This window comes from Pongo pygmaeus, chromosome 8 (assembly GCF_028885625.2).
Source record: "Pongo pygmaeus isolate AG05252 chromosome 8, NHGRI_mPonPyg2-v2.0_pri, whole genome shotgun sequence".
NCBI lineage: Eukaryota > Metazoa > Chordata > Mammalia > Primates > Hominidae > Pongo > Pongo pygmaeus.
Window position 1 is genome coordinate 52,672,713 of NC_072381.2, and position 72,089 is coordinate 52,744,801.

General features: G+C 44.7%; 1 long non-coding RNA gene across 1 annotated transcript; it reads right to left on the reverse strand.

Annotated features, from left to right (window-relative positions):
• Positions 1–7,327: 7,327 nt before the first annotated feature.
• LOC129006603 (uncharacterized) lies at positions 7,328–28,365 on the reverse strand. Its single transcript, XR_008492034.1, has 4 exons — positions 28,240–28,365; positions 24,195–24,435; positions 21,565–21,641; positions 7,328–7,587 (listed from the first exon to the last, which is right to left on the reverse strand). It is a non-coding gene; the product is annotated as an uncharacterized LOC129006603 (long non-coding RNA).
• Positions 28,366–72,089: the final 43,724 nt, after the last annotated feature.

Genomic DNA, 72,089 nt, shown 5'->3' on the forward strand with positions numbered 1-72,089 from the left:
GATGGAGATACTTTAATTAAAATGTAAAAAAGTCCCAATTCATTGGCCATCTAGGTTTAAAAACAATCAACTCAATTGCAAAAGAAGAAAGTTTCTGATAGTGGCCTGCAGTTTTCACCACAGAATCATTCAAAGTTAGAAGACAATGTGGTAATCTTAATCTTCAGAGAAGAAAACATTATTTAAGTTTAAGCAAGTAAAGCTGTCATTTTAAGAGTAAATGGTGGGCTGGGTATGGTGGCTCATGCCTGTAATCCCAGCACTTTGGGAGGCCAAGGCAGGTGGATCATTTGAGCTTAGGAGTTCAAGACCAGCCTGGGCAAACCCCAGTCTTTGTGGTAAAACCCCATCTCTACCCAAAATACAAAAACTTAGCTAGGTGTGGTGTCATGCGTCTGTGGTCCCAGATACTTGGGAGGCTGAGGAGGGAGAATTGCTTGAGCCCAGGGGCAAAGGTTACAGTGAGCTGAGATCTCACTACTGCACTCCAGGCTGCGCAAGAGTGAGACTCCATTCCAAAATAAAAAAAAAAAAGATTAAATAATAATAATGGTAATAATCAATTTTACTGAAAGCCAGACCCTTTTTAAGTGCCTGGCATGTGCAAACATGTGCCAGAGAGAAAGGGGATGAAATACTGTTTACTGCTGTCATCCTACCACCTCAATCAGAGTGACTCTACAACACTCCACAGGCATGTTCTCCTGATAGGAGGCATGTGTGTTTGTGTGTGTAGGGGTGGTGGCTGGGGCTGGTTGTTAAAAATCACTTGACCAGCTGCGACAAAAATAAGGACCACAATAATGAGTCATGGCTCCCATTTAGCAACTAAAACAGAATTAACCTTTTCTTTAAACAAAACAAACTCTTTTTATTATAAAATAATACTCATATAGACAATTTAGAAAGTATAGAAAATAAAGAGGAAAATAATAGTTGCTAGTAGTATAACTTTAACAAAGAATAATTTATTTCTTTTTTTTTCAGTGCAGCCTCTTTTATTTTTACATAGTTGTTCCCAAATAAATATAGTTTTTATTTTGCATGTCACATTTAATGTTTTTGTATCATTGGCATTTTTTAATGTCTTCATACATTTTATATTCATAGCCTAATAATATCCCTTATGTGGAATACATGTACACCTAGCTGGGGGCATAAAGGTTATTTCTATGTGCTGGCAGGAGAAGGGTTTGGCTTCTGCTGACAACTCTTATAAATAGCAGTGCAGGGCATAAAGCCTTTGGAAGGTGGATTGCTTCTTGGAATAAATTCTCATGAGTGAAAATAATTAGTTGCAAGATACATCTGGGCCTGACACAGAATGCCAAATTATTTTTTGGAAGGTTCATGATGGTTCACACTTTCACCCACAAGGCAGGGAGAACCACTTCATTACATCCCGCTCATCCCTTGAGTATTCTTCCAGAGGAGAAAAATGACTCTGCAAGAGACTTTTAATTTTTTGTTTCATTGATTGCTAGTGAGGCTAAACCTTCATTGCGTGTTCTGCAACTGAGTAAATGATCTTCTACTGTGGCCTGTGCATCCACTGCCTGGCTCCGAGCCCTGTTTTACTTCCTCCCAGTCTTCAGCTCTCCAGCCAGATGCCACCCATCCCAGCCCCAGTCTGGGTCAGTGTTCTGAGCACACCCATCCCCACCCAGCTGGGAGATTCCTGCATTGAGATCTGTCCTCCACTACAGCACGACTTCCTGAGAGCAGGGAGACACACAGGGTAGACACATCGTCTGTGCTCAGTGCTGAACCAATCTGTGTCTTCCTCCCAGTGCCATCTGATGAGACTGCCTTTGAACTGTTATTTCCATCTTGAGGTCTTGACTTCTAGGCTCTGATCCTAGAACTGTGGCTGCCACTAGCTACAGAACTCACCCCAAATGTCTTCCATTTCTTAATAAAGTCATCTTTCTGGGCCTCAGGAATCTCAAATCCCTTCTGTAGAGCCTCCCAGCACAGGGCTGCTAAGAGTTAATTAATCCACTTGGGAAGCCAGTCTGCCCTGGCAGGGTTCAGTCCATGGAGACCATCACATTTATCAGTTAGTTAAAGGCTTCATTTAGCCCCTGCCCTGAGGTGCGCACAGAGACGTTTTCTTGGGCAAACTTAATTATTGCATCAGAAGAAAAAACATGTTCTCATGTTAGTTTTGGGGAGGGAGCAAGCACCAGCAAGGCCTCCTGTAATTTTCATTACCAGTAATGACATTTTCCGCAATCCTGAATTCATTGGGTTATTTTAATTCTTTTTATATTCTTTGTCTAAATGGTGAAGGAATCTATCAAGGGGAGGCATGATATCACTTTTCATAAACTCAAGAAGTTGTAGGGTATTTTGAAAATCACCTAATCCATGCCTCCACCTTCAGACGGCAGAACCATAGCTAAATCCTTTGACAGCTAGAACCTCCTGGATCAGTAAAGATTTCTAGAGGAATGGCTTCCACAGTCTCCCTGAACGAGCTGTTCTGTGGTTTGGAAACTCGGAATCAGGAAGGTCTCCCCAGGTCTGATAATCGTCCTTTGCAATAGCAGTGACAGTGTAAGTCTCCCTGGGTGCACGTGGAAATCACTGGGAAAATTTGAAGGTCCTGATGCCCAGTCACACCCAGACCAATTAGATCACCTGCCTTGGGGAGGGAGCAGAAACCTGTCTTTTCAATGTCCCTACCCTAGGGGATGCTGATGTGGAGCCAGAGTGAAGACCCTGACTCCATTTCTGCTTATTTGTCAAATGTCTCACCTGCAAGGGACATTAACGTCCACCTGGTTCATGGTTCCCAGCCCTGCCTGAACAACAGAATCACCTGGGAAGGTTAAACAACCTATTGGCGCAGGGACCCCACCCCCACTGGTCCTGACTGAATTGATCTAGGGCCTGGCTACTTTTTGAGAGCCCCCCAGGGCTCTCTATCCAAGTAAGGAAGGTGGCCAGGTCTGCTACCTTATGTGAGAGGAGCTAAGGCGGACTCCAAGAGACCTTCCCATATGCGAATGCATTCATTTTGCAAGGGCATTAAGAGTTCCTGAGTTCTGCTGTCAGGCCAACGGCGCCTCTAGGACCCAGCGGCCACTCCATGTGGGTTACTCAGAAAGATGATTTCTTATCATTTGGTGCCTGAGAAGGTCCTAATCCCTGCAACCTGTGAATGTGAATTTCTAGGCAAAAACAATGTATTCCAAATGTGATTAGGTTAAGGAATTTGATAAGGGGGATTATCCTGTAGTATCCAGGTATGCCCTAAATGCATCACAAATGTCTTTATAAGAGAGGCAGAGGGAGACTGAAAACAGACAGAAAAGAAATGATGTGACCATGGAGATGGAGAATGGAGTGATGCGGCCACAAGCCGAGGAATGCTGGCAGCCACCAGAAGCTCAGCCAGGCAAGGACCACAGTCTCCCCTTGGGACCCTGGAAGGAGCATTCCCCAGCTTCTTACCTGTAGAGGGTCTTGACTGCAAGTTGTCCAGGTTCTTGGTGTTTTGAACAAAGAATTGAACAAAACACACAGCAAAGCAAGGAAAGACTGAAGCAACAAAAGTAGAAATTTATTGAAAATGAAAGTACATGCCACGGGGTGGGAGTGGGCCAGAGCAGCAGCTCAAGGGCCTTGGTTACAGTATCTTCCGGGGTCCGAATATCCCCTAGAGGTTTCCCGTTGGCCACTTGGTGTTCACCCCATGTAAATGAAGTGGTGACCGGCAATCAGTCTAATTGTTTTGGAAAGCAACCAGAGTCTGAAGTTACAAAGTTACTCTATGCAAACATCTGATTGTCTGCTGCAACCAATCAGAGGTACTTTCAATTATCTATCTGCCTCAAATAATGACAGCTTTGATTATTGCTTTCCAATCTCTCTTTTATTTATTTTTTCTTCTTATTGCACTGCCTAAGCCCTTTAATGCATTACAGCGTTGAAAAGATAAAACATTTTTCTGATATTAAAGGGAATATCTTAAACACCTTTACATGTGATTTGCCATAGGTTTTGTTTCTTTATTAAGTCATGAGTGGATGTTGAATTTTATCAAACAGATCTTTGCATCTATAAACCTGAGCATGGACTTTCTCCCTTTGATCTGTTGATATGACACGTTACATTAATTGATTTTCAAAATTAAACATCCCACTGACATTCTGGTGGCTTCCTGACCTTGCTGCCTTTTATGGCTCTTCAGGCTTCTACACTTTTTTCTGTTCCCATGGGAGTATCTTTGGAAGAGAGTGGCCCTGCTCACCCCAGAACTAGACATTACATTTTTCATGACTCCAACAGTGCACTTGCAATCGGGCTTATGTTGATGGACAGGGCTAGATTCCTTCCATCATGCTGCCTCCCTCGACTGTCCGATCTTGGGACATTTGACAGCAAGCCTCTCGGGTGACCCTCAAATCATCTTTCTCCCAGACTTTCTGACAGTTCACCTTATTGTCTTTGGCCTTGGGACCTCTTTCTTCATCATTCTCCTGCATCCCTGATTCTCTAGGACCTCAGTCCTAGGGACCAGGCCTTTGCCTGGCTGAGGAGCACATCCACCCCTCTGCTCCCCTCCCTGCTGTGCTGGCCCTTCTGGCTGTGCTGTGAGACTGGCCACATTGTCTAATGGGAACCCCTATTTCTGGGCCTCCTGTTGCTCAGCTTGGTCTTTCAGAGGGCACCCCTCAAAACCCAGAGCACCAGATGGCAGCCACCCCCAGGTCTCCATGTCACCTATGAGAAGCGTTCAGGCCCAGCACACGTCCTGGCCCCAGAGTGGTGCTTAAGAAATGTTTGTTGGTTCTCGCTCTTTCTTATAGCTGAGCCCGGGTCTAGTGATGCCCACCCTGGCCAGGCATGGCTAAGAGGTGGGGTGAGGGGCTTCATGGGTTCGCTGTGTCCCCTGCAGCACCCCTCACTGCAGGCTCAAGCTTACCGGGACCCCCACTACCAACTAAACACACATGTTGGATCCTACTATTAAAAGCAATGAGAATGTAATCCTTCAGAGTTCAGCTCAAACATCCTTTTCTCAGAAGACTCCCTAACCTCCCAGACTAGGTCACTGGGTCGGTCAGAGTCCCTGCGGGAAACGGATGGTATATTTAAATTGGGTAATTTGATCAGAGTTCAATGAGGGGACTGTCTACAAAATGTGACTGGTTTAGGTGAAGCCCCTGGGGTGGGGTAGTCCTCTAAGCCAGTGGAACTACTTTAAGTGGGACCTGATGGAGTGGGGGCAGGAGTGATTCTCAGAACCTTGTGCAGCATGGGGGCTGGGCGGGAGCTGGGCCTGCTGCAGAGAATGCAGCGGTCAGGGAGTCAGAAAACCAGTGCCCACATTCCTCCCCTGCTGCCTCCAGCCTCTGGTCTCCAGCTGGCCCTCCTATCAGGTGAACGCAGCTGGAAAGCATGGGCCAGCCTGTAGGGAGGCTCTGCAAACTGCACATGTGTGCGATTGTGTGATTGTGTGTCTGCCCCATGAGAGTGTGAGCTCCACGAGGAAGGAAATGTGCACATCTCACTCACAGCACAGCATCTGGCACATTACCAGGGCTCACTAAAAATCCGCTGACTGGTGCAGAGGTGTAATCAATGGACTGTCCTGGAAGACATTACTGAGAAACCCAGTAGGGACTCATCACCCCTCATTCCCTTGACTACAGTGCCCTTACTGTTTTCTCTTGTCTCTTCATGGAACTTGGGAGGTCCTACATGAAAGGTCTCAAGGGAAACTCCTGCCTCATCTCCAACTCCATGGCTAGAGCATGCTCACCCCAGCATGGCTAGGGGCCTTCAGCGTGGCTTGACATCCTCCGAACACGTGACTGCTCTCCTGAGATGTGTGGGTGTCTCCTCTGCTCTCATGCCCCAACTTCCCCATGTGCCTTGCTGTGGACTGAATGTCTGTGTTCCCCCAAATCTGTATGTTGAAGCCCCAAGCCCCAGGGTGATATTATGGGAGGTGGTGCCTTTGGAAGGTAATTACGGTTAGATGGGGTCATGAAGGTGGTGCTTCCATGATGGGATTAGTCCTTACGAGGGGATGAAGAGACCAGAGCTTTCTTTCCCGCATGTGAGGACACAGTGAGAAGTCAGCTCTCTGTGAGCCAGGAAGAGAGTCCTCACCAGGGACCCACCATGCTGGCTGGCACCTTAATCCCCAACACCCAACCTCCAGAACTGTGAGAAATACATTCTTGTTTTAGCCCCTAGCCCCTTGGTCTATGGTATTTTGTAGTGAAGATATCTCCTGGAAGCTTCTTTCAGACCCCCCAACTTCCCTGTCTCTGGCCCTTGACACCACTCTTGAACTTCCCTCCTGTCCTACATGTGGTATCTAAGGAGGAGTCAATGTCCCTTCCGAATGCTGAAAGGCCCTGAATGGTCGGGAGTGCCTCTGGCTTCCAAAAAGTGAAAGTTAGTCCTAGAATGACAGGTGGGGGCTAGAGGGAACAGCCCCTCTATCCTCAGGACAAGTTGGGGTGCTGGCCTTCCAAAGCTTCTCTTCAGGTGCAGAGGAGGGCAGGCTCATGTGAAGCAGCTGCTGGCTCTTTCCCTTGGTCTGCACGAGGCGCATCCTGCCCTGGGCAGGCCTGAAACTGAGCGCTGGGGATGCAGAGGGAACAGCCTTGAGGGGTTCATGTCTGGTCACCAAAGAGACAGACAAAGAACAAGCTGACAGGATGGGATGGGAGTGTGCAGACGGCCAGGCCTCAGGGAGGAAGGAGTCATGAGGAGGTCTTCAGCATGGGGGGGGTACTGGGACTCAGAGGGAACCTGAGCAAAGGGGAGGACTTGAGCTGAGTCTAGGGGGACCAGGCCACTTTCCACATGCAGGGAAGATGTTGGCAGAAGCCCTGAAGAGAAGCTGTGTCTGCTGAGAACCATCAGACACAGGGTAGATCCATACAGGTCTCACTCAAGGGCATGGTGACCTTGAGGCCCCAGCTTCAGATAGGTAGGTTGCCTGCATTCTTCTGTCATCCCCGACTCCTCTCATTTGACTAGGTGTGAGTGTTAGAGTCAGTGTCTCCTAACTCATGAGATATCACCTGGCCACACATCAAAGTCATGTAGGCAGCTCTGTGAAAAGACACTGGTTTTGGGGCTCCTCCTCCTGAGATAAATATTGACTGGGCTGGGCAGGGGCTGGGAGATTTGACAGTTTTTAAACCTCCTGCAGCTATTTGAGCGTGTATCTGAGATTTAGAACCACTCGTCCAAGGAATGTCTGCAGAGGCAGGCAAGCTCTTTCTCTGCGTGTCCCAGCCTATTAGCCGCCAAAGATGATTCCAAAGTCCATTCTTTCCACTTTAAAATACAAGATGCTGTTTGATAGATCTGATTTTATGTTTTTCAAAGCAATGGTTTTTGTTTTTTTTTTTTTTGGCAGAATTGAATGACTGTGGAGTTTGGGGAGAAATAGAGGCTGAGTGCCAGCTTTTCTTCCTCCTCTTGGAACTGGTGCATCAGCTTGTGGAAGCATGTGGAGCTTCTGTGGGGTCCTGGGGCATGGACAAGTGGGAATCAGTCAGCTGATAGTTCAGTAGGGCGTAGGGAGTGAAGCTTTGACTGCACCCAGGAGAGCTGTAGAAAAAAGTCACCAAGAGATATTAAATGTCATCACTTTCAGATTATTCATTATATATCTATAGGAATAATTTTAAAAGCCACTTGAGAGATCAACTGAAGAGGTGTGGACAGAGTTTTATGCACAGAGATACACATATTGAAAACCACCAACGTTTTCGGCAAAAAGAGAAAGCTGCTGTGCCAGATGACAGAATCCAGTGGAGAAAACATTTAGTGACAGGGAGATCACGGTATACTGCTAAGCCAAAGAAATATATAAGCCACACATAAAGTAGCATCTCAGCCATGTAAAATTCAAGAATTAGGCCACAATTTTTAAGTATTTTCAAATACTGCAGCCTTTCAATTATCAGTTAATGGTATTACATATGAGTTATTATTTCTTTCTTATTTGTTAGTATTTTTAAAGATTTTCTGTAGAGTGCATTATTTTCATAATCAGAAAAAAAATTATAACAAAAATGTCATAACAAGTCAATTAAGTGGCAAGTGGCCAACTGGAGGAAGGGTTTCCACATTTAGCAAATAAAAAGATAGAATGTTTATTGCATTTGAATTTTGGATAAATGACAAATAAATGTTTAGTATAAGTATATCCCAAATATCGCCTAAGATATACTTATGTTAAAAAAGTATTTGTTACATCTCTGAAATTCTAATTTAATTATGTATTTCTTTAATTTATCTGATAACCCTACCTGGAGGGGAAGGTGAACAGGCCCAGGCCATGTGGGAGATTTCAAGCCATCCTGAGAGCTCCCGGGCTGCCCAAGACACAGGCTTAGGCTGGGCTTCCCTATGCCAAGTGATGGAAGGCACCATCTATGCAGCAGCCTTGCTCTCTCCTGAGTCCTCAGATCAATTGTCTTCTTATTTCTGGACTTAAGTACAGCTGTTCCAGCATATACACCTACTTCATGCAAATGATAACAATAATATTTATTTGTGTTGCATGCTAACATTCTCAATGGGCATCATATTACTAATCACATGTGTGGATTTTTATCTCTGATGGGACACCCAGCAAGTGTCAGATCTTAACACAGCTTCTCTAAGACAGGGTCTATTCTTAGTCCCATTTTGTGGCTGAGGAAACCAATGTTCAGAGAGGACAGGAGCTTGCTGGAGGCCACACAGCTGCAGGGTCTGGTCTCAGAGCCCGCTGCCCTGCCCCCACTGAGCCTGGTGCAGGAAAGCTCTTCTCTGTGCTTTGCTCTGTCACTGTAATCTTGGAAGCAGCCCTGGGAGATGGCAGCCCTGGGAGATGCCTACCTTAGGAAAGCTAAGTCCCCTCTCCCTCTCCCCCCACCCCAGCAGGATCCCATTGGTTTCTTCTGATCTTTTTCCCTCCCTCTCTGCAATGGAGGTTTTTGGAATCTGCTGGGTCTGCCAGAACCTCTCACTATCTCTGAACCTCAGGCAAATCACCAGAGCTCCCAGTGTATCAATACTCTCACTTAATCCAGAAACATGAACTTGGCTCTCAGTGCAAACACCCTTCCCACCGGGTTGCAGCATTCCCAGGTGACTTTTAAGTGGGTTATAGTGAAAGTTTCTTCAAAAGCATCTCTTTTGCTGCTATCAGGGCTTTAACTGCTGATTAATGATTTATAATATAACAAACAGAAAAGTGTTTTTTTTTTATGGTTGAATTTCTGGCTTCGGCTCTTATCAATCTTATATTGTCTAGAAAAAACCAAGATCATGACTTCTGAGGAAAACCCCCACATACATCTCATTGTACTTATTTCTTGGTGAAATCCTTAAACTGAAGTCTTGTTGTGAATACATTGTTTCTAATTTTTCTTATTTCTTTGAGTCCCTTCAAGGCCTCTCACCAAACCAAATCCTAAAGCTTTCTTGGAAATCCAGAAAATTAAGTGAAACAAGAACACTGTAGAATATATTAAATGGTCTGGCACAAATTAATGAAAAACTCTTTGCTTGTAAAAGAAAATAAAGATTCAGTTCACTCAAACAAGGAAAGCTCTGTGGCGAAAGCCCACATTTTCCATTTGGCTTCAGCACCTCCAAGTGCAGTGAGTGGTGAGTGAGCAGCTCAGTGTGCATATGCCACTGTCTACACGGGTGGCATGAGGAAGAAGAGTGGCCCAGCACAAGGCAGGGTCTGCTCAAGGACGGTAACAGATAGAGAACACCATATTCATTTTCTGCGTGAGGAGATGGATCCTCCCATGCACAGAGGGGTCCAGCAACATGCTCAGAATCTCCCAGCTAGTAAATCATGAGGCTGGACCTGACCCCAGACCCTGAGCTTTCCAGCACATGGCTCTGCCTCCCTCATGGGCCAACGTCTCCAAAGTCTAAGGAAGTATCAATCTTTTAAAGTCAGCATGTACTGCAGTTCAGAGGTTTATGAACCTGGGGTTGGCTTTGAACCATCTCCAGGGCCTGCCTTTGGGCTGCCCTGGAAGCTTTCTTGGCACCTTCAGTCATCATTGGGCTAGCCTCCATCATTCCTATCTCCCTCTGAACTGATTCTCTTTTCCAGCTTCAGCATGAGGGAGAATGCCAAGGTCATAGACCATGGCCAACAAGTAAACTGTGAAGATTTGTCCCCTTCACAGTGTGGTACCCTAGAGCAAGTTATTTGACCTCCAGGACTGTCTCCTTGTCTGCAAAGTGGGTATACTAATGATCACTTCCAGGACTGTTGCAAAGATTTATGAGACACTGAAGATGTTCAGTAACCTTGTCCATCCTCCAGCTCTTTGCAGGTTCAAATGTTTCAGATAAACCAGACCCTGAATGAGTAGGAGAAGGAACATGTGAAGAAAGCTAGGGGCCCACAACATCCCTCTCTTTGTACAAGGTAATGCAGTTCTACTCCTAAAAATCATCCTCCAATAAAACTGTATCTAGGGTAGAACTTGCCCAGTGATACTTGGTATCTCTCTGTGGTCAATGATAGGACTAAGTTGGACATGAGAGATGCTATTCTCAGAATTAAAGGTCAGGGAATACAATGTGGTGACTGCAACCTGGTGCTCAGCTACCCATTAAGAAGCTCTTTAAAAAGTAAAGTCGTGGTGACATTCAGGGATGGTAGTGTGGCCACTTCAGGTGACAGACACTCAAAGCTCTATGTGGAATAGTGGAGGAGCCTCAAACTGTTCCCTGGCCCCGTCCAGAAGGAAATGCCCATGCCAGGCGTCTTGGGCATGGTGTTCTTGCCTCTCGCCTGGCTCCCCATCCAATCTGCAGCCCTCTGCCAAGGATTGAAGTCATGGCCACCTCCACTTCCAACGCCCGCTCTGTGGCTGTGCCAGGAGTTGGGCATTAGCTCCCTTTCACTTATTTGTAGAGGATGAATTATGCCAGGGTCGTGTTAACCATCATTTGGAGATTATTTCTGGAGACAGAAAATCCTTTAGCAGCAAGCACTGGAGGTTATACAACGACTGTGCGAGGGAGACTCTTGGATACTCAAAATAGACCTTCCAAGGTGAGGTCATCATCAAATGGCGCTCTGGGGACAGAGTTTACGGACTCACCTTTGGAATACTGTGTGGTGAGCGTGCCGTCGCCCCAGCCAAGAGCAGGGCCTGCTCTAATGCAGCTGGGCTCGCCCTCATTTATGTTGGGATGGTGCTCAGTGTGGATTGATGGAAAGAGGTGGAGCAGGATCCAGAAACATCCACTACCTCACTCATGTTATCTGATAGCACAAGGGATCCAGTGTTAGGGAGACCCAGGGCCTGGCCCTGGACATTTCACATGTCCAGTTCTTTTTTAACCCTTTGCTGCAATGTGCTGTTTGGTCTGTGGATCCTGTGGCTGGTTCCCACATGCTTGTGTTTTTCTGTCTTCATGATGAGAACTGTAGCTCTAGATCTTTGAAGCTTGATTTTGCTTGGGGACCCACTGCATGAGAGCACTGCATCATAGGAAATGTTAAGTTCCAAATATCCCCAAGAGAGCTTCCCTTACAAACTGCAGAATAGGACTTTGCTCTTTTCAACCATTAATGAGGTCTAAAATTGGAAAGGCCAGCCAGTGAATATCTAATGTTTTTGACTGAATTCACCCCATAAGAATTATATTATATGTCTGTATTAGTCAGCTAGGGCTGCCATAACAAACTGCCACAGACTTGGTTGCTGAAAACAACAAAAAATTAATTATCCCAGTTCTGGAAACAAGAAGTCCAAGATCAAGATGCCAGCAGAGTTGGTTTTTCCCCAAAGCCTCTCTGCTTGGCTTGTAGATCCCATCTTCTCACTTGTCCTCACATGGTCTTTCCTCTGTGTGTCCATGTCTGTGTCCCAATCTCCTCTTCTTATAAGGACACGAGTCATATTGATTAGCATCCACTCTAAGGACCTCATTTTAACTTCATCACCTCTTTAAAGACCTTGCCTCCAAATACAGTCCCATTCTGAGGTTCTGGGCGGCAGGGCTTCCACTATGAATTTGGAGGGGGTACAACCCAGCCCATAACAATCTCAACATTCAGTACATAAAGATAACTAACAAAGGCTGGGTGTGGTGGCTCATGCCTGTAATCCCAGCACTTTCGGAGATCGAGGCAGGTGGATCACCTGAGGTCAGAAGTTTGAGACCAGCCTGATCAACATGGTGAAACCCTCTCTACTAAACATATAAAAATTAGCTAGATGTGGTGGTGCGTGCCTGTAATCCCAGCTACTTGGGATGCTGAGGAAGGACAATCGCCTGAGCCTGGGAGACAGAGGTTGCAGTGAGTCAAGATCATGCCACTGGACTAAAGCCTGGGTAACCAAGGGAGACCCTGTCTCAAAAACAATAATAATAATGATAATAATAATAATAATAATGAGATGTGAGTTAAAAAAAAACAGAACAAAACAGTACTTACCTGATACGGTTTGGCTGTGCCCCCACCCAAATCTCAACTTGAATTGTATCTCCCAGAATTCCCACGTGTTGTGGGAGGGACCCAGGGGGAGGTAATTGAATCATGGGGCTGGTCTTTCCCATGCTATTCCTGTGATAGTGAATAAGTCACGAGATCTGATGGGTTTATCAGGGGTTTCCGCTTTTGCTTCCTCATCATTTTTTCTTGCTGCTGCCATGTAAGAACTGCCCTTCACCTCCCACCGTGATTCTGAGGCTTCCCTGGCCATGTGGAACTGTAAGTCCAATTAAACCCCTTTTTCTTCCCAGTCTCAGGTATGTCTTTGTCAGCAGCAACAAAACGGGCTAATACATTACCTTTACGATGTGGGAGACCATTTGATCTTTGCTATTCTATTCTATTTCTTTAAAATAACCCTGGTTATGACCCACCAAAATGATTTCACAATCCACTAATGGTTACAACCCACAGTTTTTCCAGATCAAGGCCAAACCCTGAGAATACTTATTTCCACTCTAATCTAAGGAGCTAAGCAAATACTAATCAGAATCAAAGACTTTATCTTAATGATGGGGGAGCTGAGACCATGTATAGGCTTGAGCAGGCCTGGTCAGGGAATGGTGGTTACAACAGTGGCCCCAGTCTGGGGACCAGGGGTTTGAGCTTCTTCCAGAAAGAAGGATGGCCAGGCAGGATCAGGATGGAGGGGGAGTGAGAACTGTGTCTGAGACACAATGCCAGGGGACAAAACCAGGGGACCATTCAAAGAGAAGTGCAGGGCAGAGAAAAGAAGGAGCTGACAAAAAGGCCAGACTCAGGGCAGAGTCAGGGACAGAGGAACGAGCTAGAGCCACGTGGCTGCAAGCATCCTAAAGGTCAGAGCTCATCTATGTTGGGGATGGTGTTGGCACAGGCTCCGTCCCTGCGCGCTGTAGGCTACAAAACAAGTGTTGCCCTTTTAGGTCCACTTCGTCTCGTTAGCCTTTTCCATAGAACACGTGGGAGCTCTAGCTGAGTCCATGTGACAGGACATCTCACAACAGAGGGGCCCTGACACTTTACACTTGAAAAGTTTGGGGAAGCCAAGGAGAGGAGTCTTTAGCTACTGGAAAATCACCAGAGAAAGACAAGCTGCAGAGAAAGCCATTTCTAAAATTCCAAAATGGTCATCCCAGCATTATGCCAATTACCTTCCTAAAACACAGGCGCCATACACCCAATCCCTTGATTATGTGAACACACACTGTTTCCTGATGGAGTATATAGTTGTTGCTTTAGAACAGAGTAAAAATTCTTTAACATGGAATTTAAGCCCTAAGGATTTTTTATATCATCCTCCAACTTAAATCCTTCCAGCTTCTTAATTTGTCATTTATACCCCCTGCCACTTCCTACTGTATATACATATTTTAATATCATGGTAATAATACCAGAGATATGGTGCTCTGCTTTTTAAAAATAGCAGAAAAGAATTTCAAACAAGCTATTTTTAATAATAAGAATTGCAAAATAATCTAATATAAAAAGAGCCCAAAAAGAGTATATGTACAGCTGAAACAAGAAAAATCCAATAGACATCATGAATCCACCATCCAGCTTAAGAAACAGACCTTTTCAAATGTACGAGAAACCCATAATGTCCCCTTCCTCAATTATACTGCACCTACTCCCTGCAAGTGACTGTCATCCTGAATAATGTCTTCATCACCTGTTGCTTTTCTGTGTCATTTTCAACACAGTATCAAACTTTAAAAAATCATATTTTGTAAATTCAAGTTGCTGATGTTCAGAAATGCAATGTGACTTTCGTGTTTTGAATTTAAAAAAATTCAACTAGTAAATTTGTCTATTCTAAACAATTATCTGTGGGTTCTTTGGGGTTTTCTATATAGAAAATCTTAACATCTACAAATAATGACGCTTTGTTTATTGCTTTCCAATCTCTCTTTTATTTCTTTTTTCTTCTTACTGCACTGGTTAAGCCCTTTAATACATTATTGAGCAGGAAAGAGAAAAGCAGTCATTCTTGCCATTTTTATGATCTTAAAGGGAACGTCTTAAACATCTTTACATGTGATTTGCTGTAGGTTTTGTTAGGTGCTCTTTATTAAGTTAAGGAAGTTCCTCCCATTCTTGTTTTGTTACAAGTTTTGTTTTGTTTTAAGTCATTAGTGGATGTTGAATTTTGTCAAACAGATCTCTGCATTTGTAAACCTGAGCATGGACTTTGTGCCTTCGATCTGTTGGTGTGATGTGTTACACTAAATTGATTTTCAAAATTAAACAACTTTGTATTCCTGGGATAATCTCAACATGATTATGATATATGATTCTTTATACATTTTCCTTTGTGTGTTCTTTATGGCAGTTTTGTTTAGATGTCTTCACTCTTATTTATAAAGAAACTTAATCTGTAGCTTTACTTTCTTGCAGTTACTCATCTGTTCTTAGTATCAGACATATGATAGCCTCATAAAATGAGTTAGGATGTGCTTTCACTTTTTCTATTCTTTGGAAGAGTGTGTGTAAGATAAAATTATTTGATCTTTGATGTTTGATAGAAATCAACTGTAAGGCCGCTTGAGTCTGGGGTTTCCTTTGTGAAAGAATTTTAACAACTAATGAGGCCTCCTACATCTTCTTGAAATAATTTTAGTAAGGTTTTTTTTAGTTATGTATCTTTCTTGTCATTTATTGCTATGACATTGTTCATAACATCTATTTGTTACTAGTTCATAGCATTTTTCTTTGTCCTTTCCTTTTGTGCCTTATTTTGGATGGAGTGCTTTAAAATCAGATTCCACTATTATCCTTCTACTTGTTTTACAAATATAATTGTCTCTTCTATTAGTGATTATCTTAGCTATTTCAATATGCGTGTTTAAGAATGTCCAAAGCTTATCAATATCTACTGTAATCTCAACTGATACACTTGATATACTGCATTTCAAGGTTTATTGCTTTCCACAAGTGGGTGTGCTGTGAAGCTAATGAAATATGAGTTTTTCAGAATGCTTCATTTACATGAGCTCTTTCTAATCTGCTGAGCCTAATTTTGCTTTTTAAAATTTGGTATTCTTTTTGTTAACAAGGCACATTTTGTACATTTACAGTCTCACAGAACCTGGATTGACCCCTGATATTTTCAAATCATTCTGTGGATTTCTAACTTCTGTGCCAGCTCAGCATTATATTTAAAAATATATTATTTGTGGCTGGAAGTGGTGGCTCACACCTGTAATTCCAGCACTCTGGGAGGCTGAGGTGGTCAGATCACCTGAGGTTAGGAGTTTGAGACCAGCCTGGCCAAAATGGCCAACCTGTCTCTACTAAAAATACAAAAAATACACAGGCTTGGTGGCAGACACCTGTAATCCCAGCTACTCAGGAGGCTGAGGCATGAGAATCATTTGAACCCGGGAGGGGGAGGCTGCCCTGAACCGAGATTGTGCCACTGCACTTCAGGCTTGGCAACAGAGTGAGGCCTCATCGAAAAAAAAGAAAGAAAGAAAGAAAGAAAGGAAGAAAGAAAGAAAGAAAGAAAGAAAGAAAGAAAGAAAGAAAGAAAGAAAGGAAGAAAGAAAGAAAGGAAGAAAGAAAGAAAGAAAGAAAGAAAGAAAAAAAGAGAAAGAAAGAAAGAAAGGAAGGAAGGAAGGAAAGGAAAGAAAGGAAAGAAGGAAAGAAAGAAAGAAAGGAAAGAAAGAAAGGAAAGAAAGAAAGAAGAAAGAAAGAAAGAAAGAAAGAAAGGAAAGAAAGAAAAGAAAGAGAAGAAAGAAAGAAAGAAAGAAAGAGAGAGAGAGAAAGAGAGAGAGAGAAAGAGAAAAGAAAAAAATAATTTGTATTGTATCTGTTGTTTCATCTGTCTCAGCAGATCTAAGGGATCTCACTGCTGTGGCAGGGACTGAGATCATGAAACTTGTTACTTGACTGCAAACATGGCCATTTCTTATAGAAAAGTTAAGATATCAAATAGTGGATCCCAAAGCTTTTGAGGACAATGAATTATGGAGTCAGTTCTAGGGAATAGAACCAGTTTCTAATCAGGGACATTCTCTTATCCCAGAGCAGGGGGTTCTGCTGGAGCCCAGGTAGATTTCAGTAGTTGTAATGTACCTCCCTTTCATCTCCTTCCGGGTGGAAGTGTCTATTTAGTTATTCTTCTGTCTCTGTCTCATGATTGTACTCTGAATTAGGAATTAGGGGCAAATAATTTCTTTTTTTAGTTTTTAGGTCTCTGTGCCTGACTTAGATGACAAGATCCTGAACTTTAAAGAGCTTGATGTCATAATGAGATGAAACTTTTGGGTCTAGGGGTGAGAACACTTTGCCAGATGACCGTGCTTTGGGCTCAGGAAAGCCCTTGACCAGAGCCTGGTTCTGCTTCCTGGGTCCACAGTCTGCTCTTGGAGGCACTTGGAGCCACTCCTAGTTTTTGCTCTGCATCAAAAGCTAGTAGGGTATTTCTGGAAAGAGAAGTCCATCCTGGGCTTTTTTTTTTTCTGAACATTAAATATAGACATTAAGTATAAACACTAAATAAAATAAAAATAAATATTAAATATAAATAAATATAATAAAAATATTTTCCAAGGTGTTAATTCATTTAAAACAAATAACTGAATAAAGTATCTTTGGGTGGCTGCTAGAGTTAATTAAGTTACCTATTTATTTTCAAATATTCATGCCCCTCTTCATATAAATAATTATTGGAGGGGGCTTATGAAAATTGATATGGGTTAAAAAAGAGTCAGTGAGGCTAAGAGAGTAGAAATAGTAAGATGAGGCATGAAATATGCTTTCTAAGATCCCACACACAAAGGGATCTTAAAGTGTTTCTGGGACTCCAAGCAACCCACCAGAAAAGGAAAACAGGATCCTGTGACATGGATTACAGTGTCCTTGATATAAACAAACTGTAATGATTGCATACTGCACTTTATGCTGCTGATACTTGAGACCCACAGCCCTGTCACTGAATAGGGCCAGGGACAGCGTCCTTTACCAATATCCTCACAGAGTTAGCAATGGTGGGTTTCCCAGCTGCCTTTGAGTTTGCTTTCCACATGTCTGCACTTTAAGCAGGAAGCAAACTTTCATGAAAAGAGCTCCATGGGAGGGGCTCTGAGAACGAGGTCCATGCTGCTCTGGATTAATCCTTCGCTAAATTCTCAATGAATTATTTTTTCTCAACTTGAAATGTGAGGTGATGTTTTCAAGGTTTGACTCCCTGATACTTGCACTGAAGCTGGTGTTCCTTGCCCTTCCATTTGAAGGATGACAGAAAAATGCTTAGTCAGAGCGAATCCCAGATTCCATGCTCTGCAGAGAGCTGGACAGCTGCTTAACCAGGACACCAGCTTGAGAGCAGGTCATGCTGCCTATCCCACCCCTGCCCAGCATCCAGGGCTGACCTGTCTCCACTGCACAAGAGGCTTCTGGAGGGTCAAGCCCATTCCTGACTTGCTCACTGTTTGTATTGGTCTGCAGGGGCTGCTGTAACAAAGTGCTGCAAGCTGAGTGGCTTAGAGAACAAAATGTATTGTCTTGAAATTCTGGAGGCTGGAAGTCTGAAATCACAGTGTCATCAGGGCTGGTTCTAGGCCACTCTCCTTGGCTGTGGATGGCCATTGGCATATTCATATGGTCTTCTCTCAACTGTATGGCTGTCTCCAAATTTCCCCTTCTTATAAGGACACCACTCCTCCTATTAGATTAGGGCCTGTTCTAATTACCTCACCACACCTCTGTAAAGTCTCTATCTCCAAATAAGGTCACATTCTGAGGTTCTGTGTGTTAGGATATCAACATATGAATTTTGGGTGAACACCAACCTTAACACCATCATAGCTCCAGTTCCTAACACAGTAAAAAAAACAACTGCACAGCACTAAAAAAAATTTGGAGAATTAATGTAAGAAGACATAAATTGGAATCTATTTTATCAATAGACAGAATGTGTTCCAGGCCCAAGATTTTAATGTTATAGCAATAATTCTGGGCTGGAAAATTTAAAATAGATGTTACTAAATGCTCATGTTAATCATAAAAGGCTTAGCAAAGTTTAGCAGAAGTAAGTTATGTGACTTCCTGAGGAACACTCCAAGATAAGCCCATTATAAAAAGTACCTCTTAGCAAATGAATGAGTTGAACTTGCACCTACACAGGGTCGTTACCCAAACATATAGGCACATCTTGGAGATACTACAGGTTTGGTTCCACACCACTGCAGTAGAGTGAATATCTCAATAAAGCAAGTTGTATTCATCCATTTTCATACTGCTATGAAGGAATACCCAAGACTGGGTAATTTATAAAGAAAAATAAGTTTAATGGACTCACAGTTCCACACGGCTGAGGAGGCCTCACAATCATGGTGGAAGGTGAAGGAGGAACAAAGGCACATCTTACATGTCAACAGGAAAGAGAGTGTGTCCAGGGGAACTATCTTTTATAAAACCATCAGATCTCATGAGACTTATTCACTATCACGAGAACAGCATGGGAAAACCCCATCCCGCACCCCATGATTCAATTACTTCCCACCGGGTCCCTCACATGAAACGTGGGGATTATGGGAGCTACAATTCAAGATGACATTTGGGAAGAGACACAGTCGAACTATATCACAAGTCACACAGGTTTTTTGGTGTCCCAGTACATATAAAAGTTATAATTTACAGTATACTGTAGTCTACTAAGTGTTCACTGTCTAAAAAACATACCTTAATTTAAAAATACTTTGCTGCTAAAAATGTTAACAATCATCTAAGCCTTCAATGAGTCATTATCTTTTTGCTGGTGGAGGGTCTTCCCTCAATGTTGATGGCTGCTGACTGATCAGGTTGGTGGTTGCTGAAGGTTGAGGTGGCTGTGTCAATTTCTTAAGCTAAGACATCAATGAAGTTTTTAGCATCAATTGAGCCTTCTTTCAGTGAAAGATTTCTCTGTAGCATGCAGTGCTGTTTGATAGCATCTTGCACACAGAACTTCTTTCAGATTTGAAGGCCATCCTCACAAACCCTGATTTATCAAATAAGTTTGTGTAATATTCTAAATCCTTTGCTGTCATGCCAATGATGTTCACAGCTACTTCACTAGGAGTAGATTGCATTTCAAGAAATCGGTTTCTTTGCTTATCCATAAGCAACTCCTCTTTCTTTTGAGTTTAATCACCAAAAATCAGCAATTCAGCCACATATTCAGGCTCTGCTTCTAATTCTAGGTCTCTTGCTATTTCCACCACATGTGCAATTACTTTCTCTACCGAAATCTTGAATCTTTCAAAGTTATCCATAAGGTTTGGGATCAACTTCTTCCAAATTCCCACTAATGTTGATATTTTGACCTCCTCCCATGAATGATGAATTCTCTTAGTGGCATCTATGATGATGAATCCTTTCAGAAGGTTTTCAATGTATTTTTCCCAGACCTATCAGAGTAATAATCATCTATGGAAGCAATGCCCTGACAAAATGTATTTCTTAAGTAGTAAGACTTGAAAGTTGAAATTACTTCTCGATTCTTGGGCTGCAGAAAGGATGTTGTTTTAGCAGGCATGAAAATAACATTCATCTCCTTGTATACCTCCATCAGAACTCTTGGGTGATCAGGTACATTGCCAATGAGCAGTAATATTTGGAAAGAAACCTTTTTTCTGAGCAGTAGGTCTCAAAAGTGGGCATCAAATATTCAGTAAACCATGCTGTAAATAGATGTGCTGTCATCTAGACTTTATTATTCCATATATGGAACACAGGTAGAGATTTAGCATAATTCTTAAGGGCTTTAGTATTTTTGGAATGATCAATGAGCATTGCCTTAAATTTCATGTCACCAGCTGCATTAGTCCCTAACAAGAGAGTCAGCCTGACCTTTGAAGCTTTGAAGCCAGGCATTGACTTCTCTCTACCTATGAAAGTTTTAGATGACGTCTTCTTCCAACAGAAGGCTGTTTTGTGTACATTAAAAATCTGTTGTGGCCAGGCGCAGTGACTCACGTCTGTAATCCCAGCACTCTGGGGGGCCGAGGCGGGTGGATCATGAGGTCAGGAGTTTGAGACCAGCCTGACTAACATGGTGAAACCCTGTCTCTGCTAAAAATACAAAAATTAGCTGGGCATGGTGGCTCACACCTGTAATCCCAGCTACTCAGGAGGCTGAGGCAGGAGAATCACTTGAACCTGGGAGGTGGGGGTTGCAGTGAGCTGAGATCATGCCACTGCACTCCAGGCTGGGTGACAGATCGAGACTCCATCTCAAAAAAAAAAAAAAAAAAATCTGTTGTTTAGTGTAGCCACCTTCATCAACGATCTTAGATCTTCTGGATAACTGGCTGCAGCTTCTCCATCAGCACTTGCTACTTTAGCTTGCACTTTATGTTGTGAAGATGGCTTCTTTTAAACCTGAAGAACCAACCTCTGCTAGCTTCAAAACATTTATTTTGCAGCTTCCTCATCTCTTTCAGACTTTGTAGAATTAAAGAAAACCTGGGCCTTTCTCTGGGTTACGCTTTGACTTAAGGGAATGTTGTGGCTGGTTTGATTCTCTATCCAGACCACTAAAACTTTCTCCATATCAGAAATCAGCCTGTTTTGCTTTCTTATCATTCATGTGTTCACTGGAGTAGCACTTTTAATTTCCTTCAAGAACATTTCCTTGGCATTCACAGCTTGGCTAACTATTTGGCACAAGAGACCTAACATTTGGCCTATTTTGGTTTTCAACATGCCTTCCACAGTAAGCTTAATCATTTCTAGCTTTTGATTGAAAGTGAGAGACGTGTGACTCTTCCTTTCTCCTGAACACTTAGAGTTCATTGTAGTGTTATTAATTGGCCTAATTTTAATATTGTTGTTTCAGAGAATAAAGAGCCCTGAGGAGAAAGAAAGAGACAGGGGAATGGCCAGTTGGTGGAGCAGTCAGAACACACTATTTATCAATGGAGTTTGCCGTCTTGTATGGGCATGGTTCCTGGTGCCTCAAAACAATTATAATGGTAACGTCAAAGATCACTGACCACAGATCACCAAAACAGATGCAATAATTATGAAAAAGTTCAAAATATTGTGAGAATTACCAAAATGTGACACAGAGACACAAAGCGAGCACTTACTATTGGAAGAATGGCACTGATAGACTTGCTTGACCCAGGGTTGCCACAGACCTTCAATTTGTAAAAACATGCAACATCTGCAAAGCGCAATAAAGTGAAGAACACAAAAATAAGGTATGCTTGTAGTTAACATGAAAGGAAAGCTTCCAAAGTGATGACTTGGGTTTGAAAGGGCTGGTCTTGATCTAACACTAAGGAGACATCCAGTGAACTATCTGGCTTCGTAACTTTAACATGAGCACTTCTGCTCCAAGCTGTCTGTGCCATCACAGCTGCAATTGAGAGGCATTCCTTATTCTCCTTCCCTCACCAAAATGTAAATAGCTGTGTTTATTTTTTCTGATTGAATGGGTAATGCATGCTAACTGTAAAGAAGATAACTAACAAATCTGAAAACTAAAAAGAAAATGTTCCTTATAAACCTCTAGAAGTTTATGATAGCAACTTCACAATGAAACTGTATATCATTCCAAACATTTAACTTAAATATGTGAAATATGACATACATTTATCCAAATGGGATCATACAATATGCACTATTTCATCACTTGAATTTGGCACGTAATAAATCATGACCGTGAAGCATGCTGAAACCTACTTGGTAGCATTGTAGGATGTAGCTCTCCCTAGAAACCTGGCTCTTTACTGAGGAACATGCAGCATTTCTAGTTTCTGCTACTAAAAATATCATTTCATAAAACTTCGGATAGGTACACATTTGTATGATCACCCAATAATTTCCTAATGAAGTGCCCAGAAGTAGAATTGCCACATTAAAATGAATACATATTACCCTACAGATTTTTACAATATTCTTCAGAAATATTGTACCAGTACTCACCCTTACCAATAGTCCTTGAAATTGTGTTTACCCACAACTTAAACTATATCAGATGTTATTCTTTTTAAATTTTGCCAATTTGATGGATAAATGTAATATCTCATGGTCAGTATAATTTACATTTCTTTTATAACCTGATCTGTTCATTGGCCACTTGCTTTTTTTCCTTTTTGATTTTCTTTTTTCATTTTTTATGTTTATTATTTATTTGTCAATTTTCTCCCCTACATCTTCTCCATTGTCCCTTTCTGAAACTTCAATTCATTCAATTTTGGATGTATATTTTGGTTTTTCTTTTGCTTCATATTGTGTGAGAATTTTGTTTATTTTCTAGAATGTCTAATGACTTGCTATCTTGGCAATTATATCTCTAAGAAGTCTTTATTGTTCTCAGATTGTTCTCTTTTCATAGTCCCTTCTTCTTGCTTTAAATAAATAAATATATAGATATATTTGCTGCTTCTTAATTAGCTTATTTATTTATTTATATCTATCTATCTGTCATCTATTATCATCGTATGTAGATACATCCTTTAATTATTTTGGCTTCCAAGAGAATAGGTTGAAATATCAGCACTATCCGTTTATATGAAGTTGCCCATATTGTGCACAAGTTCCACACTCTGTAAGTAGTTTTGGAATGGATGGAGGGAGAGAGGTATTACCAGGTTTGTGACTGCCTTATAGTTCCCAGTATCCTCAGTTTCCTTTTTCTTCACTTTTGAAACATTTGTCCATTTTCACAGAAGCCATGATTACTATATTAGTTAGAGTCTGTTTTGGCACAAATAATGCAATGCATTCAAGAGTAGCTAAACATATTACTATTACAGGATGGATATTGTTGTTTTTCCTCATGTGCCTAGGATCTGGTTCAGAGGCTCAGGACTGTCAGAACCATGATCTGAAATTCTTGTGGCCTTTCCTAAATGGTTGCAAGATGGAAACACACTCTTGTTTTCTGGGAGGGGGAGAGTGAAGAGATAAGGAAGAAAGAGTAACACTTAGAGCTGGAAGCAGAAACTGCCTGCTGATGCTGCTGTCATCGCATTGGCCATTTAGAACAATTTCCCAGCATCCCTGGGGTTTGAGGTGATCATGTGACACTGTGACTGGTGCAGACACTGCTAGCTTCCTATCTACTGCCCATTCTTAACTTCTTTCTTACTTATATGCCTCAGAGTTTTGCTTAGTCTGTTTTTGTTTTGGTTCCTGACAGATTTTAGGACTTTTTGGAGTGACCTGTTAATTACCTTATTTTAAAACTCCCCAACAGTGCTTAGCCTAGGCTTGAGCACACAGCAGGTGTCCACAGTTCCTGGAATTTGGTTGGCTGCCAGTCAAGAACTTAATAAAACATAGCTACTACTTCTTGAAATTTTCCTATGCCAAGTACACTTCCAAATGCATCACGTATATTAATACATGTTATCCCACCATAGCCTTATGAGATGGATATTATTATTATTACACCCACTTAACTGATGAGGAAACCAAAGCACAGAGCGGCTAAGTAACTTGCCTGAAACCACACAGCTAGAAAGCAGAAAGGAAGGAATTGGAATTTGAAGGCAGGCAGCCTGCTTCCTGCACTTGTTTGCTACCGAATTGCATTAGTAAATTAAGCCGTAAGTGGCTTACACCTTCAAATCTTCATTACGTGATGAAAAGTGATAAAAAGCAAGAAAATATACAACTACTTTAAACCTATACATTAAGGGGAAACTGACAGCCATGGAAAGTCAAGGAGCTAAAGAAACCTTGATGCTACAGACGTTCCATCTCTCACCTCTTGTCCACGTGGATCACACTGAAAATCTAACCACCTTCTTCCTCATTCATTCTGTGTTTGTGGAAACTTCCCAGTGATCAAAGCTGTCTTGGGGTGAAGGGTGAGCCCGGCCGTAAAGTGAGCTCTGTGAAGACTGCTGCCTTTCCTCCAGCCCAGGGCTGTCAACACAGTGGCTGAGGAGTGTTGTGTGACTCTCCTTTGAAGCAATAGGTCCATTGTGCAATCTCCATAGCATGGCCTAGTGAGAAGACAGAAGCCCAAGGGGCTCAGTGTAAGCTCATCCAGAAACTAGGAGACCACAGTTCCAGATCTATAAAATAAGGCTAGTTTGGATTTCTGGGAAGGAAATAGTTTATAAAATCAGCAGATAATGTGTAGATCCAGATGTAATATGTTGGCAGGAACAATGAGGGTGACTTTTTCTCACCAAAGAGAGTCTTTGATCTTTGCACAGAGCCAAGGTGGCAACTCTAGCAGCCTAGTTTAACTTCATTTCACGATCTGTGACCTTCTTGGTTCCCAAACTTTCATGTAAGGTATTGCCCATTTAACAGGGAAGGAGACCTAGTCATGGCCTCTGGGAACTGGAGAAATACATACAGTGCTCCAAGCCTCCATGAAAATAGGCAGACCCAGGGATCTGACTCTCCTTTTATCTGTCTCTTCAGAGCCCTGCTCATCTTCTCTAGTCTCTTCTATGACCCAACAGGAAATTAACATGCCCTTTGTTCTCACAGCATAGCAGCTAGGGTAGGCTAAATCGTGCTGCAGTAACAAATCACCTAAAACTCTTTGTGGCTTACCACAAGAAGTTGATATCTTGGTCTCATAAAGTAGACTGCAGATCTGGGTGATTCTCCAGGCAATTTTCCTCCATATTTAGCAAGTCAGATTGTTTCCTTCTTTTGGCCTTTCCATTTCAACACTAAGCAATCCCCAATTGGTGCGGATGAAGAAAGAGGTGGAGGGTCAAGCAGCTGTAGTTAATTGCTTGGGCCTAGGAGTGGCACTATTTCTATTCGTGTTTCTTTGGTGAGAACTATTTACTTAGTCATACCTAAATTCAAGGAATACCTTATGATTCTCTGTGTAACTGAAAGTAGCAGAGTACTAAATATTGGTGAACATTAGCTCTGTTGATCATACAGACCAAAGCTCTCTTCATTTGCTAAAGAGTTCCATCTGGCTAACCTCTGAGCTATTACCTTTGTGTTAGCCAGATTCAGGATTATGGAGTCTTGGTGAGGAAAAAACTTGGAGGCCATTAGTCCAGTTTATCCCAAGTCAGGATCCTTGATATTAATCCTAACAAATGATTATCAAGCCTCTCTTTGGACACTTTCACGATGGAGTCTTGCTATCTTATGATATCTTATGAGCCAGAAAATTCCATGTTGAGACAGCTTTTTGTAAAATTCCTCCATGTTCTGATCCTGTCTACCTTCCTGGCAGGGCCAGTTCTCAAGTCCAATTCTCTATGCTTAATAGAACTGGCTCTACCCACACCCACTGTTCCATGCCCCTTCAAATGCCTGAGGCCATTGGCATGTTTCCATTTCATCTCCTCCTTGCTCGATTCCATAGCCTCAGTTCCCTCCACCACCCCCACATGACCTCCAATTTCTCCCTGTCTTGATCACCACTCTGTACGTCACCTCCTTTTAGTGTGGTATTCAGAACCTCTTGGTCTGATGGTTGTCAGATAAAGCGTTATCACTGATCTTGTTCAAGGTGTTGCACTATTCTAGCAGTGTGACCAAAGCAGCATTACTTTTCCCAGCAACCACATCACACTCTGGGCTTATATTCCAACTGGAGCTATTGGGATTTGAAGTCTAAAACTGACCCCCTCTTCCCTTCCAGGGTTCTGTCCCATGGTTTATAGGCAAAAAGAGACGTAAATAAAAGTGACAGGCTGATTAATGGTTGGGCATGCATCCCAAGATTGACAAAAGGCAGGCCTCTTTGATTTAAACTGGAATAGAGAATTCATCTTGAATTTTTGAGGCTGAAGGGTGACCGCAGCTCTCTGCATCCTATATTGAAGACAACTGGGAACTAATGTAAGGCTGACTTAACTCACTCATTTGAAGGTAAAGAAACTGGAACACACACAGGTATGCATACACACACACATACGCATTAGAAGATGGCCAGGCCTGCCTACAGAAGATGAGCCCTTGGCCTGGCCACTTATGCTTAGACTGCAGAGAAGGAGGAAGAGGCTTCTGGCTCCTCTACTGGCCTTGAAGCAAGCTGTGAAATAAATGTGTGAAAAGACACAGTAGCCCTGTCCATTAGCTAAGGGCTCTGAGTAATATTCTTTCTTTCTTTCTTTCTTTCTTTCTTTCTTTCTTTTTTTTTTTTTTTTTTGAGGCTGAGTCTTGCTCTGTCACCCAGGCTGGAGTGCACTGGCGAGATCTCGGCTCACTGCAAGCTCTGCCTCCCTGGTTCTCGCCATTCTCCTGCCTCAGCCCCCTGAGTAGCTGGGATTACAGGCGCCCACCACCACGCCCAGCTAATTTTTTGTATTTTTAGTAGAGACGGGGTTTCGCCGTGTTAGCCAGGATGGTCTCTATCTCCTGACCTTGTGATCTGCCTGCTTCGACCACCCAAAGTGCTGGGATTCCAGGCTTGAGCCACAGGCTTGAGCCATCTTTATTTAAATGTCTACTAGACCACTTCCCAATCTAACAAGATCATTTTGAATCATGACTTGATGATCCAGTAGATTAATTTTTCCCCATTCCAGGTGGTGTTGACTGGTTTTGTGTTATGCAACCTACTTAGGGGTAGGTTAAATTGTCACTGCAACACAATTTAACCTACCCTGGCTCTGTGCTTTGAGAACAGAGGATATGTGAGTTTCCTGTTGGATCAGAGAAGAGACTAGATGGGCTGAGCAGGGATCTGGTGAGACAGGAGAGCAACAGTTACAGAGGAGTGGGACACACATCTTAATATTTCTAACCAGGCTGATACTCCTTGAGTATCACTTTTAGCTATAAATTAATATGTCACATAGCATAAGATTAAAAAAATAGTATTTGAATGTGTTCTGCTAAAATTTTACTAATAGTAAAGCCTTCCCAAAGAGGAAATGGGATTGGTTTGTCATGGCTTGTTCTTGGTGAACCCTTGTTGGCTCACCTTTTCCAGGTATGCCACCATCTTCAATGTAATGGCTTCACTTAGAATCTGTCTATGAAGGAGTATCTTGTCTTGTCTTTTGGAATCCACCCTTTTCTTCTTTATGCTCACCAGGACAACATCTGTCCATCTACCTCTTTACTAGGCTGATAGATTTTTTAACATTCGAAAGGCTTTTGTGCAAGAAGAATGGTTATACTTGTACATCTTGGATTTGATAGGAAGTTTATGAATCTTAAGATTGTAATAATAAATATCTTTACATGATGATAATATTTCCTCTAATCATATATTTCTAATATAATATTTCACAATTATGAATACAATAAATTAAACATTTCCTAATGTTTATACATCATTACAAATCTATTTGATCAAACTTTCCACTTACTAAAAAATGCAGATCAAATATATGAGATTCTCTTTAATGTCTTACATGCTTTGTAATAGTGGTTAAATATCTGAATCTCTTCTGAGTAGCTGCCCCAATCTAGGTCTCCTCTCTGCCTGAGTGCATGGGAGGAGCCTGTGGCCCCTAGCAATCTGATATGACTCCTTGGCCAATTCTGGCTGAAGGGCTGACAGCAGAAATGAAATGTGCCTCTTCTGGCTAAAACACTAAACTGCTAGAACAAGACCTTCCAGTGGTCTTTTCCTCTGTCTCATGGTATTGGTTGTTTTTAGCTACATAACAAATTGCCTGAAAACTTAGGAGTGTAAGACAACAGACATTTGTTATTTCACAGTTTCTGTGGGTCAGAAATTCAGAAATGGCTTCATTTGGTGGTTCTGGCTCCATGGTCTCTCCTGAGGTTTCAGCCCAGATGTACCCTGGGTTGCAGTTATCTCCAGAGTGGAGCTGGAGGATTTGCTTGTATGACTGCTCACTTACATGCTGTTGGTGCAAGGCCTCAGTTCCTCACTGGCTGTTGGAAAGAGGCCTCCACTCCATACCACATGGACCTCTCCTAGGACTCATTGAGTAGCCTCAAACATGGTAGCTGGCTTCCCCAGGAATGAGTTATCCAAGATAGAATAAGGCCCAAGTCACAATGCCTTCTATGACTGGTCTTGGAAAACATAGGTTGTTACTTCTGACACATTCTATTCATCAAAGGCAAGTGGCTAAGAACAGTCCACACTTAAGGGGAAGATCAGTCTCCAATTTTTGAGGGGAGAAGTATAAAATAATTTGTGAACAAAATTTTAAAACCATCACATTGAGTGACTGAACAAGCCGCATTTTCTGGGTGAGGCAACTGTGAGGCTGTGGAGCCCCTGTCAGCCTGGGTTCTTGAGTGACCTGGTGGAGCAGAGGGCCCTTTGCTGAACTAAGATGGATATGAAACACAAGAAAGAAATAAACCTTCATTGTATGAAGTCATTGGAATTTTACCTACACTATCCTGACTAGTAGTCATTTTAAGACATAAACATAAATAAAATCACACTGATAATATGTAAATGTGGTTACAAAATTATGAATTCTCTGTGTTTAAATGATTTTTATTTGTATATCATTCAAAAAGTTTCATTTTTTACACTCACATAGGGCTTCAGTAATTTTATGAGATACTAATAATCACAGCAGATCCCAAACCAGGTGCACACCATTTCGGGAGAGAAGAAGTTGCAGATTCTGGTCCAGGATAAGTCTGTTTGTTTAAAGTGATCCAAACCAAACCCCTGATTGAGTGCCTTTTGATACTAAAGTTCTATTTGTTATATTTGGACTTTTAAGCCTCTGCCTTTCAAAAGCCAAATTCAAAGATTTAATTTTTTAAAACTTGGTGTCTTTCCCAGAAATGATGTACTGTAAAAAGTTTCCTATGGCTGGCTGGCAGTACCTAAACTATTGTCCTGTCATTATGATGAATTGGCCTAGTCTATAAATATTAATTGGAAACTTATGCATGCCTTATCAATATTACATTATAATTAGTGGGGTCATCTTGAGGTTCCATCTACTGAGAGATGAGAGATGGAGTGTGTGCAATGTTTAGCTAATTAATCATCTTAGAACACTGTGAAATTCTCTGTTTAATTGGTTGCTGTGTAGGATCACAAGAGCAATCAATTGTTTGACTCCCTATACTACGCATGTTTTGGGGGATTTTAGTTTATTTATTGTTCCTTGTGTTTATTCTTTCTTATGCACAGAGACAGTGAGAAAGATCTCTATACTTTGTAAATGGATATATGCTCAATAGAAAAATGTAAATACAAACATAAGTACTTTTCTATTTATTAAAGCAATAAAACTAAACAAATCCTAACATGTGCATTCTTTTGCACACATTATATTAACTTTGCTTTTTCAAATATTGTTATAAATCCATGATCTTTCACAAAATCAACTTGTTTCAGCTAACCTTGAGTATTATTTTATTTTTCATGCTCTGCTTGGTTGATAGGACCCTTCAAACTCATACCTTTGTCCTTTCAACAGCAACTTACTGTCATTTTTAAAACAGTCTTGTTTTCTGGCATTGAGATTGTCCATACTCAATATTTTTTCTGTCCTGAGACTTGGGACCAAGAGTCTTAATTCCTTTTGGTAGAAAAAGAATCAAACCTGGAACCAGAGGCACACAGGAGCTGTGGCAGATGCTGCAGCCACCTAGCCTATATCCTTTCTCACCTTCTGTGATGGTTAATTTTATGTGTCAACTTGACTGGGCCACAGGGTGCCCAGATATTTGGTCAAACATTATTCTGGGTATTTCTGGATGACATTAGCATTTGAATGGGTAGACTGAATAAAGTAGATTGCCCTCCCTATTGCGGGTGGACCGCATCCAAACATTTGAAGACCTGAATACAACAGAAAGACTGACCCTCCGGAGTGTAAGAGGGAACTCCTTTTCCCTGACTGCCCTGAGCTGAGATATAGGTCCTCTCCTTTGGACTTCAACAGAAACATCAGCTCTTCCTAGATCTTGAGCCTACTGGCCTTTGGACTGGAACTACATTCAGTCCCTTGGTTCTCAGGCCTTGGTTCTCAGGCCTTGGATTTCAAACTGGAACTACACCACCAGCTCTCCTGGGACTCCAGTTTGCCAACTGCAGATCCTGGGACTTCTCAGTCTTCATAATTTTGTGAGCCCCTTTCATATCATAAGACACACACTCTCTCTCTCTCTCTCTATATATATATATATACATACACACACACACACATATATATAATATATATATACACACACACACACATACATATATATATATAGTTGTGTTTCTTTGGACATCCCTGACTAATATGCCTTGCTCCTTATAAGAACTCTGACTGCATGCAGGTGACAATGTGCTCAGCTAGACAGATGTGCCTTCATGGACTCGTGCAGCTGAAGATGGCCCAGGTTGGCATGGTCTAAGCCGCATCAACTCTTGCCTGGATCATTGTAGCTGACTTCTAGTTCCTGATCCTGCTTTGCTCCCTAAACCAGTTCTTTCCACAGCATCCAGAGTAATCCTCTCACGGTGTAACCTGATCACATCACTTTTTATACCCAAGACTCGCCAATGACTTCCATTCCCACAAAGCGAGAGCAACATCTCTACAGTGGTCTCCAAAGCCCTGTGTGATATGAATACTGAAAGTGTGCCTCAAACATGGAAAGGAATTACATTCTACACCTGTTTCTCCCATGTCCACTTCATTGTTCTTCAGCAACGCAGCAGTGTGTGGATAAAATCTTTCCATTTCCCACTGGATTCACAGTCTTGAGGTATAGTCCTCACATATTACAGTAGACATGGTACCCATTGACTTGCTCCAGGCCTCTTTAAGCTGTCCTCACAGCATGCTGTACCTTGTCCTCCATCTCAGTGTATGACTGTGTCCTGTGTACTGGTCCTGGGTGCTCTGGCACCTCACCAGAGAACCTCTGACACAGATAGTTACAGGCAAATACTTGTCCTTCTGTTTTACTGTCTTGGATTTCTTCTGTAAAGATTGGGGTAGAAGATGGGGTACAACATACACAGTGGTTACAAATGAGAAAGATTCAACTTAGTACTTATTTATTCACTTCACTTCATCCCACAAATAATTCGAAGGGGCTTATATTTCAGCTTAGTATTAAGAAGAGCTGTCCAACAAAGACTCCTAATGGAACAGAAAATTTTAGGAGGCAGTGGGTTCCCCATCTCAGCAGGCATTCAAGTACAAACTGAAGGACAGGTCACTAAGGCTGCCGGAACAAAGTGTTCTGAGAGCAGGCCACTCTGGATGCTCAGTCTGCTTCCTGTCTAGTTTTCCCTGGGATGTTCTCCTCCTTCTGAGCTCCACTGGCTGAGCTAAATGCTGTTCCTTCAGAAATCCTAGAGAAGCCAAGGACCCGTCACCATAGTTATGTTCATCATAGACATAACCATGACAAAAGACAGGAGAGGACCCCCACCTCTCTTTTCACAGGTTCATCTTCTGACAGCGATGATACAGAGGGGAGGGAAGCTGGGGAAATGCACCACCTGATTACATGACATCAGCATCACGGGATGGATTAGAAGTTAGGCTGCTCCCTAAACCAATGAAATGAGTTTGATTTTTCCACCCTTTCTCAAGAATCCCTCCCTCTCCATTGCTTCTTCTAGAGGATTGATATTTAAAAGTTGTTTTTGGCATTTGTCAACATACATTCCTTCCAGATGTTAACCAAAGGTCCCAGACCAGTTTTGATGGCATGGAAGTGCTCAAATAAGTCATAAGAATTTTTTAAAAGACGAAATTGGTGGTGAGTCCAGCCTGGGTCTTGGGTCTTGAACAGTATTTTTTATTTGCTGAAGGCAAAAGCCTGTCCTCAATGCTCTACTGGCCAAAAATATTATTTGCATTTAAAGAAAAATAATCAAATGCTTTTTTGGGTGCTTACACTTATTTTTCCCTTCTGTTTAGACTGAGGACAGTGGGGCCCTGTTCTCAGTTAACCTCAACATTCCCAGCCCCCTGCCTTCATCTCTAATTAAAGAGATAGGACAAATGGCATTTTAAATTTCTTTAAAATTTTTCAATAAACAAACACACATTTCAGCATCCAGCATTCTATTTATTCTAAGATGTTCAGAATAAATAGAACAAACAGAATTTACATTCTCTGCTCCCCACTTCATTTTATATGCCTTGAATGAAACATCTCACCCTCCCTTTAGAAAATATGACATCTATTCCAATGAGATAGATGAAGATCCAGAGTTGAAAAACAGTCTGTTTTTACTTGCCCAAATTCCTACAGAAATGAACCCAGTAGAACCTGGGATTTCTTGGCTGGAACAAATTTGTTGATGGAGATTAGGGCCTAATGTTTTTCTTTTAGTTTTCAACTTAGATCAAGAAACAGTCTGATTTTGGAAATTACCCTGTAGGAAAGATGGAAGAAATAAATTTTTTTCACAGAGTCTGGGATGTCATATTTTAAATATGCACAAGAATATGTGCCTGCAAAAGAGCTTTCTTTGAGCAGATTGCTGCTGGTGCCTGCTTTCGTTCTTGTGCTGAAAACCTGATTTTGGAGAAGGAGGATCAGTGTCAATTCTGCAGAGGGAAAAAGAAGAAAATTTCAACTGGGTATATGTATTTCAATTTATCTGCTATTCATTTTGTGGCAGGTTGTATATTCCAAAAAAGAGTACAACAATATTTTCCATCCTACATGCTCTTTGACAATGTGACTTTGCAACCCTCATATAGACAGACTCCATGTTCCATCCTCTTGAATTTTATGAGCTTGTAAAAAAAAAATAAAGCAATACATCTTCCTCCTTAACCACTTGAATAGCAGTGCTAGAGGCCTGAACTGATTATCCATGTGGCCGCCATCTTATGAGGAAGACAAGGTGACATGGAGAGGCCACACATAGGAGCTGAGTGAAGAGGTCATCAGATGATTCCTGCTGCCAGCCATCAAGTCACACCCAGCTATTCTAGGAATCCCAGCAGAGGCTGCAGACCTTATGGAGCAGAGACAAGCCATCCTGCTGTGCTCTGACTGAATTCCAGACCCAACAGCCATGAGCAAAATAAATGAGGATGGTGTCTGGGGCTGCTCAACAAAAGCACCTGTGACATCCTTGTTCTCAGGCGCCTGTAGGAGTTCTGCGCCCCCACGTCCCCAGGGTAAGCAGAGCAGCCTCTGGGCAGTCAGCTGGCCTCAGGCAAAGGCCTCCACACAGGTTCTAATGAGTGGCAGAGCCAGCAGAGGCCTCTCAGAAGCCACAGCCTCCTGTGGGGGCTCTGATTATGCCGAAATGGATCTGTCTTGAGGCCACTTTGAACTCCTGGGAAACTCCGCAAGTTGAAAGTATTATCCACCGGAATGGCTGATACATGAACTGGGTACTACGGTTGGCTTAACTTTACAGAGGGGTTGGAAGTCAACACACATGTATGGAGCATCCCCTCTGTGCTGGACCTTGGGTTAAGGTTCTCTCTGCTGCAAATCCTAGGCAATAAGCCCTGAACCCAGCAAGTCTCAGTTTCTTCGCCTTAGAGTTGCTGTCTCTGTAAGGCCTCAAGGCTGATAAGAGACAGTCTTCATCATCTCATCACTTGGTGAAAAACTTGGTGCTGGGCAGAGCATGGTCAATATTTGCTATTGTTATTACTATTATTATTATTATCCTCAGTACCTAAAGTCAACTCCACAAAGAGAGTATTGTCACCCTCATCTCATGTGCAGTAATGAGCACTCAGGAGGCTGAGAACTTGCGAAGAGCCACAAGCCTCTGAGAACTTGAGCTAGAATTCAAACCCAGGTCTCCTGTCCTCCAGGCAGGGCACCAACTGGCAGCCATACCTCAAGCAAGCAGCCCTTGTCTTTGGCTTGGACCTTTGCAGTGGTTGCCAGTGAGGTCTTTGTCCAATTCACTTTCTACTCTGCAGGTATAGCGCTTGGAGGGACCACCCCCTCACAGTGTCCCCCTTCCCAGGTTGCGACTGCGTCCCTTACCCACAGCAGTTTAATCCATAGAGATGGAAAGGAGAATGAAAGTTGTCAGGGGCTGGGGGCTGGGGGTTGTTGTATAATGTGAACAGAGTTTCAGTTTGGGGTGATGGAGATGGATGGTGGTGATGGTTGCACAGCAATGTGAATACACTTAATGCCACTGAACTTAAAAATGGCTAACATGGTATATTTTGTTATGTGTATTTCACCACAATTTTAAAAAGTGACTGCATCCCCTAAAGGATGAGGCCCAAGCTCCTCCACTTGGCATATGGGACTCTCCCCGAAGGCCATCTGGTGGGGCCTTAGCCGCCCCTGCAGCCTCGTCTGCCTGTCCCTGTCTCCCTAGCACTCCGCAGCTCCACTCCTGGCTTCCTTACACACACCACACCATTTCTGCTTCTTGTTCAGGCTGTTCCTGAGATTCTCCTTAATCCCGCCTTTCTTCTCATTTTGAGGGCTGGGCCCAGGTGGGGCCTTGGCAAGGCCACCTCTCCTCACAGGCCTCAGGCTTCCAGCCTGTGCTCTGTGCTCTGATGTATTTGCGGGTCCACCCTGCAGAGGACTGTGGTGATCTTGCCATCTCTCTCTGTTAACGTGGGGGCTTCTCAGACTAGGAACTGCCCCCAAGTCATCCTGTGACTCCAGCTCATCATACCGGTGTTGGCCAATGATCCAACTAGCTGGAGCAGCAGCAACCACGTGGGCAGCAGCCTGGAGCCCTTGCCGGGGAGCAGAGGTCCTGGGGGATGGTGTGGCCCTGAACTCACCCTGACATCCACATCTGGGTCCAGGGATGTGGGGTGGAGGAGACTGGCCTGACGGTATAGGGTTGCACAGGTGGGACACACCCTCACCCTGCGTCACAGAGGGCTGCATGGAGAGTGGGAGAGGGTAGGGGAAGACATTGACAGGGAAGGTGTCCTCTTCCTACATAGAGGCCAGGGCTGTGGGCCAGGGTCAGATGCCTCAGTGCTCACCTTCCCCATCTCTGGCAGACCCTCTGGACTGTGACATCCCATGGGAGCTTGTGTAAGAGCTCCCAGGACATGGGGCCAAGGGGCATGTGGCTGTCAGGTGAGAGAGATGGAAGAGGGTGGTGAGTTTCGTACTACCCTTTCCTCCTGGGATCAGTGGCTGAGGTGTGACCTGGTGCCCAGCCCAGTCTGGACCCAAGCCTGCCATGCTGGTGTCTGTAGAGAGGCAGGAGCCTCAGAGCTCCGTGGCGACAGGCCTTGCCAAGTAGCTGGCACAGGGTCCTTCCCCACAGCATCTCCCTCAGCAAACCTCTCTGGGGGTGATGCCACAGTGATCAAAGGCATGCATTATGGAGCCAGCCTGCCCTGGTTTGAATCCCAGTTCCAGCACTGACTGCCTCCGTGACCTTGAGCAAGTTGCTTAACCTCTCTGTGTCTCCATTTACTCAAAATGAGGATACTGATAGCACCCACATCCTCAGGTTGTTCAGTGTCGGTCCTGTAGAAAACATTATGTAGATCCTGGGTGTTAAAATTATGACCCTGTTCCTGGCATCTCCCTGAGAGGCCAGTAGGGAGAGTTTTGGATGACGATTCTGAGTACGACCTGGTAGATGAGGTCCTGTGATTTGTCCCCTTGGGGACAAAGCCAGGCCATTGTCACTGCAGGTTAGCTCCTTTAACTTTTCCAAGAGGCACATGGACCCTGGGGCTCTCACAGCCTTCCTGCCCTGCACACCACAGTGACCCCACATCCAGGGCAGGTTTGGGGGTCTAGGTCCAGGGGGCACATAGGGGCATCTGGAAGCTCCTCCCCACTCCACGCAGGCTGGCCTGAGCAGTGCTGGGGGAGGTGGGCCACTTTGAGCCAGAAGATAAACATATTAACTGAACTTTCCATCTGTCATTTCAGAGAGTCATTTACTGCCTAGCTGTGGTTGGAAAAATTAAGTCCTTGTAATTTAGAGTCAACATTTCTCGCGGAATCATGTTAGACAAGTTGGCGGCATTCGCAGCCTCTCGGCAGTTGCCTACAATCAAAACAACTTTGCCCTGGCCCCGTGGACTCCCCTGCCAGTGGCACGGCTGGCTGTTCTGCACTGGATACAGAGCACTACAGGCCATGGGGCGGGCCTGGGCACACCAGGCCTGGGGCCCCAGTAGGAGTGGCAAGGCAGAGCACCCTCCTCCCGGGTTTTCCCCTTTGCCTAATGCAAAACCAATCTCCCGTCTATTAGTGTGCAAGCGCCGCCATACAAAATACCACAGACTGTCCTTAAACCATAGACATTTATTTTCTCACAATTCTAGAGCCCTGGAGCCTGCAATCAAGGTGTCGGCGGGGTAGATTTGTCCTGAAGCCTCTCTCCTTGGCTTGGAGATGTCACCTTCTCCCTGTGCCTTCACACGGTCTTACCCCTGTGTCCATCTGTGTCCTAATAACTTCTTATAAGAACACCAGTCATATTGGATTCGGACTCACCCTACTGACCTCATCTTAACCTAGTCACCTCTTTAAAAGCCTTATCTCCACATACAGCCACATTCTGAGGCACTGGAGTTAAGGACTTCAATGTATGAATTTGTTTGGGGGAAGGTCACAATTTAGTCCATAACACCCAGTCCATTTTGGATTAGTACATTCTCAGTCTACCTAGGAGAAACTGGTTTCATTGGCTCCATTTTTCAGATGAGGAAACTGACTTCGGAAAGACAGGTGGTGGTCCCCAGGTCCCACAGCAGCAATGCCAGGCTGGAAAGCCAGGGCTGGGATTTCTGGTTCACACAATTTGCATCACAGCACAGCTATGTCTGCCCCACAGCCCCAAGGTGAGCATTCTACTGGGTCCCCTGCACAGGCCCCGGAAACCCCCAGAAGCTCCATGGCAGATGATAGGGAGATGGGCTGCAGCATAGGTGGAAGTGTCCAGTAGTGGGCGGGGAGCCCTGGGAAGCCTCAGGCAGAGACACCTGCTTGCCTCGGGAGGTTGTCTTCAGTGATGAACTCTCTCATACGCCGTCTGCTCTTGCTGACCCTCCATCCTTACCCATCCTGAGGGGCTTCCCCAGAGACTTTCTCATTATTCAGCCTAGTTTTAGTAAGGGAAATATTGGGGCCCACTAAGTACTGGTACTAGACAACTTAGTTTAAAAAGGGGCCAGGTGTGGTGGCTCACGCCTGTAATCCCAGCACTTTGGGAGGCCGAGGCAGGCAGATTACCTGAGGTCAGGAGTTCAAGACCAGCCTGGCCAACATGGTGAAACCCCATCTCTACTAAAAATACCAAAAGTATCTGGGCATCATGGTGGGCACCTGTAATCCCAGCTTCTTGGGAGGCTCAGGCAGGAGGATCACTTGGGAGGTGGAGTTTGCAGTGAGCCAAGATCACGTCACTGCACTCCAGCCTGGGCAACAGAGTGACACTTCATCAAAAAAAAAAAAAAAAAAAAAAAATCACAGCAGACTGTCCCAGAATCAAGGGGGCTTATCCCTAGACCTTAGGCTACATAGTGGATATTGTAGGACCAGCCCAAATTCCTCATTTTGAAATGGGGAAACTGAGGCTCAGAGTACAGCCCTGATTTATCCAAGGTCACTGTCTTAGTCCATTTGCATTGCTATAAAGGAATAGCTGAGGCTGGGTAATTTACAAACAAAAGAGGTTTATTTGGCTCATGGTTCTGCAGGCTGTACAGGAAGTGTGGCGCCAGCATCTCCTTCTGATAAGGACCTTAGGGAGCTTCCACTCATGGTGGGGTGGAAGGAGAGTCACCTTTGGTTTCCTTGACTCTGTTTGGTAAAGGCTGTCCTAACTGTATGCGAGAGATGGCAGACACAGGCAGGCAGAGGAGAGATCGATCTTTCAAACCAGGTTCAGGCAGACTCGACTTCTCCCCAGTGGAGCGGAGCAGGTCGCTGCCACGCAGATCTGCAGTGTGGTCTCCGGGAGCAAAAGGCATGTGGAACACATCAACTATATGTGGCCATCAGAAAACTTGCTCTCATAAAGGTCTCTCTCCATCCTGCACCTACCCCCATATTCTGAGGTGGAAACTGAGGCTCAGCCAGGCTCAGTGACCTGCCCGAGGCCAACAGTGAGAGAGAACCCAAGTTCCCATCTCCAACCCCAGGACAGTCACTGAGACTCAGTATTGACTTTCAGGTCCCACATGGGTTTCAGCCTCACAGTCAGAGACCTGAATTCTGGCCACTGGGCTGTGGTCCCTGTTCGGAAGCCCTGCTGCTAGGGAGTTGAGTGGGGCATGCCTCTGAGTGACGGCCCCTGGACTGAGGCCAGGGCATCTATTTCCAAAGTGGGGAGAGTTCTCTGACACCCCTCACGCTGTGTGCCGAGGCCCCACACACATCTGCTATCACTTCCAGGGCCTCCTGCCCTCTGCTTCCCCTGACTGGGGAGAAGAAAATATTAGTGTGGCTGCCCCAGGGGTCTGAGGTCTGCTGCCCCTCTGTGTGTGGCATTGCCCTAATCTCCCAGCCCTGCCCTCCCACAGGCTGCTCTGCTCCCCCGCCCCTGCACTTCCTTAGGAAGATGCACAGGGAAGGAGGTACAGTGCCTGCAAATGAGAAATCCATCTCCTCTCTGCTCCAGCCGTCTGCCTTGGGGACTGCAGAAGGCCCCTCTCCTGACCAAGGCCTCCCAGCAAGAAAGAGCTCTCCTTGAAAACGTGGTTCTTTGCAGCTGCCCAGGACAACTTAGTGTGTGTGGTCTGGAGGCTTCCTCTGTGAATCCATTGACCTTGGAAGAGGGGACCCCTGTGGTGGGCAGATTCTAAAATGGCCCCAAGATTCCTGCCCCTGCATGTCGACACCCATTTAATTTCTTTTGCTGGACTATGGGCAGGACCCGGGAATATGCTGCGGAATCACCCTTGTCATCAGGTTACTGTATCTGACAAAGGGGCCTGGGCAGCTAGAATTAAAGTCCTTGATCATTTGGCTTTGATTTAATAAAAAGGGAGATTATCCTAAGTGGGCCTGACTTTATTAGGTGAGGCCTTAACGGGAACACCTCCAAAGCTTTCCTGCTGGTCTGGGAGAAAGCAAGCAGCCACACCCGTGGAGGGTACCACAGGGCCAGGGACTGCCTGCCGGATCTCTAGCAGCTGAGTGTGGCCTCTGGTTGACAGTCCTTAAGAAAGCAGGTACCTCAGTGCTACCACCACAAGGTGCTGGATTCTGCCAACCATTCGAATGAGCCAGCCAGCTCCCACCATGATTTCAGTCCAGGGTGACCCTGGCCAGAGGACCTCAACCCCCTGCACCTGGAATCTTGGGCCCTGGAAACTGAGATGACAGGTTTGCATTGTTTTAATCCACTAAGCTTTGTAGCCATCCAAAACTAACATGGCCCTCTCCACCCCCAGGTTCCTCCTCCCGATAAATCTCTCAGAGCTCAGCCTGGCATGACAGTGGGCAGGGATATATCTCAGTTCAAGCATGTTTGACAGGAAAAGTTAATCATCATGCTGACGACATAACATTGAAGCAAAAATAAATCCACTACTATCATGGTTGTGGGACAGAGGTGAGACCAATGAGAGGGAGAGAGAGAGACAGATGAACACAGAGAGAAGCAAAGAAAGAAAAAGACACACACAGAAAGAGAGACAGAGAGAGACAGAGAGAAAGAGAGAGAGACTCAGAGATAGACTCCTCAGCTGTCACAGACACGGTGCTTTTGTTACAAATGCTTTCATCTTGCTTCTGTTTTACTCATTCATTTATTTTTAAACCTTGTCGTCCTAATAGAGCCAAGAATGAAATAAAGCTTAGTAAATTAATCCTCACTACTTCTGATTAGAACTTTATTTTTCTTTCTGGGGAATGGCTGGTCCCTGCAGACAAGGGAGCTAGCTCTGGGGGGAGAACAAGCCTAGATGGAGAGACTCCCTTGGCGTGGCACCGTGTAGCTCAGCAGCAGGCATGGCCCTTAGGCTGCCTGGGTGTGAACAGGCTTCCCGCTCTGTAAAGTGCCCCAGGAGCAATAATTTTGTAGAAGGTAAATATCTCCATTTTGAACCTGGAAAACGTAAAATAAGGATGGCATTTGAGTCATTTGCTGTGGTTTCAACGTGCATCTGGGACCTCATGTATAGTGTTGCCTTTCTTAGTCCATGGTCAGGGCATTGAAGGGTGACACCGAGCCATAGGCACCAGGAAACTTTCCCAAGGGATCTCCTGGCAGCACTCAGCTCACAGCAGGTCCTTGTGGCCAATGGCGCTGCCCCGAGGTAGCCAGTCCCCACCTCCTTCCCAGCACAGAGCAGGCTAGCCTCCTCCGTGGGGAAGGCCATGAGACTGGTTTTGACCAGTGGGGTGTGAGTGGGAGTGATGTGAGCTGCCTCCAGGATGGAGCATTTAATTATGGATGGGAGCCACTTTACATCTCTTGCCCCTGTACAATCTGCAAGGGGGACCCACAAACCTCCAGGCCCAGCAGCTTGCATTCTGAGTGAAGACAGTGAGGAGCAGAGTGCCCAGTTGAGCCACTCTAGACATGTAACCTGAGTGAGGAATAGACCTGTGCTGTTTGGAGCCACTGACATTTCTTGGTTGGTTGTTACTGCACTAACCTAACTCATATTGACCAGTGGAGCCTGTCAGGGCCACTTGGTGCAAGCAAGTATCCTTACTGGCCAGGTGCCTCAATGACATGTGCACTGACCTGAGCCATGCAGGGGTGCTGCCTTGTAGAGTATGATCTGGAGTTAGGAGGTGAGGGACAGATAGGTTTCCTGGTTAACAGAGGAACATTTAAATCTATTAGAACTCTGAAGTTCTTCAATTTTATTTTCTTGTACACAGAAATACTTGAATTTTTATTTACTTGTACACAGATATACTCATAGTATACATGCAGTTATGTTTCCCACTTTTTGCTCATTTTAAACATTTCTCCGTGTTGCTATAGAATGTGTAAGAATCACTTTTAATGGTTGAGTAAATACTTCGAGTGGATTATGAAAGAACTTAATCATCATTCCCTGTGGTGGGACATTTGGATTGTTTGCAGTTCTGTGCTCATATAAGTACCACTGCAATAAACATCTTTGTGCATAAAGCTTGTTTTCTGTTTAATATTATTTACTTTGGCAAAGTTCCCAGAAATGGAATACCTGGGCAGAAATGGCATGAAGCCTTGCCTTTTTCAAACATAGGTTTTTAAAGTAAAGCATTCATCCACACTGATGCCATAGGATGGTAAGTCCGGGGAAAGTAATGCACTCTGTCCTTAATCATGAACCTGAGCCAGGCCTTGGCCCACGATCTGACTGTCTGTTATTACTCTCCAGGACTTCAGGGATGCAGGCCAAGCTTCAGAAGCCCAAGCCCACCTGGGGGGTGTGACCCAAGAATGGGACCCAACAGCTTCAGCTCCGTACTCTCTGGCTCTAGCCCAGCTCACAGAACTCCCGAGGGCCCACCACTGTCTCCCCAGACACCTCCACTGACTCATCGGCCCCCAGGGTGTCTGCTGGTGGTTGGTGGCAGCCTTCCTTCTCCACCTTGAGGTTCCCAAGCACATCTGCCTCTGGCTGCTGATGCCACCTCTGCAGGCTCAGAGCTGCTGCCCTGCCCCAGGCTACGGCCCCTGCCTGCTGTTGCTCCTCCCTCTGAGTGGCAGTGCCTGCAGCTCACTGGGGTCTCACAGCTGGAGTGCTGCAGGTATATCCTCTATTCACTGGGAAAATGCCTGTGTTGGGCTACACACCAGGATCCCTGGGGCCCAGCTTTTTCCTGCCACCTCTTCTAGATCTTTCCCCTAACCCACAGTCCTGGCTTATCTCCCTGGGAGCCTGAGAACCCTCTGAGGCACTCCACAGTGCTTCACTCAAATCATTCTTTCCCTTCCATGCCCATGCAAACCCGTGCCTCAGGCAAGCCTTTCTCTCGTCAAGGGTGACAAAGACTCTCTCCTTGATAAAATTTTAACCAGGCTCCTCTGAGCCCTGTTTCCACCAAGACCTTGGCCTTGCTCTGTCCTTAGCAGGCTAAGCCCAGTTTTAGCAAAGAATCCTACTAACTCAGTTGATGACAGTCTTCCCATCCTTGATAGCTGATCAGACTCCTCTTCCTCCACCCCTGATTCCTACCCAAACTCCTCCCAGTAATTTTCCCTCCACCCTTCTCCCTGCTTTCTGTAAATTCCTGCTTGCCCCTGGTATATTCCAAGTTGAGTTCAATCTCTCTGCCCTACTGCAATAATCCCAAATAAAGTCTTGCAATTTTTAACAAGTGTCAGAATAATTCTTTTTGACAGAGGACATTTCTTCTGTCCAGGACAACAGGATGGGAGAAGTTAGTACGTGGGGTAAAGTTAGCCTTGGGGAATGGCTCTCACCATCCCCTAGACTACAGCCTTATCTCTCTGATAAAGAACATGATCCTTGGTGTAAAACCAACCCATCACACACACAACAGTGGGTGGGTCAGGAGATGGCCCCTGGAAACTGGAATATCATGCAGGACATCTGTGCCGTGAAATTTCTGTGCTGTGTTGGAGAGCTGGGATGCCCTGATAAAGGAATGTTCTGAGCATCTTCCCTAGAGAACAGAGAATCCCATGCCCCCCTACCTAGCATCCCAGCCTCACCTTCACCCCACAGCATTTCCCTTTAGACCAAGTATCCATTCATTCAGCATTCATTGATTGTGTTCCTCCTACATCATCTTGTCTTAAATTATTGGTGGAAACTCAGTATCTTCAGGGTTTCTTTCTTCCTTAACTTTTAGTTTTATTTTATTCATTCAGCAAATATTTTTGAGTGGCTGAGCACCTGTGAGGTTCTGAGGACATCACCATGGGTTGCGAGGTGGACCGAGGCTCTGCCCTTATGCAGCTCCCAGTCTCAGAGAGAAATTGGCCTGAAGCAGAAGTTTTGTGTCTGGCAAGATGATGCCTGGTCTCAAGGCTGAGTTGTCAAAGACTGGGTCACAGACTGGAAGGTCAAGCATCTAGACAATGGTTTCTTTGTGTGCATGTGACATCAAACATTTCAAGCAGATTGCAATAATTTTCAGGGTGTGATAGGAAATAAATTCTTTGCACCTTTCCCACTTCCTACTCCTTCTCCTCTTCCTCTCTTCTTTCTCTTCCCCTTCTTTTCTTACTCGATTGTCCCAGAAGGTCTTGAGGTAATTCCACTATAGGCTGTGCAAACTCGCCCTCACCACATCCTGGTAGGAAGGTGGGGCCTCAGGTACCAGCAGAAGCTCAGGATGGCAGTGGCCGGGCTGTCATCCAGTATCCCAGTGAGAACCTCACCTGAGGGTCTAGTCCCTCCTCTCTGCCCCCCTCCACCCTACCTCCTCTTCCCCACCCCCACCTCCACCCTGCCACCGTGAAACCGTTGCCTGGTCCTCTGAGGAGGAGGCACCACCTCTGCCTCACTTCCCTGCAGGCTTTTGCTTCCTTTGTGGCCCTTGAGCCCAGTGACACTGTGGCTGAGGGTGTTGGCAGATGTCTCTCCCTCATCAGATGGCTTACCCTGAGGATAGAGATTGTCTTTCTGTCAGAGCACCTGACACACAGTAGGTGTTCAGAAGACATGTATTTAGAATATGAAGGAGAAGCCAGTGATCCATCGTGGTTTCCCTCTATAGTGGCCACAGAGGGGGTCCCCTTGCTGTGGCCCCACACACTAGCCCTCCTGCCTCAGCTCAAGGCCTCTCTCAGAGGCCAAGGCTCTCAAAAGAGGTAATGTCTGGCCAGATGGTGTCTGACCAGGCCCACTTCACCTGGGGCCCATTCAGAGAAGGCCCAACCATGCCATGTTTCTGTTAACTTGTTCTAGAAATGTTTGTATTCTTGAAGTCTCCATTGCAGGCAGGCTGTGGGACTGCCCTGCAGCGGGTGAGCCTGTCTCCTCTTCCTTGGGGAAGTGCGTCTTCATGGCCAGCTGCCTGCATCTCTGGCCCACCGAGGTCGCGGTAAAGATATGAGGTCAGCAGTTCAAACCAGGTATCCCTGCAATACATACAAACGCGGAGGAATGGACGCAGCATCTAGTGTGGGCAAGGGTGCTAGCAAACCACCCCCTTCACTTGGGCACCCTGCTCACGTGAGTAGGGTGTATATGCACTTTAGAGTTCCGATGAGAGAGAGAGAAAGAAGGGGGCAGGTGTGAGACAGAAAGAGAGAGTGCCACATGGTGACAAAGCAAAGGGCCAGCAACAAAGTGGCCAGATGAGGAGGACACATGCCCTTGAGCTCCGCTCAATGAAGCTCTGCAAGGCTGCTGAGTGAAAAGGACCTTTTTGCTTCACCCCTGCAGCCATCCTTGCCTCTGCCTTTAGACATGTTGCATGGTGCACGCTTGCGGACACTGCCGCTTCTCTGTGGTTGATTCACTCCCAGGCAGTTCCTAGCACATGGTTGCCCTAAATGCCTCCCTTCTCTCGGGTCCCATCTCCCCCTGCTCTCATGACTGTCTCCTGCCTGCTTCCCAGCCCCAGCTATCATGTATGTTTGTTCAGAACTTTGCACCTTAGGGTCACCTTTCTGCCCACGGTCACGTTAGTCCACACGGCAGCCTCAGAGGTGACACTGCTATTACCACTGCAAAGACAGTCAGGGTGGCACCCATCAGGGTCAACTCCCAATTGCATGTCTACTTTCGAGGTCAAGATAGTTCTCCATGTTGGATGGACAGGGAAGCTGCCATGCAGAGGCTGCATAACTGCTCCAAGATCCCACACAGCCCATGAGAAGAGACAGAGAAGATACGGCAGGCTGTCTTTGTGACTGGATTCTTTCACTCAGCATAATGCATTTGAGATTCAGCCACACTGCTGCATGGATCAGTAGTTATTTTCTTTTTATTGATGAGTAGCATTTTATTGTTTGATGTACCATGATTTGCTTATTTACTCATGGACAGCCATGTGGGTTCCAGTGTTTGGAAATTATGAACAAAGCTGCCATAAACATTTGTGAGCAGGTCTTTGCATGGAGTTCCATCTGGGTCCATCTGGGTCCATCTAATGGCCAAGCCTCTGTTCCTTAGCCGCTAGCTTCCACTGACACAAAACGCAATTGAGAGAGCATTCATCCTGTCAAACAGCCACTTTGGAATACACTGATAATTGTCACCTTGTTTCTTGAGGTGTATATATTGTGAGGTTTCCATTTTCTCATAAAATTAACAGAATTGAGACCCAATTATAGAATACATTAAAAGACTAAAATACCCAGCACACACAATAGACATGTCAGAAAGACTAAACAGGAATCCTGACCATACCAAGGGCTGGTGAGGATGTGGAGCAGTTGGCGCTCTCCCACACTGTGGGTGGAAGGGGAAACAGCACAGCCACCGTGGTGAGCACTCTGGCAGTGGTGAGAAGGTCACTGTAGAGTGAGCCATGCACTAGCCATACAACCCAGCAACCCCACTCCTAGGTGTCACCCAAGAGAATGCAAAACATGACTCCATACAAATGCTCACAAGTGTTTATAGCAGCTTCATTTATAATTACCAAAAGCTGGAATCCACACAGATTCCATGAATCAATAAGCAAATCATGGTACATCATACAATGAAATTCTATTTATCAATAAAAAGGAAAGGACTACTGATTCCATGCAGTTGCACGGTCAGATCTCACATGCATTATGCTAAGTGAAAGAAGCCGGTCACAAAAACAACACACTGTCTGATTCTATTTATATGACATTCTGAGGAAGGCAATGCTATAGAAACAGGGAGATTCAGGTTAGGGGAGAGGTTTGACTACAGTGGGGCATGTTCAGGAAATATTCTATATGGACATAGATGATGAAATATTATTCCAAATATAATAGGTGGAAATACTCTGTATCTTGATTATGGTGGTGATTACATGGCTATATATATTTGCCATAATTCATAGAAGAGTACATCTAAAAGGACAAATGTTATTGTATGTAAAATTATACCTTAATAAATCTGAGTTACAGAAACTACCTAGCTCAGCAGATGCTCTTTGAGAGTGAGTGAGCCCAAGCTTCACCCTTGTAGGTTATGTAAATGCATAAACCTCTGTGAAAACAGTGATTCCTGACTGTCGCTGCAAGTTACCAAGCTGAAGGTGAGCGGCAAGAGAGGTGCAAGGTGTAGCAGGAGAAAGTGTGCCAAAGCGCAGAGAGGAAGGTGGGGAGGGGCCCAGGCCGGAAAGGAGTTAAGGTGCAGCAGGGCTCAGAGCTCTGCACCTCCGGAGTGGGTGTGGCCTGCCTAGAAGAAGCAGTAACCAGTTGGTGAGGGAAATAGAATCCCTGGAGAGAGGGGCAGGTAGGGGCAGGACAGGGGTCGAGGCCCTGGCTGGGGTTCAGGAAAGGCCCAAGATTGCCAACACAGCAAGAATAGCAGATCTTGGGGGCGGAGGCTGCAGCACAGCTGGGCTCATGGCCCCCGGTGAGACCTGCACACAAGCACTCAGATCCGGGAACCTGGGCCTGGCAGTACTGGGCGCCAGATGAGGTGCTGTCCACTCAGGAGACCAGGTTGTCCTCCCCACTATGAGGGTGAGAATGGCATGCAAGAAGGCAAGGGCCTGCAGCTGTTACTTCACCCAGGACACAGTCCAGGGCTGTAGCCCATGCTCTGTCCTGTGTGCTACAGTCCATAGCTTCTCTCGTGGCCAAGGTGGCCCTGTGCAACCCTATCTCAGGCAGCAAGATGTATTCTGGGCCCCAAGTGGTGTCCCTGGGGCACCTTGATGTGGTCCCCTCCAGGCAAAGTAACCCAGACACAAGGGGTTGGCTGGTGGTCAGAGAAGTGTTGGCCTCTGCAGCCGTCTGACTCCAGCATAGCGAAGTGGTGACATCTGTCACCCCTCTGCAGCCTCTGACCCTGGTTTTCCAGCTGCACCACTTGAGGATGCTGCAGAGCCATGAGGTCAAAGAAGTAATCCTTTCCCTCTGAAGTGAGGACCTGGAAAGTCCACATTTGCTGGAGAGCAGGGGAGGCCTCTGCAGGATGGTTACGCCACTTGTCACCAAATGGTACAACCCAGCCCCAGTAGGGGTGTGGGCAGAGCAATTTGCTCCCTTTGAATATCTAGTTCTGTGGCCTGCAGTAGCTTAGGGAGTGGCCCAAGGGGGTTTCTCTAGTTAAGTCCTGCCGGTTCATCACCCCAGACTCAATACGCACCTGGCATTAGGCAAAAGTGGTGAGCCCAAAGAGGCATAAAACAAGGTCAAAGCCCATAGGCAGACTTACCCATTGACTGGAGATAAAACATACGGAGGGATGATCCAGCTGCCTGGTGCCCATCCCTGGGAGGGGCAGGTGGCTGTCTCTGAGGGTGGTGGGCCACTGCACTGCCAGTGAGTTTAGAAGACACGGCCCCTCAGGTGCCGGGAGCACTTTCTGTGTTCCTTCCTCTTCTTGTGGCTTGTCCTGTACCTGCACCTCCAAAGGCTTTATTTTCATTGTATTTCATTGCTGGGCTCTGCTCTAGGGAGGGGCCTGTTTAAAAGGCGCCTGTTCCTTGGCACCAAAATTGTTCTGGGCCTGCTCATGTGGCATCCGCCTCATTGTGCACTCCCTGGGGGCCGCTCTGCCTCCAATTTTGTCCCTCACCCTGACTCCTCTGTGTGAGGCCCTCTGCCCTCCAACCACAGAGGTGCTGCCCCAGTTTGCCCCTGGCTCCTTGGCTCCAGGGAGAGGCTGTGCTTTGCATGTTGAGTTGATTCCTTCAGCCTTGCTGGAACGTCATGTACCCATCCTGGCGGGATTTCATGATTCAGAAATGTGAGGTCTTCTTTGGCTGCAGAGCCCTGTGTAATGAAACAAGTCTGGGAAATATAACCTGTGATAGGCTAGGACTTCTCCAAACCTGGACAGTCCCTCAGACAAAATTACAAAGCCAATTGTGAAGTCCCAGCAGTCTGTGGTCATGGCTGCTCTGTTTGCCACATACAGCTGTACCTTCAGAGCTGCAGGCAGATGGGTGGAAGGACCAGTGCTGACTCTTGCAACTGAGTTTCATCATGGCAGTGTGCTCCAGATCTCTGGGCATCTGGAACGAATGTGTAAGGAGTGAGGACAGGGAACTGCAGCCTTTGTCAGCTCCCTCTGCCCAGGTGGTGGGGTTGGGGAGGCCCAGCGGTGCCAGGTTCCTAGGATAACTTCTCTGCTGCTAGACTTTGATTATGTCAGAGTCTCCTGGCCAGACTCCTTATGTGAGAAATGGGGCGGGGATGTCATTGGACAAGTCCAGCCACCAAGCCCTCTAGGTCCAGGGTCTGCCCACATGGGGGACACCTGGAGGCCAGATGTGTGCCCACAGGGCCTGGTGAGGTGGGAGGGTGAAGAGAATCTCTTTGTTGTGTGAACTATGTCCTTTGAGTGGGGCAAACTCCCATCCAAGCCTCTTCAAATATTTACATGTCTACCTAGGCCTGGACAGCTGTTTGGCAAGGGAGGCAGCTGGTCAACCTCCATATGCTTTCTAACTTGAAATAGTGCAGATGAGCTGGTCCTTGCTAAATGAATTAGGCTGTGACTATTTGAGTCCAAAACCTGTCTGGCTCAAGATATCTGGTCCTTCACTCCCAGACACCTGAAGATCCATGCAGTGGATCCATCCCTACCCTCAGCCATCCAGCGCCAATGGCCAGCCTTCTATGATTTACTTAATATTTTCTTTAAATTGATCCACTCATACTGCCTACATAAATAGAATTTAAAAGGAAATTTTATACCACAAGTATAAATAGGAAACTATTAATACTTGCCATAAGTAGAAGGGAACTATATTTTAAAATACAATGAAAATAAAGCAAGTTTATTAAATTCTAGCAGGATACTGTTTTGCCAAGTTTCTCAGACTGAAACTGTTCCCTCTTTGTTAAACAGTGAAATTATCATGTGTTAGAGCAGTGTTACAGACATGCCTTTGAGAATCTAAAGAGAACTAGAAAGAGAATCACATTCACATTACAAAAGTCAGTGTTATTTCATTCATTCAGTTATTAAGTACCCAGCAAGTGGTTGAGTGGAGTGGATGGTTCTTAGGACTACGAAGGCAAAATTAAATATAATCCTGTTTCCTTGTAGAGCTTATGATCTAGCAGAGAAGACAGACAAGGAATAAGTAAATAAATTTAAAAAATCAATTTCAGTTTGTGGGAAGAAAAGAAAGCAAAGTATGTGCATAGAGAGGAGTATATTTTGAGTAGGTGTGTGTTGCAATGTGGGGACTGCACCTAGAGTGACCTTCATACTGAGTTTGAGACTCCAAATGGATATTTGAATGGTGACTTGAACTGGGTCTATGTGGAAAGGCTGGGGCTGAAATGATAAATTAGGGATACCAGTAGCATAGATGGTGTTCGAAGCCACAGGCCCAAATGCCTAGGGGGCACGTGTGCATGAAGAGTGGGATCTGAGGGCTGAGCCCTTGGTCCCCCACATTAACGAGTCAGGAAGGAGAGAAGGAGCCAGCCAGGGAGATGAAGGTAGGCAGACCCCTGTGGTCTTCCGTGGTTCTGTGGAAACACAATGAGAGGGCTTGGGAAGGATGGAGCGATCGACTAAAAAATGTTGCTGAGGCATTGAGTCAGATGAGGATCCCTGGGTTTGACAAGATGGCAGCAGTTTTGGTGGGACAGTAAGAGTGAACACCTCATTGGAGTGGGCTAAAGAGAAGACAGGGAGCGAGGAAGGGGAGACAGGGAGCACAGGCTTCTCTTGAATTTTTCAAGGAACAGTGCTGGTGTTGAAGAACTCATCTGTGCTGCTGAGCCTGCAGCAGCTCATGAGCCACTCGAAATCAAACTGTGGATCACATGACCTGAAAATCCACCCTGGATACCCAACCCCTGAGACTGGTAACACCCCCAGGAGGGTGACTTCTAGGTTAGTTTTCCCCCAGGAAGGGTCTTTCCTCTCTGAGAGCTGGGGACCCAGGGGCCCACACTCAACACAGACGTGTATAGCAGCAGGGCAGGCCCGTGCCAGGGCCACACGGCTGCACACAACCCGGGCCCTTATCCCAGAGCACAGTGAGGCGCCGGGCCAGTCATGCTGCAGCATGGATATTTATTGATCTTGATTCACACGATCCAAGAAAAGCTTTGCCACAGAGCCTTTGGTTCAGTCACAAGGATATGGGGGTTGGGCATGGGCAAAAGAGAAGGAAACGGAATTTAAAGAAATCTGTCTTTAAGAAAATAACTCTTTGTAAATCTGATTTCTGGGAGCCTGTGCATGCAATAGTGAAATGCTCTGTTACTCCTTGGAGGTGGTGTGAATAGGGGCTCTGTTAGCCACTGGCGGGACCTCTAGAAGCAAAACATGCCAGGGGGATGGAAGAGCAGCCTTCCTGGAGTCAATCTCTAGCAGGGCCTGCGAGGAAGTGGGCCTTCCTCCTCCAGCCCTCGGCCGGCAGCCTGGGAGACAGGAGAGCGCTCACATTGATGTGCATTTTTATTTTGAATGAACAGAGCAATTAAAGTGCACCAGGGCCAGATTTAAGTTTTCTCCTTGGGCTGTTTCGAGGCTGCCTTCAGTCTGACCTCATCTGCACCCACACATTTTCTTTTATATTTATATATGTATATATATGTGTGTGTATATATATGTATATATGTATATATATGTGTGTGTATATATATATGTGTGTGTATATATATGTGTGTGTATATATATATGTGTGTGTGTGTGTATATATATATGGCCACAGCTTTTGTTTTTTTTTGAGAAGGTGACTCACTTTGTCACCCAGGCTGGAGTTCAGTGACACAATCATAGTTCACTGCATCCTCAACTTCCTGGGCTCAAGCGATTCTCCCACCTCAGCCTCCCAAGTACTTGGGATTACAGGTGCATGCCACCATGCCCAGCTATTTTTTTTTAATTTTGTAGAGATGGGGGTGGGGTCTCACTCTCTTGCCCAGGCTGGTCTAGAACTGTTGGCCTCAAGACATCCTCCTGCCTCTGCCTCCCAAAGTGCTGGGATTATAGGCGTGAGCCACCACACTGGCCAGCCACAGAAATTCAGAAAGGCCTGCACTAGCCATCAGAAAGAAAGTCGGAATAGTTTGACTCATTTTGCAGGAGAGGAAAGAAACCAAAACAACTGCTGAGGGCCCAGCATGTTCCAGGTATCTGGTATTTGCCTTCTTTCTTAATCTTCACCAACACTCTGTTTTATAGATAGGAAGCTAAGGTTGAACAAGGGAAAGGGCTTGCCCAAGACCACAGTGTGACAGAGAGGCATGCACCCTCTGATAAATAGCCTCTTCTGATGTTCTCTCAGCTATCTGACTTCTGGGCAGCCAGTGGAGATTTCCATCCTTGACCATGACCTTTTCATAATTGCACAGAATGTAAAGTGATGGGCACTGTTGTCCAGAGGTTGCATCCTGGCTCCTCAGGGCTGCCTGCTCTGGTTAGCACGCATAGTCAGTGTGGTTCCTTCTGGTAGGGTGATGGCATTGGTGCCCTCTCCCAACCCTCTTTCCCCATGACTCCACTCCCTATTTCTTCCCATAGGTGGGCTCTCGCTCCTGCACCTGCTTGGCTCATGTAAGCATTGGCCTTGTGACCCCTGCCTAGTGCTCTATACACTCACACATGGGTTTTCTCATGAAATCCTTGTCGTAAGTCCCATTCATTCAAATAAAGCAGCTGAGGCCCAGAGAGGTTCAGCAACTTGCCTAAAGTCACAAAGCTGAGACTCAAACCTAGGTCTCAGGGTTTCAGACACCCAAGCCAATGATCTTTCCCTGATCTGCACATACCCACTGTGTGAGCTCTTAAAGCCCCACCTCAACTCCCTTCATCAGGACTAAGGCCTAATGACCAAACTGGAAAAAGAGTCACCTACAATTGACTCAGCTAGCCAGCTCACAGGGCTGCAGAATTGTACTCATCTGCTAACAGCCCTATAATAATATCCTCTATGAAACCCTTTGTGTGTTTTCTTGTATCTTTCCAATTACCAGAGGTTGATTTTGCTATACCCATTTTACAGAGGAAGAAACTGAGGTGCATGGACTTGCATAAGGTCACATGACCACTAAGGGGTAGATTCAGGATGCAAACCCAGACTCACCTGGCTCCCAAGTCCACCAGCTTTGTACCATATTTGGCAGCTGCCCTTTGGGCCCATGGCTAGGGTACAAATGAGAGCGGTTCCCAGCACCTTGCATTTGCCTTGTTGATGTACATGTTTCCCTCTTTACACAGACACTTTGTATCTGTTACAAAGCCAAGGAAAAGATCTGAACAGACGCTAAGCAGCACATTCCATACTCCTGCTGAAATGACCCACTTGGAAGGGATGTGCAGCCTGCTTTGTCCTGGGGGTGGTCTAGCTTCCCCTCCCTCTTATCTTCCTAGTGCATGGCTCTCCAGAAAAACCATGTTGCCTTCCCTTCTTCCTCCAGGCTGGTAACACTAAGTTGGGAAGGGCTGAATTCAGATCCTCACTCATGTCCCTCTGCCCTGAACCTCAGCAGCTGTGGATAGTATGTGTTGACAGTTTGGAGGCTGATTCAACCTGTTAACTTTGGGGGCCATCACACGCCTCTATTCTTGCTCCAGACCCTATGCAACACCTCAAAACCAGAAGGCAAAGCCATCAGTTCTGGGCTCAAAGCTTCATTTCAACCACGCTCAAAGACCATGACTGATGTGCTCCCTCAGGGCTGTGAGATTCTGTCCTTACACTGCTGTGCTCCAGGGAAAGCTGTAACGAATGAGCATGAAATATGCAGGGGCCAAGGATGGGAAGGCTTCAAGTGGCCCGGTGAAAGCCTCTCTTCTGAAACTGCATCTGGTCAGGGATGAGAGCACTTTCTCTGAGGCTAAGCTTTCACTCAGGCCTTCTGGCTTCAAGGGTGCAGACCCAACATGAACCTTCGGAGATGCCAATTCATTTACTTTTGGCAAAACCCAGCTTCCTCTCTCAATACAAATGAAAGCATAGAAGCCTTGTAAAATTGATTCCAAATGCATTGTGCATATCTACAAACCCTTAAAACCCAACATTTGGATGAGCTGCTAGGAGATGGATCAGAAACACATGGAGTGGATTTTCTGTAAATTGCACTGTGTGCCTCTGAAATTAAAGGGAAAGAGCTTGGCATGGTCCATTTGGGAGTCACAGATCTCCCAGCACTTGAAGCATCAGTGAATGTTCCCTAGGCAGAAGATTCTTTGGCTCACTTCCACAGGCTCTCATTTTCCTCCTAGCAGAACCTGTTAAGGGGAAAAGGAAATGAGAAATCGAAGAGGAAGCGAGAGGGTATTGAGAAGGCCTTCAGGAAGATGGGCTGCGAACTTGGGGATTGTAAAGCATGTGGACAATTTGGGAAGTGTGGGATGAAGCTGGTTCTTAAAATCTGTATCTGTAACCAGGTTCTCTTGGCTTCTCCCTCAGTGATTCAGGCAGAGATTTTTCTGGGCTGGCCATGGACCTTGCAAATGAGTATGCACATCATTTAGAAACTATTCACATCCTGGAGTGGCCAGAGCATGTAGAGTGATTAGAATCATGCAGACCATTTCCATGCAGCCTGGTGACACATAGGTCATACTGTCGTGTGCTATTACTCTGCTGGTGTTTGAAGGCATGATCTGTTATTTTCCACCTGTTTACTTTTAAAACAAAGCCCTGTTGACTAAGTGCATTCTATTTTGAATACTTCAAATGAATGATACTTTGAGACTAAGTCAACTGTTGGCATTCAGCCAAGACTATATCCCATATGTTCAAGGTTAATGACCATCTGGCCTAGAAAAGGCCAGAAGGATCGCACGATGTGTGGAAAGCACATTACAGACAATCTCTGACTTTCTGAAGCACTTACAGACCCACCCAAGAGCTGACAGCCCCTCACCGAGGCCACCACCACATGAGCCACCCTGCTGTGCAATAACCTGTCTACATGTCAGTCCCCAGCACCGGACACTGAGTCCCATCAGAATAATCTCATTCTTGTTTGCTGTTGGGTGGAGATCAATGCAGAGCAATGGGCAGGGCATGTGTTTAGGCATCAGACTGGCCTAGCATTTACTCTCAGCTCAGTCAGGCTTCCAGCTCTGGGAGAGTCCACCACTCATTGTTTTCCTACCCTGCTCTTTGCCACATGTGGCCCCATCAGAGTTCTGGGTTTACATACCTTGGTTGAGCCTGTGGGTTTAAAAATCAGAGTTCTCACTTTGTCTATCCCAGCCAAACATCTGCAGCATGAAAGCTGCTCTGTGCACTGAAAGTGTCATGAAATTTATCTCACATTACCCTTTTCCAGGACCTTATCAGTAGGAGGGTGGGGCTGTCAGGGACAGATGCACAGGCATTGGGGACTTTGGAACAGGGGCTCGTGGGCGTTAGACATGAACGTCCAGAATGAGTAGGTTCCTGGCATCTGTTCCGCCTAGCTCTGCACCACCCACTGCTCCTGGGCACGGCTTCAGCAGGTGAGGTGTCTCCCCCTGCCCCCAGGGGTATCCCTTGCATGGAGAGACAGAGAGGTAATTATAGAAAAACTGAAATGCACAATGGTGTTAGCAGAGTTGTAGGGCAGGTCCCTTCTGAAACTCATGCATTCCTGTACTTTCTGCTTTATAATAAACACATAGCCCTTTGGAAATTAGAACAAAGGGACTAAAGGTCTAAACAAGGACAATGTAGTACACAAAACAATGAGACATAGGAAGGGACAGACGTAGACATAAGATATGACAGCGGAGTGAGGGATTTGGCTCTGCTGAGGTCAGGAGAGGCTTAGGAAAGAAAAGAGGATGATCATAGCTTCTCAGGCAGCCAGGAGGAAAATGCTTCCTGTCAGACACCTGGACACCAGGAGCGTAGTCCCCATGCAGGAGACAGGGCGGCACGGGCTGGGAACTAGGATTAGCTCAGCGTTGCTGAAATGCCAAGGGAGGCAGGGCAGGAAGTGAGGAAGAAGAGATCAGGGCCTCATCGTAGAAGTCATATGTGCCAGCTTCAATTTGTATCCCGAAGGGAGTAATAAAAGGTAATTAAGCCAGGGCCTGACCCAAGGGGCTGCATTTGCATTTGAAAATTTCTTCAGGGCATGTGGAAGGTGTTTGGAGACAGGCAGGGCTAGGATCAAGAGACAAAGCCAATTAGGGTTTATTTTTCACCTGCTTATGAAGGCTATCAGTAAGACAGCCAATTTTGCTAAGGGTCTGAGCAAGAAGGAATTGCGGATGCAGCCGCCAGCTGGCATCTGCCCCCTAAGGCTCTGCACAGTCCCTCTTCCCACAGTGGGGAAGGGGGCCCAGTGGGGGTTCCCTGGGCCATCAATCTTCATTAAGTCCGTCATTGTCCTCAAGAGCCGGGCAGTGCTTGGAAGGGCTGCTTGATGGAAGCACTGTGACCCCAAAGTATTTAGAAATAAAGGCTAATTGACCATAGGAAAATCAAACAGATACCATCACTGGTGTTTCAGCTTCTGGGCTCTTGGACACGTCTCCCAGTCACACTTCTACCTCGTCCCCAACAATGGAGATGCCTGCAAGGCACTCGCCGACCCTCCCAGCAGTGGAACTACCCAGGGACATGATGAATGGCTCCTCACTGGGCACTTTGGAGACAGGATGGGAGTAGCAAATGGGACAGAAGGCAGCTCAAACGCCAGGTAGAGCAGGCCCTTTGCTGCCACTGCAGCCCAGCGTGACACACTGTCCCATCATTTTGGAGAAATTTTTACTGAGATATAATGGACAAATGAAAATTGTATATATTTATCATGTATGACTTGGCATTGATGTACATATACACTGTGAAATAATCTCTACAATCAAGTTAATATATTCATTACTTTATATAGTTACCATTTCCTTCCTTCCTTCCTTCCCTTCCTTCCCTCCCTCCCTCCCTCCTTCCCTTCCTTCGTTTTCTCTCTCTCTCTCTCCCCCTCTCTCTCTTTCTCGCTCTCTCTCTCTCTGTACCTTTCTTGGAGTGAGAATACTTAAGATCGGCCCTCAGCAAATTTCAAGCACAACTATGCTTTCTTGTCAGAGTAAAAATCCTACTGCTAGAAGGAATTCAATGGCAGAATCATGTTTGTGTTGTATTATTCTCAGCTGGATATTTGATAGGATTTAATTGGTACAGAAATTGACCATTAGCAATGTGCTTTCCCACACATCATTAAGTAAATTTTCAGTGGGCTGGGACTGGTGGTTCAGAGGTGAAGACGTGCCTCTAAGCAGCTAATGGTCACTCTCAGTGTGTGTGCATGTTGTGTGGGCCTGTGAGTGTGTATGTCTGTGTGCTGTGTGTGATTCTGTGTATGTGCATGTGGGAAGTGCTTTAAAGAACAAGAGCCACCAAGGAAACCCAGGGTTTCTAAGGAAAGCACAGCACAGGGAGGATAGAGAGCATAGATAGGGTCAGCTAACTAGGTGAAGACTTTTAAAATATCAGGCTTGCCATTGGCCACCCTCTCGCTATGTCCTCACATGGCAGAAAGAGAGAGAGGGAGGGATGGTGTCTCATTCTCTTTTATTAGGACTCCAGTTCTATTACCCTCACCAGACATGGAACCCTGTCAGAACCTTGGTCTTAGACGTTGCAGCCTCCAGGCTGTGAGAAAGGAGATTTCTTTTGCTACAGCCACTCTGCTTGTGATGTTTTGTTGTGGCAGCCTGTGACTAATGCAAGCACCCTCCAACCGAGTACATAGCACACCCAGGCCATTAAAGGGCATCACAACCAGGGGGTGGGCTTTTCTCTGGAACCCCTCACTTACCCTCATTAACTCTATAGACATAGTCTCATGGGGTTTGAGAAAGGGAATCCTGTCATTAAAAAGATGACTTTCTGTTCCCTGCAAATTTAATCGAAAGATACATGATCCAAACGTTGTCCTGTTTCTTGGTTGACACACTGTGGGTCAGGGTTTTCCAAGCCAATGTTTTCCACACACAGCCAAAGGACTTAACACACAGACTAATGTTCACCTGTCCACCACTTGGGGTAACATAATGATTATGTTGGTTTGTTGATGAATTTCATTGCATTTCAATTACCTTTAATGTATTCATGTAACTTGTTTATGAACAAAGCTACATAAGGTCAACAAAGAGTTTTGTTTTTGAATCATGGGCTAAATTTGCAAAAGTGAACCATGAGTCAGGAGGAATTATCTCTTGACAGAATAGGACCTTAAATGTTTCCAGCAGTGATACTGGTTCAAAATCATTGACTGGCTCTATCTATCTGTCTGTCTGTCTATCTATCATCTATCATCTATCTATCTGTCTATCTATCTATCTATCATCTATATCTATCTACCATCTATCAATCCGCCTATCTTTGATGTTCCCTAAATTTCTAATGATAAAAAAACACAGAAATGAAAAATTTCATAATAGCAGTGAGAATAGGAAGAGAATATATCAGCATAGGGCTGTGCCTGACTCTTTAATCATAATCATATTTAATCATAATTTATTCATAAATAGGACTGTACAGCCAAAGATATTCAGATTCTTGAGGGAAACATCTACAAACCTAAATACGCTGTTAATAAACCCTGTCTGCAGCCCCTCCTCACTCTCCACCCTACACCGAGGTGGACTAAGGGGCTGCAGTTTGCAACTGTGGGTGTTCAGGGGTGGGCTGGATTGCTCAGACATTTGCCATTTGAGGTTTGGCATTCTGCTCAGCCACTTACAATTTATCCTTCTCCTTTTTAGCTTACAACATTTTGTTGACATTAACTACTCTCCTTTCTCCTTTTTAAAAAAAAGTTTGTGCTTTTAAAAATCACTTTACTGCCGTTTCAGTGGGGCTTGGTGAGGGAGCAGAGAAAATGAACATGTTCAGTTATCTCTGGATCTGTAAAAATACACTTTCTTCTCACTCTTCTAAGAAAAATGATTTGAGGATGTACTACAAAACAACAAAGAAGGGATCTATTCCTAAAGAGAAAATGTGTGCTTTCCACAAAATGAAGATGCAAACAGTGCTCAGTACTGGGAGAATCTAAGGACAGCAGCTATGTGGCAGGTCTAGAAACCAACTGGTCCAACCAGAAATTCCCTAGAAGAACGTTTGAAGACAAATGCGGAATTTTCACAACACGTATTTTGATTTAGGATCCAGACAATCTCTGTGATAAGGTGAACACAAAATATTATTTTTAATGCTAAAATATACACAATAGACAGTCTAGGAAAGAAACATAAAATCAAAGCTCAACATGAAGAACATTAAAATGGTGCATGATTTAGGACAAATTTAGGCTGTAAAAAAGGAGAATCTTTTTGACATGTAACCATTCCATTTGGGTAGCACTGGTTTGGTGACAAAAACTTCTATCCCTCTTCTATGATCCTAATCCATTCTACTGAAATATTACACAACAATATTGTAAAAGTAGTTTATTTTTGTTTTTAGAATTTACCTACAAAGTACAGGAGACTAATTATTATCTTTTATAAAATCTAATAGCACTTTCCCCTTTACATTTTAGCCTCCTTGAAAATGGGACATACTGTGTAACCAATAAAGTATCATTGACAACATTTTCTTAGTTTAATGAAACATAAAACAATTATGTGACATGTTAGATTTGATAAAATACTATATACCGACAAAGGAGAATGAAAATATTATAAACCTTACAGTTTGAGATAAGAACAGAACTGACAGACGATGAGATGGAGAGGGAAGGGGAAGAGCAGGAAAACAAAGGTTTTAATTCCTTCAATGTACATGGAGAGTCAAAGGGTGCCCTGTAAATAGAGATCAAGAAATAGCTTTGACATATTTTGAAGTCATAAAAGTAAAACAAAAGAACTAAAAGAGAACTAAAATAATCACACATATATAAATAAAGTTTAGGCTGGGTAAAATTTGATGTATGTAATTTAATTTTTTTTTAATGGAGAGGAGCCAAGAGACACTGTTGAAAGTTGGCAGATCAAGAACTAGGGCCCTGAACATATTTAGAGCTATGAAAACCATGGCCAGAAAAAGTAAAAGCAGAAACTTTGGAAAGTTATTACCCTTGGCAAGAAGGGTGGGAGGGAAAGGGAGGGTTTTATTCTATAGTTAACAGCATTGTTTGGATTTTTACTACTTAGGGTATTACTGTTAAAAAATTAATTCATTCATTCGGAATGGAGCAATTCCCACAAATTAAGAAAAGCAAAAAAATTAATGCACTCAAGTAATATTTTCTAGAACTTACAATTACCACTTCTCTAACACTTATTTGTTAATTATCTTATACTATTTATGGCTAAGGTGGCTACATAATTGCCTGGTATGAAGAATGTAGGTAATATGAATACATGCATCTTGTTTTAGGTGGATGATGAAGTGCGCCATCTCTATCTAGTTGTGACTCAAACAGCTAAGCATTGTAGCTCTGTGTTGCTTCAAAGTAAGACCAACTAGTCTCAAATTCAAGTTGTTGTTTTGTAGACAATCCTCATCCCAAGAGGTTTATAAACAAAGATTTGTTTAAATAAATCATTTCACTAAAAATTTGCTTTCTCAAGTTCAAATGTGAGGTGCTCTCTGGAGATTCTTTTTGATTGGGATACTTAACTGATTTTAGTTGCTCTGAACATTCCCAAGACTAAAACCATTGTGTTATTTTAGTAAGAAGTGCAAATGTTAGAGCTCTGGTCATCCATCATGGTTTGTGTTTTCTGGTGGATCCAAAATCATTTTCTGTTGCGGGAAGTCAGGGACCCTGAATGGCGGGACTGGCTGAAGCCACAGCAGAAGAATATAAATTGTGAAGATTTCATGGACATTTATTAGTTCCTCAAATTAATACTTTTATAATTTTTTATGCTTGTCTTTACTGCAATCTCTGAATATAAATTGTGAAGATTTCATGGACACTTATCACTACCCCAATCAACACCCTTGTGATTTCCTATGCCTGTGTTTACTTTAATCTCTTAATCCCGTCATCTTCCTAAACTGAGGAGGATGTATGTCACCTCAGGACCCTGTGATGATTGCGTTAACTGCACAAATTGTTTGTAGAGCATGTGTGTTTGAACAATATGAAATCTGGGCACCTTGAAAAAAAGAACAGGATAACAGCAATGTTCAGGGAACAAGGGAGATAACCTTAAACTCTGGCTGCCTGTGAGCCAGGCAGAACAGAGCCATATTTCTCTTCTTTCAAAAGCAAATAGGAGAAATATCACTGAATTCTTTTTCTCAGCAAGGAACATCCCTGAGAAAGAGAATGCGTCCCTAAGGGGAGGCCTCTAAAATGGCTGCTTTGGGGACATCAGTCTTTTATGGTTGTAGATAGGGGATGAAATAAGCCTGGGTCTCACGTAGTGCTCCCAGGCTTATTAGGATGAGGAAATTCCCGCCTAATAAATTTTGGTCAGACTGGTTGTCTGCTCTCAAACCCTGTCTCCTGATAAGATGTTATCAATGACAATGCATGCCCAAAACTTCACTGGCAATTTTAATTTTGCCCCGGTCCTGTGGTCCTGTGATCTCGCCCTGCCTCCATTTGCCTTGTGATATTCTATTACCTTGTGAAGCACGTGATCTCTGTGACTACACCCTATTCGTACACTCCCTCCCCTTTGGAAAATCGCTAATAAGAACCTGCTGGTTTTACGGCTCAGGGAGCATCACAGAACCTGCCGACATGTGATGTCTCCCCCGGACACCTAGCTTTAAAACTTCTCTCTTTTGTACTCTGTCCCTTTATTTCTCAGACCGGCTGACACTTAGGGAAAATAGAAAAGAACCTACATGAAATATTGGGGGAGAATTTCCCCCAATAATTTTCTACAGAGGATTGTGGAACACATATACACACATACCCCTGAGCAAGGACTCAGGCCTAAGTCATTGTTAGGCCTCTTCATTTCCTCAGGAGGCAACCAACACTTCCTCCACTCAACTTCTTGCCAAAGCTTATGGATCTGCATTTAATCAGCAGCAGAGAACAGCTGCCCATCCTGTAGCTGTTGGAGAGGACAGCCTTCAATTTGTTGACATGTGATAGGGATGATTTCTTTAAAGTTCATCAGCTATTTCATGCTTCCCAGTATTGTGAAACCAACATCTATATCAAGTCAGCTCAGCAAGCAGTCGGGGACCTGGAGTGCACAGAGAATCACTTTCACTAGTTGCTTGATGCTGTTTTTCCAAGCTGAGAGATTACCTTATGGAAGAAATTGATAAAATTGCCCTGGGACTTCATTCATAATCTTACATCACAATCTCTGTACAAAGACCACCAGGTGAAACATCTGAAATTTACTCTTAGTGAATTTGAAATGTGTAATACATTATTATTTATTATGTTTACTATGCTCACCACAAAAATGATGGTTGAGGTGATGGATACAGTAATTAGCTTGATTTAATTATTTTACATTGTACAGTTGAGACTTGAACAATATATGGGTTAGGGGTACAAACCCCCAGGCAGTGGAAAATCTGTGTATAATTTTTGACCCCCCCCAAAATTTAACTACTAATAGCCTACTCTTGACCTGAAGCCTTATTGATATCATAAACAATTGATTAACACATATTTTGTGTGTTTTATGTATCATGTACTGCATCCTTAGACTAAATTAGAGAAAAGAAAATGTTATAAAGAAAATCATATGGAAGAGAAAATATATTTACTATTCATTAAATGGAAGTGGGTCATCAGAAAGGTCTTCATCCTTTTCATCTTCATGTTGAGTAGGTTGAGGAGAAAGAAGGGGAAGGGTTGGCTATGCTGTCTCAAAGTGGCAGGGACAGAAGGAAATTTGCATATAAGTGGACCCATGCAGTTCAAACCCACGTTGTTTAAGGGTCAACAGTATTTATAAATCATAACATCACTTTGTATTCCAGAAGTATATACAAATGTAATTTGTCAATTTATAATTAAATGAATAAAATTTAAAAAATAAGACTACCAGGCTTATTTTCCACCTCATCCTGGTACCAAGAACAGTTGAGATTCTTGTGGGGACCTGGTCTGCTTCATCCTATGCCCTCCATGAACTGCAGAGCATGCAGAGTCCCGTTCTCATGCGGGTAAGAATCCTTAGAGACAAAAATGTTCTGGCTGGGTGTGGTGGCATATGCCTGTAATCCCAGTACTTTGGGAGGCCAAAGCGGGTGGCTCACGAAGTCAGCAGTTCAAGACCAGCCTGTCCAAGATGTTGAAACCCTGCCTCTACTAAAAATACAAAAATATAGCCAGGTGTGATGTTGGGTGCCTGTAATCCCAGGTACTCAGGAGGCTGAGGCAGAGAATTGCTTGAACCCCGGAGGCACAGGTTGCAGTGAGCCGAGATGGTGCCACCGGCACTCTAGCCTGGGCAGCAGAGCAAGACTTCATCTCAAAAAAAAAAAAATGTTCTTTACCCTCAGAAAATGAAAGATTATTATGGTACGTGGTTTTTAGTTATTACTGAATACATTTTCTGTTTTCTCTTATACTTACCTTCCTTCTTTTATTCTTCTGCCACTTTATTCTATTTTATGTATCTGTAAGTCACCTTCACATTATTGTAATAAGGACCCATAAATAACTAACCCTCACACCAAATCCTTAAGGTAGGTGTCCTTGTTTCTATTTCACAGGTAAGAAAACTGAGACTGAAAATCAGTCAGCCAAGAAGGTGCCACTGAAACCATTGCTCTCTGATCCCAAAGTCCATTGCTCTCAGCACGCTTTCCTGTTACATAAGAGCCTCTGTAAAATTCTTAGCAGCAATACTGCTTTCCAGAGATTGCAAGGAAATTAATAATGCAAGGAATGTTATATATTGTAAACAATGTTTGTTTATAAGACCAAAGATAAGTTACAAACCTGGTAACTAACTATATGTGGCCAACATCCAGGCATGACAGTTCACAGGCCAGTTGTTCACCCCCACCACAGCTCAATGGAGCTGCGCTGTTCTTCCTGTTGAGGTTTCCTCCAAGCCAAACATGGTGGAGCTGGCTCAGATGCCCAGCGGCAGAAACACGGGCTTCCTTCAGAGAGAGTAATGCTTCTGTGTCCGGGATTGGTTCTTTCCGGTGGATTCTTAGTCTCACTGATTTCAAGAATGAAGCGGCAGACCCTCGCAGTGAGTGTTATAGTTCTTAAAGATAGTGTCCAGAGTTTGTTCCTTAAGACGTTCAAATGTGTTCAGAGTTTCTTCCTTCTGGTGGGTTCGTGGTCTTGCTGACTTCAGGAGTGAAGCCACAGACCTTTGCCTTGAGTGTTAACAGCTTTTTTTTTTTTTTTTTTTTTGAGACAGAGTCTTGCTCTGTCACCCAGGCTGGAGTGCAGTGGCCCAATCCCAGCTCACTGCAAGCTCCGCCTCCCAGGTTCACACCATTCTCCTGCCTCAGCCTCCGAGTAGCTGGGACTACAGGCACTTGCCACCACGCCTGGCTAATTTTTTGTGTTTTTAGCAGAGACGGGATTTCACCGTGTTGGCCAGGATGGTCTGGATCGCCTGAACTTGTGATCCGCCCACCTCAAACCCCCAAAGTGCTGGGATTACAGGCATGAGCCACTGCACCCGGCCAGTGTTACAGCTCTTAAAGGTGGCATGTCTGGAGTTATTCATTCCTCCTGGTGGGTTCGTGGTCTCGGTGGCTTCAAGAGTGAAGCTGCACACCTTGGCAGTGAGTGTTACAGCTCACATAGTGCAGACCCAAAGACTGAGCAGCATCAAGATTTATTGTGAAGAGCAAAAGAACTAAGCACCCACAAACTTGAAAGAGACCCTAGGGGGTTGCTGCAGTTGGGCCCGTGGCCAGCTTTTATTCCCTTATTTGGCCCCGCCCATATCCTGCTGATTGGTCCATTTTTACAGAGTGCTGATTGGTCCATTTTACAGACTGCTGATTTGTCCATTTTTACAGAGTGCGGAGTGGTGCATTTACAAACCTTTAGCTAAACACAGAGCACTGATTGGTGTGTTTACAATCCTTTAGGTAGACAGAAAAGTTCTCCAAGTCCCCACCCGACCCAGAAGACCATCTGGCTTCACCTCTCACTTCCATGCTGCCAAGACCCCTAAGACTCTCAGAGCCTCCTTCCTTGGCTCCTCACTGCCCCTCCCCGCCCTACTCCATGCCTCCATGTTTTCCCCAGGACCCAAGGCCAGACTTCGCTCTGAGCTCCCTGACGTTTTGGGCTGAGGCCAGGGCCTGATCCACCCTTACTCCAGGAAAAGAAAGGAAGGGAATCCAGAAGGCTCCTCCTGGGCTTGCACAAATTCCCCTCTGCTTGGTCTGAAGAGGCGCGTACTAGGAGAGTGCACAGGTAACAGTGAAGCCCCCTTAGCCAGTGAGCCCTTTCTTCTGGTTGCCACACTCCCCAGTGGCGCCTGGTCTATGACAGCTGTGTCTCTGTCTCCACAGGGCTCAGGGCAGGTCCTGGGGCACTTCTCCCGCTGGCCCTGGATGAGCCAGCACCTCAGGCGCATGTAGTAGGTGCTCAAGACTCAGATCCCTCCTCTTGTCTAGGCCTCCAGTCAGCCTGGATTCTGGGGGCCCTAGGGGACCCCTGCCCTCCTCTTCTGGCTTTTGCTCACACACACTGGACCTGATAAAAGTTCCAGCATGATTTATCAAACACCCTGGCTCCTCCAGACTGAGCCCCTGGGGGATTTTGAAAGGAAACAGGCTCCATGTGCTTCCAATCCACTCCACGCAGCTCATTGCGCTGTTGTTCCATTGAGCGGGGGATGTGCGGGACACCCTGGAACCGTTCGTGGCTCTGTTTAAAGATGTTTTTCTTAGAAGCAGGAAGTTACGTCTTGCCAAGAAGAAATGAAAATAAAGCCCCGAGGGTTCACGTGGGGTTCTCTGGGAGCCGCGCTGAGCTGTTGCAGCGTCTTGGCCCGACCGAGGAGGAAGTTTAAAGTGGCCTCTGTCTAGAGCTCTGAAGGCAGGCAAGGCGGCCTGGCAGTGACCATCAGGCAAGTCAGAGACACACGCGAGCTCTCTGCCCCAGGGGCCCTAGGGCGGCCTCACAGGGCACAGCAGAGCCCTCCTTCTCTGTGATCACCCTGCAGTCGGGTTGGCTGCTCCTTCCCATTCGTTCCCCTGAATCTCTGCAGAGGCCGGGGGCATGTGGGAAGGGCCCAGGAAAACCTCAGGTCCAAATCTTGGCTCCTTGTGTGATGGACGTGTATCTTGCACAAAGTACTTCAGCTCTCTGGGTAGCAGATGTCGTGCTGTGAACTCTGGGGCTGCTCTTCCCCCTGCCCCAGGCTTTCTTACATACTTCCTACTAGCCCCCAGCCTCCGAGGGCCAGGTTCAGACAAAACTGTCTATCAAAGGCATTCCCTGGGTGAGTATGACTGAACAAAATCAACAGCCCAGCCCGGTAATACCAAGAGGCTCCAGGCCTCCCACGGAGGGAGGGGCTTCTCCCAGGCTGTGGGTACAGGTGTTCTTCTGGGGTTCCCAGGGCAAGCCGGGAAGGAGTACTGCAGAGCCCCACGGAAGGATGCATGAGCACGATTGCTGTTTCTTGCCTCTGAGGAAACTTCTTGGCAGACAGTGTAGAATTCATTTCTACCTCTTTTCATTCATTCAACAAGTACTGAGAGATTTCCATTTGCTTAATAAGAAAAAGAGGCTAGGACTTTGAAAGCCAAAACTGTTTCTGTCATTTACTGACTTTGCGATCTTGGAAAACTATGTATAAGTCTCAGTTTTCTAACTATAGAATGGGAATAAATGTCTCTACCTTTTAGGTCCTTGTAAAGATCAAGCACTCTTGGATGTCCCCTGCACTGCAGGGAAACGTGGCTGCTGCCTCCCCTGGTTGCCTGCAGCTCTTTGCATAGAGTTCACATTAGCCTTGGTGATTCATGAGTGCATGATTGCCACCAACACGTGTTTCTGAGTCCTGCAGGGCGGGGACTGCACTTTATGCCTCAATCTGTCCCCAGATTCTGGAAGAGTCCCCTGCTCACTTGAGGGTGGGTTGAATGAATAGCAAACTGATTTATTTCCTCCATCATGTCCTGAGAGGATACCTGGGCTGCAAAAATAAACATGCCTGAGGTCTACCAGATCTGGGTAGCATGGTGGGACAGAGGGACAACTGAAGGCTGATGTCATGGTCACCTCCCAGCCAGTTGAAGGGCTATTGGGGCACTGACGGTAGACAAGACATCTGAAGCCAGCTAGTAAGACTCCAGGACTTAAGAATACTGCCCAGTTCCTGAAAGTGGCATCCTGCAGGCAAGGACAGCACACTGTCCAAGTCATAGTTGGAGGCATGTTGAAGGCACCAGCACCATCTGGCCCTCTACGCCAGAACTTGGAACCAGTGGGAATCACAGGACTATAGGTTTCAGCTCAACCAAAGGAAGGAGTTCTCAACAATCAGAACTGTCTGACTATAGAATGAGTTGCCGAGGTGGTGAGTTTCCCAGCCCTGAGGGTTTTTATGTAAGGCACCCACAGCTATATTCTAGGAATGTCTTATTGGTGTGGTGAGTCATGAACCACTGGAGGCTTGATTGCGTTCCAAAGTGTGGTGCATGCACGATTGGTGGTCCATGCGCTGATTTTACAAAGCACACAGACCATTTTTTTTAAAAAATGTGTTTTCTTTCAGTTAAATTATATAGATTTTGTAGTTATTCCCTATTTTATGAGAAGTGATAACTTTTTCATTTATGGAACAACAAAATTTTATTTTAAACAAATATATCAAATACAATACCATTTATAATTGCTCAAAAATAAGATACTTAGATGTGAATCTAACAAAATATGCATAGGACTTGCATGCTGAAAATTACAAATACTGATTAAAGAAATCAAAGAAGATCTAAGCAAATGGAAAGACATACCATAGGCTGGAAGATGCAGTAAACTGAAGATGTCAGTTCTCCCCAAATTGACACACAGGTTTGATGCAATTCTATCAAAACCTCAGCAAGATTTATATTTTTTTTGGGGCAGGGGAAAATTATTCTAAAATTTAAATGAAAAGGCACAAAAACTTGAATAACTAAATTTAAAAATTTAAAGAACAATCAAGTGAGAAGAATCAGTCTATCTGATTTCAAAACTTACCGTATACCTATAGTAACTGAGGTTGTGTGGTATTGGTGGAAGGCTAGACACATAGATAGATCAATACAATAGGATAAATAACCAGGAAACAGATCCAGAAAAATATGCTTATCTAATCTTTGACAGAAATGTGAAAGTAATTCATTGCAGAAAAGAACCTTCTAAATAAATGGTGCTAAAGTAATTAGATATTCATAGGCAAAAAAAAAAAAAAAAAAAAGCCAAAAACCCTCAACCTAAGTCTTATACCCTTTGCAAAAATTAACTCAAAATACATCATGGGCCAGGCACAGTGGCTCACGCCTGTAATCTCAGCACTTTGGGAGGCTGAGGCAGGTGGATCACCTAAGGTCAGGAGTTCGAGACCAGCCTGGCCAACATGGTGAAACCCCATCTCTACTAAAATACAAAAATTAGGTGGGCATGGTGGCACATGCCTGTAATCCCAGCTACTCAAGAGGCTGAGGCGAGCATCATTTGATCTCCCTCTAAATAAATAAATAAATAAATAAATAATGGACTTAAATATAAAACATGAAACTATAAGACTTAAAAGAAAATAGAAGGAAATCATCAGGATATGGGATGAGATAAAGGATTCTTAGACTTGATACCAAAAGCACAACCCATAAATTGAAAAATTGATAAATTGGACTTCTTAAATATAAAAACTTTTGCTCTACAAAAAGCCTATTGATAATTTTTTAAAAGCCGCAGACTGAAAGAAAATGTTTGCAAACATCACGTATGACAACATCATAGTATCTAGACTATATAAGGAAGTCTTGAAATTCAATAGTAAAAAATTCAATCAAATCAGAAAATGGGAAAAAGTCATGAGATATTTTACCGAGGAAGGTATACATTTATCGAATAAACACATCAAGAGATGTTCAAGGTTATTAGCCATTAGGGAAATGCAAATGAAAACCACCATGGTATATCATTACACACCTATCCAAAATGGCCAAAAAAAAAAAAATAGTGACCATACAAATGCTGGCAAGCATCTGGTGAAACGGGGTCACTCACACATTGCTGATGGAAATATAAAACACTACCACCACTCTTGAAAAGTGTTTGTCAATTTTTTTTACAAAAACTAAACATCCAACTACCGTGCAACCAATTGCAGTCCTGGACATTTCTCTCAGATAAAAGGAAGCAAATCTCCACAAAATCTTGGACACAAATGTGTATAATAGCTTTATTTTTAATAGCCAAAAACTAGAAGCAACCCAGATGTCTTTCAATGGTGAATAGGTAGACAATGGAATACCATCACCAAATACTACTTAGTAATGAAAAGGAAGTTTATTTAACTTTTATTTCTAACATACAACAATCTGGATGAATCTCCAGAGAGTGACGATGAATGAAGAAAGCCAATCTCAAAAGGTTATTAGACATACCAAAAGATTTTATTTATGTAACATTCTTTAAATGATGAACTTACAGAAATGGAGAGCAAATTAGTGTTGCCAAGGATAAGGAGGGTCTGGGAGTGGTAGGGAAGTGGGTGTGGCCACAAAAGGACAATAGGAAAAACTTTGTGGTGATGGAATATTATGTATCTTGACTGTATCAATGTCAATATCCTGGTGCTAATAGTACTATAGTTTGGTAAGTTGTTACCATTTGGGAACTGGGGTACAAGGTTCTCTAGGTATTATTTCTTACAACTGCATGTGAAACTGCAGTTATCTCAAAATAAAAAAGCTTAACTAAAATCTAAGAAATACACCAAAGTTAAAATGCGTCTATGTAAAGAAAATAAAGTAAAATGACAGTGGCAGGTGGTACGTGGAAATGGCAAAACTTTTGAAGGAGTCACTCCAATAATTGGCACATAGGAAGCACTGATCCAGAGGACCCCCAGGTAGGATGGTAGGGGATGTTTGAAGTTAGAAATCCTGGCTTGAGTTCTGCCGTCCATACACAACAGTGTCACGATGCTGGGCAAGTCGTTTAAGTCCTTTGCCCTATTCTCCTCACTGTCAGATAGGAATGAAAATGATCTTGTATGACTGCTTCACAATACCGTCTTGAGAGTCAGGCAAAGAAAAGTCATTGTGAAAAAGCAGCTATGAATATCAAGGTCTCTTCCCAATCTGAGATTTTATGAAGTTGTGTTAAATTAAAGCAGTCCTGACAACACTGTTTATGTAGTTATTACATTAAAAATATTGTGTGTGGGTCCCGGTGGGGACCTTCCCTCCTCACACCTTCCCTTCCTCCCACCATCCTGTCTTCCTTCCACAAATGTATATTGAAGACCTACTGCGTGTCAGCTCCTTTGCTGTAAGCATGAGCTACAGAGACAAATGAACATATTCCATACTTTGAGGATCTAGTATGTCGTCTGGTGGGGATAACAGACACACCCTAAGTTGTTACATGGGGAGGTCATTTCCATTCTACTAAAACCAAAAACATAACCCCTGAGTCATACTGGTGGATTGATAGGGATGTTGAAAGTGCATTTGAATGGCTGAGAAAGAAGAAGAGGAGGGGGGCTGGGCTTCCTGTCTTTCATTGTCCAGAAGTTTCCCTAGACTTAATTGCATGGCAGGAGGGCTCTAAGAGCAGCAATGGGGAAAGCGAGTGAGGAATAGAGTCGCTGCTTGTGCCACATTTGCTACTATCCCATTAGCCAAAGCAAGTCACAGGCCAGCCCAGATCCTAGGGGGTTGAGAGAGATTCCAGTACTCCATGGGAGGAGCTGTAAGCTCAGTAGCCATTGGTGATCTGTCATAGAAAATGAGCTTAATAAATATAGCTGTGTCTATACAGCTTGTCTGACTGGAGGTAGGAGCCTTCTATGGGTCCCCAGGGGCCATGGCCCATGTTAAGGAACATGGCCTGCACCCTGTCCAACGGAACCCACTTCCTGCCTCGTCCTTCTGCCAGGGAAGTATATTCAATCCTTGGAAAACACAGTTCACAGTGGGGGCCTAGATGCGAGGGATCAGCATAAGAAACTCCCAGGACACTCAGCTGAGCCCATTGATGGACACATTTCCACTTGTGCTTTCCGGTCCCTCAGCATCCTGTCCTCACCTCCCCCAGGGGAGAGGACAGTCATCTGCCACCTGCACATTTTCTTACCAATGCCCCTGCTTCTTGGAAAACTCCCAGGGCACTCTAGCACCACAATAAGAAGGTGGTGTTGGAATGCCTCCCTTTCCAACACATCCTAATGCTAAGATTCTGGCTTCAAACAACACCGGCTTACAAGTAGCGCTCCTCAGCCAGGAACGTAGGGGCTTCCTGGGGCGGTTGCCTGGTTGCTGACATGGCTGTGGCACAGAAAGCTTCTCTTTCTGTAACTTATTTGGAGAATTGAAGAGCAGGTTTTGCCAAAGTCCTGTTGACAGCAACTTAAGAAACTGTGGGATGAAGGATCCAGGATGCTCCCTGATTCTGTTAGCAGCCTCCCCTGAGGGTACCAAAATGTGATCTTTAGACAAACAGAGCCTCATTAGAACACAGACCTCTGCCAGAGCATCCTGCCGGCCAGCTGAGGCCCAGGGAGTGCTCAACTGATACAGACCAGATTGCTCTGGAAGTCACAGGTCCCTTGCAGGGCTCGCCAGCACCGGGGCAGCACGCCCAGACCTAGAAAAATCTTGATTTACTAATGTGCCCAGGGAAGGATGAGTCACTCTTCCAACCTCGCTCATAGAGGTGAGCTCTCTGGCCCAGCAGCAAGCACTGGGCAATTGCAAAAATGTTTTGTTAACATAATGGGATGTACTGCGGAGCGGGGGTGATTAAAAGCAGATGAGGGCAGGAGCCAGTGATCGGGCTCCAAATGAGGTGCATTCCACTCTGGGCAGAGGGGCCCGCCAGGCTGGTGTGGGGAGGTCTCTGAGTCTCCAGCACCACCTCCAGATTGGCCAGATTCATGGGAAATGTTCCCACGTGTGGAGGAACATACTGAGCACAGGATAGAGAGTTCCAATGCGGAAGTTCACTGAACATTCAGATGTCCCAGCTGCAGATTTTACATTTGTTGGGGTGGGTGACTGCCAGGTCTCCCTGGAACCATCGGTAGTCACAGATGGGCTGAGTCCCACCCACTTAATGAAAGACTTCCTTTCAGAGAACTAAAATAAAGACACCTGGCTGATACCTGACCAAAGGGAGCCTCTTCTGCTGTTCTCTTTACCTGATAAGCTCTTATTTACTTCTCAAAACCCTGTCACCACCTTTGGGCCACCTCCTGCAAAAAGCCATCCCTCCCAGCCCTGCAGGCATCATCACACTGCCTGTGTCACATGACATCAGCACAGGTGATTAAGGTGTTTCTTTGCCCATCTGGGCATTCCCTGTGGGGAGGCCATGTTGATTCTATGTACCTACTGCCTAATTCAAGTTCTGGCATAAAATAGGTGCTAACTAAACACATTTGATCCATAAATAAATATTTTTGCCTTGATTACCTTGACTTCAAAATAGTAGTGGCAACTCATGAGCTTGGTGTACAAAAAATGTCTCATTGCTTCTAATATGTAAATTTCAAAATATCATGTGTTCATACTCCTCTTTTCCTCCCCAAGTAGCATACTCCACACCCCCCAGGGTTGGATCATCCAAAGACTCTTCAAAGGCTGGTCCAGGCCCCAGGGCAGGACAATTACTTTCACCAGCATCTACCATGGTGCCACTCTCTTCTGAGCATCTCTCCTGCTGTTAGACACAGTTTGTGAAACCCTGGTCAGATGTAGAAAGTTCTAGGTGCATGGCAACAGTGATTCAGGACCTGAGACAGGTAGGGGCTCTCTG